The 72,089-nt window shown below is 38.9% G+C and overlaps 2 protein-coding genes, 1 long non-coding RNA gene and 2 other non-coding genes across 5 annotated transcripts in view; 4 read left to right on the plus strand and 1 right to left on the minus strand.

Moving 5' to 3' along the window:
• Nucleotides 1-9,472: 9,472 nt before the first annotated feature.
• LOC141589410 (small nucleolar RNA R71) lies at nt 9,473-9,579 on the plus strand. Its single transcript, XR_012520349.1, has one exon. It is a non-coding gene; the product is annotated as a small nucleolar RNA R71 (small nucleolar RNA).
• A 5,472-nt stretch (nt 9,580-15,051) lies between these two features.
• Nucleotides 15,052-15,158, plus strand: LOC141589358 (small nucleolar RNA R71). The gene has a single exon (XR_012520300.1). It is a non-coding gene; the product is annotated as a small nucleolar RNA R71 (small nucleolar RNA).
• Nucleotides 15,159-34,935: 19,777 nt separating this feature from the next.
• LOC141587087 (uncharacterized) lies at nt 34,936-37,358 on the minus strand. The gene is made up of 3 exons (XR_012519701.1): nt 37,175-37,358; nt 36,333-36,378; nt 34,936-36,202 (listed from the first exon to the last, which is right to left on the minus strand). It is a non-coding gene; the product is annotated as an uncharacterized LOC141587087 (long non-coding RNA).
• Nucleotides 37,359-57,752: 20,394 nt separating this feature from the next.
• LOC141588456 (uncharacterized) lies at nt 57,753-61,841 on the plus strand. Its single transcript, XM_074409899.1, has 6 exons — nt 57,753-58,674; nt 58,758-59,081; nt 59,191-59,312; nt 59,923-60,003; nt 61,288-61,746; nt 61,836-61,841. The coding sequence occupies exons 1-6, from the start codon at nt 57,753-57,755 to the stop codon at nt 61,839-61,841; spliced, it is 1,914 nt and encodes a 637-aa protein (XP_074266000.1).
• Nucleotides 61,842-66,325: 4,484 nt separating this feature from the next.
• Nucleotides 66,326-72,089, plus strand: part of LOC141587088 (E3 ubiquitin-protein ligase APD2) — an 8,062-nt gene continuing 2,298 nt past the window's right edge. Inside the window, exons 1-7 of the mRNA XM_074408508.1 lie at nt 66,326-66,795; nt 68,438-68,544; nt 68,720-68,845; nt 68,970-69,060; nt 69,371-69,445; nt 69,581-69,663; nt 71,085-71,231. Coding sequence (XP_074264609.1) covers nt 66,546-66,795; nt 68,438-68,544; nt 68,720-68,845; nt 68,970-69,060; nt 69,371-69,445; nt 69,581-69,663; nt 71,085-71,231 — 879 coding nt within the window. The 5' untranslated portion in view covers nt 66,326-66,545. The remainder of the gene's footprint in view (nt 66,796-68,437; nt 68,545-68,719; nt 68,846-68,969; nt 69,061-69,370; nt 69,446-69,580; nt 69,664-71,084; nt 71,232-72,089) is intronic.

Consider the following 72,089-nt stretch of genomic DNA (forward strand, 5'->3'; position numbering starts at 1 on the left):
GATCAAATTTTGGCGTAAATGGTTGAAGTTTGAGAGAGAAATTGATGAATTGTGTTTCGAAACAAATGAAGTGAACTCCTTGTTTCATCGCGTTTTTACGCAGAAAAGACACCTCCAGGAATAGACGCAGCAGGTGCTGCGCCTCTTCCTTAGCTTCCCTTCATACGAATTTTCAAAAATTCGGTATGAGTTTGTTATTTGTGGGCCCATCTTTTGTGCGCCTCTTCCCCGATGCCATTTTATCTTTTTCGGTCCATTTGACGATAATTCTTCGTTCAGACCCGCATTTCTAAGCCAACTGCAGGCTGTTGTACATTATTTATTGCTTTCAAGACCTTGCTTGTCACAACGATCAGGTATTCTTTGACAGGTGTTTTGACACGCCTTCATTATATTCCCCCAGCGAGAGTAAGCGGATAGACAATCCCTCTCGAGACATGAAGATAAATTCCTGATAAGGTTTTCCTCAACGAGAGTTCGCGACATACAATCGTCCTTCTTGAGTTCTTCTGAAGTTTGTTTGAAGACGACCCAAGCAGATTTCTCCCGGCCAGTTCCCTTTGTGTTCGCTACCCACAATATTTCCTGTTTCCCCACGGAGTGCGATAAAAGTGTCGTTCTCCAGAGGTTCCCAGACCGGCAGGGTTCTTACACTCAAGCCTTAGTTACCCCTCAGTTTGAATTATATTTTGGGCCTCCTACCCGTCGATGCTTTCCTTTAGGGCCCCACACCCTAGCATAAATTCTTACATAACTTTTAGGTCTTACCCTTAGCTCCTACGCTTATCCCTTAGCTCCTACGCTTAACCTTAGCTCCTACGCTTAACCTTAGCTCCTACGCAACTTCAGAAGCATCTCGAGAAAGAAGTCTCAGGTATGGTCTCTTCTTATGGCTGGCGAGCCTCCTATGTAGTCTAATGGACTTTAAACGACCCTCCCCGATAGCCGACAGACTTTAAACTGTTCCCGACGACAGGTCCTTGGTTCAGACCCCTTGAACCGCCTCGCGTCGCCATAGTCGTCAGGTTGTAATATTCGATTGACCTTATAGCTATACTTTGACTTTCGCCTTGTCCAAGCCTCAGTCAAAGTGGGGGCTCTGTAGATACCTTATTTCTGCACCTCCCGCAAACCACCCGGTGATGATTGGGCCGCATGTTTGGTACGCGGAACGATTTGTGACAATTCGTAAGTTTATCGTCAAGTGATTGCTCAAACATTAATGTCTACCTCTTAATTGTCATCTACGCGCCGATACGGTCGTTTTGACAGTAATTAGAGTACATTTGGAGTCCGGGCCTAAAACCGTCTTCATTTTCTCGATAATCGCTAAATCCAGAGTCGAATGTTCGAATGTTCCGGATATTTCTATTCCATATTTTATAAATCTTTCACAATCTTTTATTCTTTGGTAAAGACTTTCCGGTAATATTCATACAAAATATTAAGGAAAATAAGATTAATCCGTTATTCCATAAACCAAACACGGAAATCTTTCTTCCGCGAAGAAAACCACACGGGAACAGACGCGGCAGTCTGCGCCTCTTCCAAGAGATGCGATGATCAACTGCGCCTCTTCCCAGTCCTTTTCTCGCGTATTTTTCGTATCTTTTCATATCTTTTCGAGATTCACTTCCAAAGTTTCTCCGAAAACCCTATTCCTTCACGTGATTAGTATAAATAGGAGCCTTCGCTCCTCATATTTCTCACGCGAGTGTCCGCCCTTCTCTTCTCCCTTTGCATTCTAGACCACGTTCTTACTTTTTGGCGTCTACGTGCTTGAACATTCGACCACGTAAGCTCGGATCCTTTTGAGTACCAGCTTTGTTTGCATGACCGACCAATTTGACCAACACCACATCAATCAACTTAATTAATCTTAATCGTTTTCCTCTTACGAGGGCACTTTCGTTACATTCGAGCGAGCATCACTAATCATAAACTTAGTTCATCTCGTTTCGTCAAACATGTAAGTCTGAGGGTGTAAATCCTTCTTTATTTATTGTTATTTACTTTTTGTATCATTAATGTAAGGTTTATGTCGAAAATACTTCTTAAAACCGATTTATAAAACCACGCTTTGAAACCCTTTTTACGGATTACCAGAAGATGACCGTCGAGAAAGGACGCAGAATCGCTGCGCCTCTTTCGAAGGGGACGCAACACTCTTTGCACCTCTTCGTGAGGTCCGCCCGAAGTAGTTCTGCTTCCTTTCTTCTTCCTTCGTCCTCTGTCAATTCGTCGTTCGTTATTTGTTTTCGTTTATTCTTCAATTATTTGACATAATAGCACAATAATTTCAGATGTATATTATTTATCATCATTAATACGTATAATTCGTCATTAAATCCCGACTTAAATCCCAAGTAATCCAATATTTGTGGGTTTTCGTCATTAATATCAATCCGGGTTGTAGAGATTCAATTCTTTCATATTGAGTTTCTGGAATTCGACCTTTGATATATTTCCATCTGTCTATTCATCATTAATTTGTCTTTAATTTGTCATATTTAACCTATTTAGTTCACCTATGTCACTAATCAATCTTTCATTCATGTAATTAATTCGTTTACGTTCGTCTCATCCATGTTTTATTGCTTTTATGACTCATTTGCATGTAATTAATCTGTTAAATCACTTCCATCCGAGTCGAATATCATAATTAATCCTTAAATTCACCAATTAACATTAATGATTTGCAGTTCCGGCTTCACCGCCAGAACTCACCCTTGGAATGACGCAAAGAATCGCTGCTGCGCCTCTTTCAGAGGGCGCAGCTCTTGCTACTTTTTCAGGTTGATTGATTTACCCTCTGAACTTCCGTTCTGCCTTGACCTAGTTTAATTAGCTTACGTATTTAATTAACTATTAATCGTATTATCGCCTAATTCATGTTCGCTTATTTGTTTATTTTGTACTTTCTCAAATTATCCGTTTTGGAAGTATTTTCGACATAAATCAATTTAATCCATTGTAATTATTGTAATTTTCATTATTGTATTTTATTGTATTTCTTTTATTGTATCATCTGTATGCCTTCACATATAATTGAGCTTAAATCCCTACTTTGACATTTATTGTATGCTAAATTAATTGTTCACCGACTTAGTCTAATTCTTCACATGTTAGGATTAAATCTTGGATGTTGCATTGCATGCATATAATCGACAATACATCGAGTATAGATAACTTTCCTAATCATTAGTAGAGGCCGCTATCGAGGCGGGCGGAATTAGGTGTTCGATCAAAAGAGCTTCCTAATACGTACCCTCACCCCTTACTCCAGATCTCTGTGAACATCCGTGTTCATTGGCATCCACGAGATTCATTCTAGACATAGAATGCTAAGGGTGACGAGTTCTTGGTGTTCATGTCACTACTTTGTGTCTTGACATGGCACGAGGTATTCGAACGGTTTCCAATTTTCCACAATAAATTGGTGGCGACTCCACAAATGCAAACGCTTGTTCCCAAGCGCCCCCGTGGCCCCATGTCCACAGTTGCATGGTTTCAAGGGTCACCTTGGAATAAAAGGTAGCCAAGGAGTTATCACACCACAAGGTACTCTTGACTAGGCCTTAATCCATGGGTCAAAGGATACTAGCATAACACATCCTAGGGTGTTTTACAAGTATTCTAACAAGCAAAGTCTCAAGAAGAAAAAATATCTACAAGAGCCTTATATACACTTGTCAAGCTTCCCAAATAGATGTTTTCACAAAAAGTTTCTAAATGCAACTATATGTCATGATGCAACTAACATATATACATCATAATGCATATGCTTCTACCAACTAGTATGCCAAATACTCTAAATGCAATCCTTTAATCACATTGTTTATACAGCATCAATCAAAATAAAGCCACATAGTCATTAATATAAAGAGGAAAAAGGAGATTGGAAAGATCATACCATGCGGTCTTCAATATCCTCATGTCTCGGATGTGGCGTAGTCAATCAATGTGAAAAAGGATAAACAAATAAGCAAACAAACAAGTATATACAATATATACAATTCTACACTGAAAAGGAATGAACATGTTTTTGATTTTTTTCAATTTTTCATTTTTTATGGTTTTTATGTTTATGAAATAAAAAGACATGTTTTTGTATTTTTCAAAAAATTTCAATTTTTATCATTTTTTTTATAAGTCATGTTAGAATTTCCCATCCCCACACTAGTATGGGCATTGTCCTCAATGGCAAATATGATAGGAAATTATGCAAGCTATATGAAAATGCATGATTCCTAAGCTAAATGCAAACTATATGATATATATACAAAAGTGAATGCAAACTAAACTATGCTATATGATGCATGAATTTTTGTTTGGTTGGAGGGCATAATTTAAATTAACTCCCAATGCGTATGCTTGAACTTCCCCAAACCAAATGAGAGTGAGGGAGTTCATACATAAAAGATGCTATGCATGCAACTAAACTTGTCATTTTGGATTTTTCATGTGGGAACAATAAAAGACACCTCAATGAGACCGAGGTGGAAGTCCTCTATGTGGTGCTAGGACTCAATACCCATGATCAAGAATAAATTAAAAATGTTATAAAGACAAAGCTAAAAGGAGGGGTAGGCAACTCACAATGGGTAGTGGTATCCTCCAAAAGCTTGTCTAATCCCCAATCGTCGCTCATAGCTACATCACTACCATCTCCATCATCATCATTATCATCCTCACTAGCATCATTATCATCATCTACCTCCATAGACCCGGAGGCTTCACCATCATCACTTGAGCTTTCTTCTTCTTCCCCACTTCCCTCTTCTTCTTCACCTTCTTCATCTTCTTCTCCACCACTCTCAATAACAACCTCCTCATCACCCATGCTAGCATCCCTAGGAGCATTAGGGAATAAAACTTCATTATTCGCTCAACTAGGCAAAGGATATGATGGGTCAAGAAGTCCTTGCCTAGCTAGGTGTAAGAGGGGCGGATATTGAGCTCTATATGCATTGACTCGGTCTTCATGAGATTGCTTATGCATTTCTTGCATCAAAAGAGTCAAGTAATCATTTTCCACCATAAAATTTTTGGGTTGGAATTCATGGTAGGTGAACGGGTAGGGTGGAGTGACAATAGAGGAGGAGGACTCGACAATGGCCTCCCTATGGTGTTGCATTATGAACTCGGCTTCCTCGGAGAGTGGGAGAAGATAGTGCGGGCTTCAGACATTTAGTCGGCAAATTTTTTCGGTAGAATGAAGGATTTGGCATCTTTTGTAAGACACTCAAATTTGTTGTCAAGGGTGTCATTATTGACCCAATGGAATTTGTGAACCATAGTGGCTAGATCAATGAGGTGGCTTCCCTTAACCGGCTTATAAGTGTCATCTTTGTTGAAATTCCAGTTGAAGTGCTTTGCCAACCATGTTACCAATCCCCCATTTACTATAAAGGTCGCGCCTTCCTTGCCATGATCGATATTAAGCCACCTTTCGATTAAAAGTTGAAGGATATTGTATTTCTTGGTGAACTTCTTATCAACATTTAAGGTTGACTCGAGATAGATGAAATTAAGTTCGGTGAAGTGATTAGTCCCCTTCCTAGCAATAAGAGTATTTCTCACAACCTTGTGCCACACCCTTATGCCCGGGTGATGAACATAAAGGGCACGACATTCATGGAAGGACTCGAATTTCCTCCCGGTAATAGCTTTCCACAAAGGGGCGGGATCATATTTTGTTGAAGGTTTCTTCACATAAGTCGAGTCATTATCAAGACCAAAAACTTTGCCAAACTCATTAAAGGACATCTTCCTATCCACATTCTCAAGGCGGAATTCAATGTTCGTTCGAGTCTCCACATTTGTAACTTTCAATGAACTTAGAAATTCCAAGGTGAGGGAGGGGTTGGTCAATTCTTGCATATTAAACAATTTAAGCAACCCCATAGACTCAAAGAAGTTCTTGGTCCTTTCAAGGACACCCAATTTGGTCAAGGCATCTTGGCAAATAAACTTGGTGGGTAAAATCGATTTCTTAGCAAGAGACACAAAATTTTTCCTATGAGCATCAGATGTGAATGTTACCTCCGGATATTTTTCTAGTTGCTCAATAACCGGGATAGAAGTAGTAGCTTCCACCATAGGAATAGGAGTTTCTTGAGTTTCCATGCTTGCTTGTTGAACCACCAATGCCTTGGAAGCTTAAAGTGCTTGTTGCCTTTTGGAAAGGTTTGGTGTTGTGGGTGCCTTGCTTCCACCTTTGGTCCTAGCCATAGTTCTTCTCCTTGTATGTATCAACAACCAATGATTTGCTTGAATTCTTCTAGTATCCTAAGGCTTTAATGAATCCCAAATCGATTTATGATTTTCGAAATTTGACTTTAACCCTAGAAAATCGATTCAATTTTTGAGGATTTGGATGTTTGAATGGCTTTTTGTTGATAGAGGAAGTTTGGAATTAATTTGGGTGAATTTGGTTGAGGAAATTGATTTTTGTAGATGGAGGGATTGAGGGTTTTGTGTGTTTATGTTTTGAATGAAAGAAATGAAATGGGGAAAGGGGGTTTTAATCCCGTGTTTTTGAATTGCAGCAGAGGGAGACGAGCGTCTGCAACACGAGACGCTCGGATTGTTGCCCAATCAGTTTTATAAAATGTATCCCGTGCTAAGACGAGCGTCTTCGGCAGGAGACGAGCGTATTTTGCCTGGAGACTACCGAATTCTTTTGAGGACGCTCGGATTCAAGGTCAGGGTGAAATCCCCGATTCTGATATAACCAAGACGAACGGATCTTTACTGAGACGAGCGTCTTTTGGTTGAGACGAGCGGATTCCTGAGGAGACGCTCGGATTCATACCCAGTGCAAATTTTTCTTTTTCAGCTCTGCCAGGACGAGCGTATTTCAGTCAGGACACTCGGATTTTCAGCCAGGACGAGCGGCTTCTTCTTGATACGCTCGGATTTCTCATGTACCTCACGGATTCAGTTCCACCCGTGGGTATTTTTATAACCCAAGTCATTCCATCTTCGTTTCTTTGGTCTTTATTGTGGGGGCACTACGAAGGCTTGGATAGCCTAGGCAATTGCTATCCCCACACTAATAAAAACACTACACATTAAAAAACATATAAGTCCCTCCCTCACTTTCTCTCAAAATGATAATCTTAATCAAAGTAAAATGGAAAATCCAGAAATTGACAAGAATGCAATAAGTAAAATGCAAGTCAAGGTGTTAGAATATTTACAAATGGTGGTTTAGGCAGGACTCCACCAAACTCTCATTCATGTATGAGATGTCAAGGAGGCATAGCCAAGGTGTTGTTGATGTTGCTCAACACCTGGAAGAAGTAGTCGAAGGCTTGTTCATTGTCATTATAAATATCTTCAATAGACCTTTGCATATGTTGTTCTTCATTATAATGATTTGAGTTAACATAATCACCAAAGCCTTGGTCTTGGGTCATAGAATTACCAATATAAGGATTTAATAACCCTTCAAACTCATAATCCCATAAACCGCATACTTCATTAGCTTGCTTCCAAATAGTATCATGAGTTGATGAGAATAACTCCTCTTCCTTCTTGTCATTATGGCCGATAAGGCCTTCTTCTTCTCTTGTCATTAGTGGTGGTGAGCTATTCAAGCTCTCATTTTTGTTGAAATTTTCTTGCTCTTTGGATGGAGCATCTTGGAGATTATCCACTTTCTTCTCCTATATGGGTGGTGATTCTTTACCCATAGCTTGTCCTTTGTATTGAGATGCCAACTTCTTCCTATCACTTTCTCGGCTATAATGATCGATCATGAAACATGGCTCATGTAAGCGGGGAGCTCTCATTGTCTTGTCAAGGTTAAAAGTGATTGTTTCATCTCCCACTTCAAGTGTGAGCTCTCCATATTTCACATCAATCACCGCTCCCGCGGTGTGTAAGAATGGTCTTCCTAAAATGATAGGAATGTTGTAGTCTTCCTCCATGTCAACAATAAAAAAGTCCACCGGGATGAAGAACTTGTCAATTCTTACCGGCACATCCTCCCACACCCCTAAAGGTGTCTTCGTTGACCGATCCGCCATTTGAAGTGTGATATTAGTGCACTTGAGTTCTCCCATTTCTAGCCTTTTGCATATCGAGTATGGCATGACACTTACACTTGCTCCAAGGTCACATAGAGCTTTGTTGATTGTAGTGTCGCCAATGGTGCATGGAATAGAGAAACTTCCCGGATCCTTAAGTTTTAGAGGTGAACTTCCTTGTAGGATGGCACTACTCACCTTAGTGAACGCACTAGTCTCTAGCTTCCGGATGGATTTCTTCTTTGTAAGAATATCTTTCATGTATTTCGCATAGGCCGGAACATGGTTAATCAATTCGGTGAATGGGATTGAGACTTCCAAGTTCTTCACAATCTCCATGAACTTTCCAAGTTGTTCATCGAACTTAGGCTTAGCTTGACGACTTGGAAATGGAAGTCTAATCACAATAGGCTGTTTCTCCTTAGCCTTCTCTTCATTCTTCTTCTTTGAAACTTCTGAATGGTGGTGGGTTCTTCTTCTTTCTTAGAGTTCTCAACTCTTTCCTTGTCACTAGCATTCACAACATCTTCATCAATTGGCTTCTTGGGTCCTTCATACCTAGTACCACTCCTCAAATGGATGGCACTCACCGACTCATGTCTTGGGGGATTACCTTGAGGTGGTAGTTGCCCCTTTTGTCTTTGAGAACTAGAATATGCTAATTGAGACATTTGGGTTTCCAACATCTTCGTGTGAGGTAGTATGTTGTTGATGGTGATGTCTTTTGCTTGGTTATCCTTTTGCATTTGAGTGAAAAACTCTTGTTGGTTCTTTTGCATTTGGAGGACTGCTTTTTGAACATCAAAACCTTGGTCATTTGTTTGATTGTATGGAGGTTGATTTTAATAACTTTGGTTTTGATTGTAAAAGGGTCTTTGAACTTGGTTTCTCATTGGAGGTGGGGTGTATGCTTGAGGGTTTTGAACATTTTGACTTTTGTATGAAAGATTGGGGTGGAATTTGGTATTTTCATTGTAATAGTTGGAATAAGGGGTGCCACTTTTATATGCTTGGAAAGCATTCACTTGTTCACTTGTTCCCCTACATTCACTTTGGCATGTCCCAAAGTTCCACAATTCTCACATACTCCACTTGGAATTGATGATGATGCCACCATAGCATTAATATGTTGCTTGGGTGATTTGGAGGCCTCTTCAAGTTTAGCCATGGCCTTCTCAAATTTCAAATTAATGGTATAAATATGAGCACTTAGTTGAGCACCCAATTGAGTAATGGAATCCACCTCATGCTTTCCTCCTCTAGTAGCCTTCCGAGGTCTACTATATTGTGAGTTATGGACCGCCATTTCTTCAATTTTGTTCCATGTTTGATTGTCATCAACTTCAGTGAACATACCATTTGATCCCATATTGAGAATGTTTCGGGAGTCTTCATATAGACCATTCCAAAATTGTTGTACAAGGAACCACTCGCTAAGTCCATGGTGTGGACAAGATCTACAAGTGTCCTTGAATCTTTCCCATGCTTCATACAAATATTCCTCATCCCTTTGTTTGAACCCGGTGATTTGGGCTCTCAATATGTTAGTCTTCTCCGGAGCATAGAATTTCTTGTAGAAAGCAAGTGCCAATTTATTCCAAGAATCAATACCAAGAGTAGCCTTATCTAGGCTCTTCAACCATTGTTTTGCAGAACCAATCAAAGAAAAAGGAAATAAGACCCATCGGATTTGGTCTTGAGTAACTCCGGTTTGAAAAATCGCATCACAATAGTCACAAAAAGTCTCCATATGAGAATGAGGGTCTTCACTAGGCATCCCCCCAAATTGACTTATCTCAACTAATTGTATAAATGCGGATTTGGCAATGAAATTACCGGTTAAATGTTGTGGTGTAGGAGTACCATTTGGTAGGTTCACCTCGGTTGGTACGAAATGTGATGAAAATTTAGGCATTGTGGGTTGATTTTGTGGCGGGTTTTGTATTGGTTATCCTCTCCTTCTCTTGTAAAAGGGTTGATGAACTCAATGTTATTTGGTTGAATGTCCACAATCTCACCAATACCTCTCAAAGTATTCCTAGCAAGTCTTCTATTGTTGGTCAAACTTCTTTCGATTTCAAGATCAATGGGTAACAAGTTACCTTGTGATCTCCTAGACATGCAAAATATCAAACAACTTGAAAACAATTAGAACAACCTTGAGGAGTTTGATTTCCTCAAGGTAAAGAAAGTCACAACTAAAAACAATTAAAGAAAATCAAATCATGTTAACACCGTCCCCGACAACGACGCCATTTTTGGTTCGAAGGTTTAAAACTCGTCGCTAAAAGTTACCCAACCAAAACAATATTTATAACTTCACCAACTACTCTTAGTAAAGAGGCAAGTAAAGGTCGGATCCCAAGGGACGGGTATTGATGTAGGATTTTCAATTTTAAATGGTCGTGTCTTAGGGTGTCATAATTTGGGGTTGAGATAGGAGATCAATTAAAACTAATCAACAATAAAAACAAAGCAAGGTAGATAAAATGAAGGTGTAAACAATTTATTAAAAGCGCTAGGGTATCATGGGTTCATATGGGAATACATAGGAGTTGATCATACAAACATGTTCTCAAATTATAAGCAAGCAATTATTGTTGTGTTGGGATCGAGTTAGTGTATAACTGTATATCTTACAATCCCTGAGAAGGTTTGGGTCCCGGAGCCGAATCGATTAGATTGTACAACACCTACAATTCGACTTAATCCTTCCTATTCAACATTATGCATGGTCTAATGAGGCTCGAGTTGGTTTATGTCATACAAGCCTCATTGCAAAGATAAGTGATGGATAAAAAATGCAAGGATTCATAGGCTCGCATTTCATCAAACATAACATGTGCATAAGTTGAAATCACAACAAGCAAACAAATAAATTATGTGAACATATTAGATTAAGCATGAACCATTCCCCATGTTGATTTCCCCTAATTACCCATTAACCCTAGTTAAGAAAACTACTCACTCATGATCAAGTTTAACATGCTAACAAGGTTGTCAATCACATTAACAAGGCAAAACATGATGAATGAATGAAAATGATTAACAATAATTAAAGCAAGGATTAAGAGAATTATACCTATGGAGATTTCAAAATAAAAATTCAAAGAATAATAGAAGTACTTGATAATTGATGGAAGGTTGTCAATCTCCCAATAAACCCAAATGATCTTCTAATTACCCAAAATAAATGATGAACAATAGAGAAATTAAGGAAAGAATAAGTATTGAGATTTGTATTAAGACTAGATTAAGAGTTGATTACAAGATTAAGGAATGATTATTAATTGATTAGAACTTGATTACAAGATGATGCTAATATAGGTAGTACAATGGGGTATTTATACTTAAGATTAAATACAAAGATTAGGGTTACTAAGGGCTTAAATGACCATTAAGTCCTTAAGAAAAGGTGAGGAAATGCTCCTCTCCAAGGAGATGATCATCTCCATTTTGCTAGTCTTGCCATGATCCGAGCGACTTGAAAACAGGCACGGGCTCTCTGGGGTACGATCCAAGCGGATTGTCAAGGGAGACGCTCGGATCTTCTTGCTTCAGGACGAGCGTCTTGGTCACGGGACGCTCGGATGGTGGTGGGGAGACGCACGGATCCTCTGTGATCTGCTCGGATCCCTTGGCAGATAACATTTATTCTTTTCTTCTTTCATAATCCGCGAGGATCAATCCGGGAATACAAGGATCCTTTCGTCATTGCCCGTTTCACTTTATTATCTACATAGGCCTTCTAGTATCTACTTCCCTTTGATGTTTGGTCATTAGATGCGATCAATTTAGCTCCATTTCGCCATGTAAATGCAAGGTTTGCACTCTTCTCCTACCGAGGAAACAAAAGTTCAAAGAATATGCAAAATGGGAAACTAAAGATAGTAAATGACCCAATTATGCACTATAAAGCATAGGAACGAGGCTAATTCGGGGACTAAATGTGCTCAAATATGAGTCACATCAACTAATATCTATGATGGAGTGTGTGCCCTTGAATTGCTTCCCTTATAGATGATTTCCGCCACTTAGATGAGGAAAGTGGCTATTTTTTTGTAGATGCATCCTTTTACTTGTTTTTGTGTGCTTAAATGTTTGGATGCATCACTATTTTGGCAAGCCCCACCTTCCCTTTCAAGAAGGCATCTTACCTCATAAATGTCTTGTTGTGAGTTAAAGGGGCGGAGAGAGACCCGTTAATTGTCTCACAGCGGCTATGTTAGTGGTATTAATTTAAATAAGGGTCATAGTCTTAGTCACCGCTTTACTCGGGACGGGCAAAGGTTCGGTTTGGGGATATTTGATGTGACTCGTATTTACACACATTTCGTCCCCTAACTAGCCTCGTTCCTATGCTTTCTTGCATGCATTAGGATCGTTTCTTATCTTTAGCTTCCTACTTTGCGTATTCTTTGAGGTTTAGTGTCCTTGGTAGGAGAGGAATACTAACCTTGCTTTTATGGAGCAAAACGGAGCTAAATGGATCGCATCTAACGACCAAGCAACAAAGAGGAGACCAATACTAAAGGCCTAAGTCAATAAAACATATATTTAGGCAATGATGAAGGACCCCCCCAAGGCTCCTCAACGATCCCCACGGATCATGAGGCAGCCAATTGAAGAAGAGGCCAAACTGACCCTTTACACGGGCGTCCCAAGCTTGTTCCGAGCATCCTGAAGAGAAAGACGGGCGTCCCAAGACTCAGCCTGAGCGTCCCACAAGTAGGACAGGCGTTAACCTTTACAGCATGAGCGTCCAATAAGGGCAGGTCGAGCGTCTGCATGGAGGACTTGCAAGGCGTTAATCTTCATTTTAGGGACTTAATCATCATTTAAGCCCTTAGTTACCCTAATACTTGTACTTAGTATAAATACTCCATTATATTAGGAGATTAATCATCAAGTTTTTACCAAGTTAGATTACCATATTAGCTTGTTATCTTAGATTAATCCAAGTTATTAATACAATTCAATTACACAATTCAATCTTAATCACATCTTAATCTTTCCTTAATTATTCAAGTGTTCTTAGATTTAGTTGGGTAATTTGAAGACTATTTGGGTTTATTGGAGAATTTACAACTCTTTATCATTCATCAATTTTTCTTCTTTTATTTTTTGCTTTATATTTGATCATCCTAAGTTAGTACAATTTCTCTACTCTTTACTTAATCCTTGTTTATTGTTTTACTCCTTCATCATGTTTAGACTTGTTAATATGATTGACACCCTTGTTAGCATGTTTTCCATTATCATGAGTGAGTAGTCTCCTAACTAGGGTTAATGGGGGATTAGGGGAGTTAATCATGGGGTAGATCTTTACTTAATAAGTTCATATGATTGCTTGCTTGTTGTAGTTTCAACTTATGCACATGTTATGCTTGATGAGATGCTTGATTGACAACCTAGCATGAATCTCTTATCCTTTCAACAAGACTTGTAAGACATAAACTAACTCAAGGCTTGTTAGACCATGCATATAGATGAATAGGAAGAATTAAGTCGACTTGTAGGTGGTGTAAAGTCTTTACCGACTCGGCTCCGAGAACCAAAACTTCCTAAGAATTTTAAGATATAAACTAACTCGATTCCACTACAACAATAATTTGCTTGCATCTATGAAACTTGTTTATGTGATCTCACCATGATTCCCTTATGAACCCATGACACCCTACTACTTTGATCAATTGTTTACAAACCCTATTTACTTACTTTGCTTTATTTACCTTTTGTCAAGTAGTTTAGATTCCAACTCTCAAACCCAATTTATGACACCAAAGACATAGCTCTCTACAACTGATAAATCAATACAATACTCGTCCCTTGGGATCCGACCTTTACTTACTGCTCTACTAAGAGTAGTTTACTGAGATTATAAATAGAGTTTTGATTGGTAAGCTTAGACGACAAAGTTTCAACCGAATCACTAATGCTTGGGATGCCATTCGAGCCTCCATGTCCTTCTTGAAGTTGTTCATTTTTTTGGTGGTGTGATATTTGCATATTCTTCACCACTTTCATCAAGTCACTAAGTTGAGATTCCATGGTCGGCTCTTGGAATGGTTGGTTAGCCAAAGGTAGAGGGAACCCATAGTCGGATCGGTTGTTTGGGCCTTGATTGTTGTTGTTGTGGCCCCCTTGATAATTTCCTCTAGACCCTTGGCTATACCCTTGATCTTAAAATCCATAACCAAACCCGTGGCCAAACCCTTGATTAGCTTTATTTCCTTGGTTTCCTTGGTAGAAGCTTTGATTACCTTGGTTACCCCTAAAATCTTGGTACCCTTGAGGTTGGTTTCCAAAATTTCGATTTTGGTTGTTGTTTGACCATTGGTTTTCATTCCTAAAGTTGCTCTTTTGATTTTGGCTTTCACCTCTAGGTTGAGAGAACCCGGGTAGGTTGGTTTTTTGCGGTTGAATGTGCTGCGGATTTTGCACATTCGTGCTCTTATAACTCAAGAGTGGACTATTCCTCATTCCCGGATGATAGAAGTTGGAATTGGGGATGTAATTGCTTTGGTTATTGTAGGGTTACCTTGGTGGCCTCATGTTGTTGTAGTAGCTTTGAAAAGCGTTGACATCCTGAACATTTTCATCATACCCCACATTGTATGCATTATTGGCACACACATCAAAAGTATGTCCGTTTCCTCCACACAATTCATAAGAAGAGTTAGGAATGACCTCTTCTATGGGTGGACCAGGGGAGGCACTAGCTTGGTGCACTTGATTCCTTTGCATTTGCTCAAGTTTCTTTGTGACAACATCAAGTTTAGCATTGGTTTTGGCATTTGAGCTAGAAGAGTTCTCTTGAGGATAGCGGCTATTTCTTCTCAGCATGTTACCCCTTGACCCATAGTTAGACTCCGAGTCAACCATTTTTTTTATAAGGGCCGAACCCTCTTCATCTCCTGGATGATAAAATCCTCCCCCCGCAGAGGCATTCACCATCTCTTTAGTCATTGGTAGCAATGTTTGAAAGAATGTTTGGGTGATGTACCAAGCCGGAATCCCATGATGAGGACAACGTGCAAGGAGGTCTTGAAACCTATCCCAACCTTCCCCTAGAGACTCTCCATCTTCTTGTTGAAAAGAAGTTATCTCGTTTCGGAGTATAGCAGTCTTGGAGGATGGGTAGTATTTGGCTAGGAAAGCCATGTCTAAGGCGTCCCATATGGTGAATATGTTTGGTGCATGAACCTTTAGCCAACGAACCGCTTTATCCCTTAGGGAGAATGAACCTTTAGCCAACGATCCGCTTTATCCATTGCTTTTCATCATTGCAAGCTTGCTCTTGAACTTTCTAAGATGTGCACATCATCAATGTGCCCACCAAAGCTATCCTTCTCAATTAGGCCAAATTGGACGGGATGGATTTCAAAATTGTTGGGGGCTAGGATCCCAAAGTTAATTGCAGAGGAAGTGTCATCGTGGTTTGGTCGGTTATGGTCTCGTAAAGCGGCCATTTGCTGATTTATAAGAGGTGTATTGGAGGTGTTTGAGGTGGTGTATTTGGGATTTGGAGATTATCGAAAGGATTTTCTACGAATGGATCAATGGTGACGGTTGTTTGCGCATGTATAGTGGTTTCTGGGTGCGTTTGGGTGATTTTTGTTGCTCGGTTTGAAGAAGTTTGAGAGATAATCTGAACCCTTGATAAAGTCCTACTCCGTAAATCTCGAATAAACCTTTCCGGTTCCGGGTCGCTAAACAAAGGATTACTGATTCCTCTAGGCATGCACTTCACCAAATCGTTAGTCTCCTAGTATTTTTAGGCACTAAGGATAAGCAATAGGACAATCACTCTATAAGAAACAAAGCACTACTCAATTAAGCAAACAAAAGACACCAAGACTAAAGCTAAGACTCTTAACCAACTAAGTACAATCTAACGCCACCCCCGGCAACGGCGCCATTTTGATGAGCCGGATTTTAGTCGTCGTTTCCGGTATCAAACACAATTTATAAAACCCAATAAAAGTAGTATTTATCGGGGTTGAACCACAAGGATGGTGTGGAGTTGTACTTAATTTTTTTGAATCTAAGTTTAATCAAAAAGTAAGGAAGTTGGTGAAATTAATTAAACTAAAGCTAGAGCAAGTAGACTAGGAAAATGAAATAAGCAATTGATAAAAACTAGGATCTTTGGGTTCCCCTAAGCAAGTCAAGCTAAGTATAGGTATTAATGGGTCTTGGTTAATTATTGGCCTAGGAGAATTAATTTCTTAGACTTTCATATCTATGTAAACTTTCATTCATCAAGATACTAAGCATAAATTGGAGAAAGGCATGATATTTCATACACACATTTCAACAAACATCTTTTATGCATGTTTACAAAGACCAAACAATTTACCCGATAACCAAACATCAACAACCCATATCCATAGCCTTAATCCTCACTTAAGTTCCCCCTAAACCCTAGGGGGTCACTACTCACACATAGTTGAAAGACAAATGTAAACAATTGGAGAAAAATAAGCAAACATGATAATAAACATAATATTAATTGAAATAACAACTAAAGAGGAGATGGAAATGTAAACAATTGAGAATTAAACTAAAAAGAGAGAAAATTGTACCAACAAAGAGGAAAGATTGAGTCTTTGATTAATAAATGGAAGAAGTTCTTCAACAATCTTCTATTACAAGCCAAATACCCAAATGTAAACTATCCAACTAAACTAGATCTAGGCTAAATTGCTAAGTAATTAAGGTTAATTAGGGAAAGATTAAAACTTGGATTAAGAAAACTTGCATAAAATTAGAGATTTTTCAGATCTAGGGTATTGTGTCTAAAATGAAGTAGGGATGGGGTATTTATAGGTTACACCAAATTTTAGGTCAAAAATTACAAAGGAAGGAAATTTAGTCAGGGTGTCTGAGCTGTTCGCCGGTGCCGCACCCGGTTGGGAGATCCCTGTAAGTTTTGCTTTAATTCCTTGGTCATTAAATGTTCCCAGCCGATGGGTTGGCCGGCTGGGTGTCCTTTGCATTTTTCCTTCAAGTTCTGAAGTCATCACGTCTGCACAGCCGGTGGGCTGGCTGCCGGAGGCCCACCTGGCAGGGAGTCCTCTACTTCTTTTCTTCTATTTTCTTCCTTTGCTCATGGAAGGATGCCCAGCCGGTAGACCGACTGTCGGTCGGCCGGCTGGGAGGCTTTTCTCAACTTCTTCTCTTCTTCTTTCCTATGGAATCTTCACAACTACTTAGCTTGCTCCTATTTCTTCCCTTCTGTCTCAAATTCTACAACATGAGACACAAAATCACAGAACGAGAAATAGGGAAACAAAATGCAAGTAATAGGCATAAAAATCGTCTCAAAATTGACCAAAATGCATAGAAAAGAAAGGATAATTACGATCAAATAAATACATATCAAACTCACAATGAAACACAATGAGGTATGTGCTCCCTTGCAAGACAAGTGGGGGCTTGCTGAAATTTTTTGACACATCCAACATTTAGGCACGAATCAACATATAAGATGTATCACAAAAAGCAAACCGCTTTCCTCATCTGAGCGGCCGTTTTGTTTTTAAAATGAAAGGCCTAGGTCGGGACATACCGTCTCAAAAATCCAACAAGGTGCCAACCCCCTAAGGATGCCCCAAGAAACCCAAATGCGAACACATAAACCAAAGAAATACATTCTAAGGCGGGAAAGGGGAAGCAAGGCTAGTCCTACAAGAATTATATGACACGTCTCAATATTCAACCGTGAGAGAGACCCATGACTAGGGGGACCTAGACTATCGACTTTCTCGCGGTTTTAACTCGTCGCACATTTAAAGATCGGGTGTTTTCTTGTGCAAAAAGTAACCAAAAGACTATCCTACTATGACTCGTGAAACGTGCTCGCAATCTAATGTGTAATTCTATCCTACGACCATGTGAGATGCAAAAAGGAAGAACGCATACAAAATAAAACAAAGGGTTGTAATGTGGCTTAGGGGTAGGTCGGAATGGGATTGGTGCAAGCACCATTTGGATAATTGTAGACACCTCGTTTCTGCACCTCCCGCAAACCACCCGATGATGATTGGGCCGCATGTTTGATTCGCGGAATGATTAGTGACAGTTCGTAAGATTATCGTCAAGTGATTGCTCAAATATTAATGTCAACCTCTTAAAAGTCATCTACGTCTCGATGCGGTCGTTTTGGCAGTAATTAGAGTACATTCGAGTCCGGTCAAAACCGTCTCCATTTTCTCGATAGTCATTAAATCCCGAGTCGAATGTTCTGGAATGTTCCGGATATTTCTATTCCATATTTCTCAAATTTTATCTTTTGGCAAATAATATCCCGTAATATTTACATAAGATATTAAAGATAATCGAATTAATTCCGTCCTACCATAACTTAAACACGGAATCTTTCTTAAGCGGAGGAAACCTCCCGGGAATAGACGCAGCGAGTCTTTGCGCCTCTTCCAAGAGACGCAGATGGTGGGCGCTGCGCCTCTTCCCAAGCCCTTCTTTGCATGATTTACGTATCTTTTTCATATCTTTCCGAGATTCACTTCCAAAGAGTCTCCGAAACCCTATTCCTTCACGTGATTAGTATAAATAGGAGCTTTCGTTCCTCATATTTCTCACGCGAGTGTCCGCCCTTCTCTTCTCCCTTTGCATTCTAGACTTCGTTCTTACTAACTGGCGCCTACGTGCTTGGACTTCCGACCACGTAAGCTCGGATCTTTCCGGGTACCAGCCTCTCCGTTGCATGACCGACCAATTTGACCACTACACTCAATCAATCTAATTAATTAAACTGTTTTAATCGTCTTCCTCTTACGAGGGCACTCTTTCCTTGCATTCGCGTCGAGCATTCACTAATCGATCTTCTTAGTTCATCTCGTTCCGTCAACATGTAAGTCTGAGGGTGTATTAATCTCTCTTTTATTTATTGTATTTTAATTATTGTATAACAATTGTAAGGTTTATGTCGAAAGTACCTCATTAAAACCGATTTCTAAAACCGTCTTTATAAACCTTTTTGCGGATTTCCGGTGAGATGTCGAGAAAAGACGCAGCAACCGCCGCGCCTCTTCGAAGGAGCGCGGCACTCTTTGCGCCTCTTCGTGAGGGGCCGCCGATTCTCGCTTCTTTTCTTCTTCCTCCGTCCTCTCGTAATTCGTGTCAAATTAATTTCTTTTGTTTTGTTAAATCTGTTAATTCGTTCACATGATAGTTTAATAATTCATATGCATATTATCCATCATCATTAACATGTTTAAATCGTCATAAAACCGACTCAAATCCCTAATAATCAATATTTGCGGGTTTTCGTCATTAAATTCAATTCGAGTTTTAGAGATTCAATTCGTTCATGTTGGGTTTCTGGGATTCATTGTTGATATATTTTCACCTGTTTGTTCATTAATTCATCGTCAATTCATCATGTTTAGTTAATAATTCGTTTAGTTAGTTAGTTTAATAAATCATTCATTAACATCGACCCTTCACATAATTAATCCGTCTTATTTTCGTCTCATCCATGTTTTACTGTTTTATGACCTCAATCGTATGTAAATAATCTGCTAATAACTTTCATCCGAGTCTAATATCGTAATCAATCCTTAAAATTAACAAATAACGTTAACGGTTTGCGCTCCGTTAAAACTACGGCGAACTCACCCTTGGAAACGACGCAAAGAATCGCCGCGCCTCTTCCAAAGGGCGCGATTCTAACTGCGCTTTGTTCCAGGATGAGTTCTGCCTCTGAACTCCTTTTCTGCCTTGACCTAGTTTAATTAGTAAGCGTATTAATCAACTAATATCCGTATTATCACCTTCTGACTTGTTCGTATTTCTTTATTTTATTTTCTTATTCTTTTTTATCAAATCATCCGTTTTAGCGGTATTTTCGACATAAATCGCCTATTCCAATGTAATTAATGTAATTTTAATTATTGTATTTTGTATCACTTGTATATTTTCACATGTAAATGAGCATTAAATCCCAACTTCGACCCAATTGTTTGCTAATTACATGTCAACCGACTTAGTCTAATTCTCATATGCTAGGATTAATCTATGGATGTTGCATTGCATGCATATAGCCGACGATATATCAAGTACGAATAACTTCCCTAATCATTAGTAGAGGCCGCTATCGAGGCGGGCGGGATTAGGTGTTCGATCAAAAGAGCTTCCTAATACGTACCCTCACCCCTTACTCCAGATCTCCGTGAGCACCCGTGTTCATTGGCATCCACGAGAGTCATTCTAGACATAGAATGCTAAGGGTAACGATTGCTTAGTGTTCATGTCTTTACTTTGTGTCTTGACATGGCACGAGGTATTCGAACGGTTCCAATTTCCCATAAAAATTGGTGGCGACTCCTTACAAAATGCAAACGCTTGTTTTCGAGCCCTTTCACCAAGCGCCCCCGTGGGCGGCCCGCTGTCCACAGTTTGGCGACTCCACTGGGGATAATACACTTACGTGTAGCCAAGGGTGAAACTTGAACAAGGTTAGGGAATAGTTTGTACAAGACAATTGTCGGTTTCCATAACTCGGTCTTCCTAGACCGTTTAATTCGGCCTTCCTAGGCCCAACCCAACCCATTCGACCAATCGTCCCGTCTAAACGGTCCTAATTCTTATTTGGGCCTAAGGATGGATAGCGATTGACGTCATCCATACCATGATGCTTACTCTTGTTTGTATCAAGGGCCTTCACTACTTGAGGAAATGGACTAGGAATCGGCCTTACTCTTGTTTGGCACGAGCCTCTCCACAGACTTCGGGTTTGATGGTTCGGTATGGCAACCCACCCTTTAAACCAAAACCCTTCTAAATGCACTCAGCATCCCGTTATAATGCTTGTATAATGCTTGTACATTACATGATCACCATTTTCTAAACAAAACCATGACGATTTTTCAAAAATCAAAACCCCTTTTCTTAATCAAAATTTCGAAATAGGCCATTTGATTAGCGCAAAATCCAGTCGAAATTCTGTCCGTTTATCGAGTCAAATTTCGGGCCTCAAACCCATTTCAAAAAACAAAAAACAAAAACGTTTTTCTTAAAAAAAAAAAAAAAAAAAAAAATGTTTTAATCAAAATATTTTCAAACCGTGTAAATGTAAATATGTAAATTCAATTGGGCTAAGTTAGAGTCAAAGTTCAAACTGACTATGTCCTAGTCGGAACTCTGTCGAGTCATGAACCCGTCTTCCTTTACATTTTGGGTCTTTTCAAGTTCAAGTCAAGTCCTAAGGCGTCACGCCGTCATTGTGGACCCCCTACTCCCAATTCAGTTAGGATCTAAACACTCGAGTCACACGTTCCGAAGCTCAACACACGAGTCTCAATGGGCCTCATATTTGAGTATAAACTACCGCAGTCTTCTTAACACCTATAAGCAAACCTCGAGTCCAGAATCAACACGTGTCATCAATCCCGTCAGTAAGGTCAATCATATAAGGATCCCTCCGTCAAAGTCAACACTCGAGTCTAAATCAAACACCGTGAATTCAAACACGAGAAGTCGCTCACGACATTTCATGAATTCACAAGTCAACTCTAGATTTGTCATCTTGTCCCTTCCTTTGTTGGTTGCCTTAGTATGCGTGATCCCACGTCGAATCGAGTTGTAATGTGCGTCATTTCTGTCGAGTAGGAATCCAGCAAGTTCTGTCAATCAGCAAGGTCACGAAGAAGTTCAAGCCACAATCACTGTGTCTCTCCAAGATGTTTATGCCATGGTCCTACGAGTGCAAGATACAGTGGAAAATTTGAGCATTCGCGTCCTCACCCTTGAAAATGGAATGGTGGAAAAGAACACACCACCTAGAGAAACCTCTAGTCTAGGTCATCCAAAGCTTACCTCTTGCAATAACCGTCGTCCTAGAAAGCCAAAAACAGCTGAAAAGAAACCTGGGAGGCATCAAAGGGTGCTTACCGATTTAGGCATGTCTTATGCCGATGCTTTGAAGAGACTCTCTGCCCAAGGCAAGCTACATCCAATAGGGCCGACTCCGGATCCACCTTTAGAGAAACAGGTAAACCTCTGGAAGGGCAACAAATACTGCTTATATCACCAAGGTAGAGGCCATGATATTGAAGAGTGTTTTCTCTTGAAACACACTATCCAAGATATGATCGAAGAGGGCAAGCTTCCTAAGCCACCCTCTGTCACGCAATCTAAGAAAATCGACCCTCTTGGGTCTAATATCATTAAACACGACGAAGAATCATCTCTAGGCTGTTCTCACCTCCTCGCTCCTCATGATAGTGAAGAGATCAATTCCCTTGAAGACGATGATATCCAAAATGGAATGCTCATGCTTTCCATGGCCTTCGACAACAAATTTTCCAAAATAGAGGGAGCTATTGATAGCCTAAACTCTCGACTTTCCAACATGGAGAACCAGTTTGTTGAAATGGGTAAGAAGCTTGATGCCAAAATGAAAAGTGTCCGACAAACCCTCAACTCGACAAATCCTAAAGCAACAAACGAGACACTTATCTCTAGTTCTTCCAATCCAAGCATCAAAATCAACAAAGTCAACCTCATGGAGCCTTTGTCAAAGAACTCTCCCAGGTCATTCGCAAGTCTAGGCATACCGTACGCCCTAGCCTTAAACAAATTATCCTCTCTAGGTCTTCTTCAACCAATAGGGCCTACCCCAGATCCGGAAAGGAAGTCTAAGTTTTGGGATGGCAATTCGTATTGTCAATACCATAGAGGAAGGGGACATGACACCGAGAATTGCTACAAACTAAAGAATATCATCCAGGATAATATCGAGAACGGCAAGTACCATGAATCGACCTTTGCTCAAGCTGACATTAAGTGTGATGGGGCTAAACTCATGGAAGCCCCACCCAGAAGACCGAGACGGGCTCCTAGAGCATTCGCTAACCTTGGTATTACTTATGCGGCGGCACTACAAATGTTAGTATCACAGGGCAAATTACACCTAATCGGTCCAACTCCAGACCCTGAAAACATACTACCTAGATGGGACAGTAATGCATATTGCCAATATCATCGTGGTAGGGGACATGATACAGAAGCGTGCTTTTGTTTGAAGCATATAATCCAAGATATGATTGAAAGTGGGAAGTTGTCCCTCTCAACTTTTAACCTACAAGGTAGCTTAGGCAATCCTCATGGATATACCACTTATCAAGAAACTCTTCTTGACTGTTATCCTTCCAGTGTTCCCAATATTCCTAATGATGAGGATGGGGTGCTCAAATGGGTGAATGCTCAAAGTCAGATGTCGAAGCCCGTTGCTGGAAGAGAAAATGTTCAAGCGTGGGCCGATGATTACGAGTCTAGTTCTAGGATCGAGTCAAAGTCCGAGTCCGAGTCCAAGTTTTAGGCTTTCTATCTCATATTTGTTCTAGTAACTTTCTTCGTGTCCATTTTCATTCCTAGTGACAACCTGGGGGCTGTCCCATGAGTCACGTGTCTTCTCATATCTATGTTAAATACATTAATTATCCATTTCAATAAAAGCACACTTTTCAATCCACATATTCTATCTTGTCTCTTCCTTTACCCATTTCCTGTGACAACAAGAATCGATTTGAGACATTTTTAAAATGAACAACAACACATGCCAAGTCGATGTGAGTACACTTAAATGATGTTCCGTTCTATGTTGTAGAGGACCCCGAAACTCCGTGTTCTTTCCTTACCTATTCCATGTCTGGCAATAGAAACCACAATATAACCCTAGTTTAGGACGAGCCTATCTCTAGAGATTCTAGGACGAATCCAAACCATCTCCCTTGTTAACAATCCGTGACGGAAGGCAAGCCCATTTCCCACAATAAACAACCCGTGTTACTAAAAGACCAACCCGTTTCACACCAAAGGTGCTAGTCTGACTCAAGCAAATTCAAGACGATACGAGCCATGATGAAAGACAAAAGGCTCAATCAAGAGAAACTGAGGTCAATATTCCAAGGCCACAATTATGCCCGTAATCCAAGACAAATGAGTCAAAAGAACGAGGCTCAAGCAAGCCAATGTCAATATCCAAAGTTAAAATCATCCTAAAAAAAAACCTGAATCCAGAATCTGAGCAAAAATCCGAAATATATTCCAGACCAAGAATCTGAGTCTGAATCAAGAACAAGCCTGGAATCAGATGCTAAACGGAATACTGCTGAAGTCCATATAGAATCAAGACATCAATGAAGATGGTCATCTAGCACCCCCACTTAGCCTTTCACACATCATACACCCTAAGTCCTTCCCGAGACCGTTACAGGGAGAGATAGTTAGGAATTTTGAGAATCCTCTCAAGCTCGTCAAGTATACTCATCCTTTAGGGCCAAGACATGGAAACTTGAACCCACGTCATTTTAACCTACCCTTATGTGCTCAGGCTACATCAAGCCAAGAGACCCCATTTCCAAGCCACATTACAAGCCATAACTCCATAAAGCCTTAACTCCACAAAATTAAGCTCCAGATATTCGTTTCATCAAAGCCTCTTATTACCAAGCTCCACATTCCAAATATCCAATCCAGTTTCACCTTGACCCAGACACGGAGTCTTCAAATACTTTGCTAGCTAGAATGGGACATGCCCATATCATCCTTAGGGTCCATTAAGTGTGCTCACATGACAAGGAAATTTTTACAAACTTAGTTACACCTCTTTGGTCTATGATCAGAGGGAGTTATCTCAAATCGATTCTTCGAGTCACCAAAGGAATATTACCCTTATGACCCCTGCACTTTAAGGTCCTAACAACATAGCTTAGGCACACACTTGAACTACGATCTGGTTTGATTTCACCTCTTGAGGTGGATACGTAGGCAGTCCTTTCTTACCCAAGAAGGATACAACCACAACACCCAAATAAAATTATCCAAACCCTTGAACTACGATCTGGTTTGATTTCACTTCACGTGAATACGTAGGCAGTCCTCAAGGACACAACCATCCCCACTTCCAACTTTCAATCACCTCAATTATCAACCATCCCAGTTTTCAACCTTCCAGCCTCAATTAACATCCCTTCCACGACCAACACCTCTATACTGGGGGCTCTTTCTTGTCGCCCAACCTCCTTTTTTACCAAAGTCCAGAGTCATCTTCTCATCCTGGGGGCTTCTCTTCCAAGATGCCACCCTTCCTTTATTCCTCTAAGTCTAGCTAGTACTCGATCCGGACAATGACAAAGATCTTAGATCAATTCTCCAAGTCATCGTGCCTCAAGAGGGGTCTCCTTTACAGCAAACGGTGGTGAAAGAAGTCCTAGTAGACAGCTGGTCCATAGCTCATGCCTTCCCTTTATATGCCTTGATCATTCTTGCAATTCTTCTACCTTTGGAACTGATACGCATGCTTAAGCAAAGTCTGTCTAAGTCATCCCTGTGTCGCGTCAAATCTAAGTTTGTGTCGCGTCAACCTAAGTCTATATTTCGCGTCAGTCCCGTGTCTAAAGCCCATTGAATATGCATAACGCATTACAAACGACAAATTTCTTTGAGCAAATTTTAAACAACTTTTATAAAGAAACAACTTTTGCGAAGCCTATGTGTTTTCTCATTCGAGGTCCATGTGATATTTGCTTACGTGCATATGTGTTTATGTTCTATTTGCATATTAGATTGCATTCTTGTGTGGCTACTAACCATGCAGGTAAGTATCAGAAGCGTGCTCGCCCGACCGGGGCTTCACCCAAGTCTTCATTCTCCCAAAGCAAGAAAGATTTTGCAGATTGCTCACTCAAGATTTCTTCCATGACGATCAAGATGTTCCTAGTCGTCAAAATATTTGTCCCAGTAACAATGCAGATATTTTGCGCGATTGCTCACTCAAGATTTCTTCCATGGCGATCAAGATGTTCCTAGTCGTCAAAATATTTGTCCCAGTAACGCAGATATTTTGCAGTATTGCTCACTCAAGATTTCTTCCATGGTGATCAAGATGTTCCTAATCGTCAATATATTCCCCAATAAGAGTTCGCTTGAGACCGACGCAAGCAGATTCAACCTCAAGTTTTTGCCAGAGTTCGCTTGAGACCGACGCAAGCAGATTCCCCAGCAGTTTCTACCGACGTCCTGCTACCCTCAATATTATTGTTTCCCCGCGGAGTTCGGCAAAGGTGTCATTCTCCAGAAGTTCCCAAACCAGCGCCTCCTTCCTTAGGTTCGTAAACCCAAAGTTAGGATTCTTACCCCTAGATTCTTAGATCCCAAAACGACCTTAGGTTCGTAAACCTTTAATCTCCCACACCAACGACCTTAGGTTCATAAACCCATAAATCCTTTTGAAGTTCCCATACCATAGGAGGCTTGGATGCATGTGTCCAAAACAACAATTAGTAACCCAGTAGTTCCTAAACTTAACCCTAGAATCCCAAATCCTCTTAGGTTCATAAGCCTTTAAGTTCCCATACCAGCCGTCCTTTAGGTTCATATACCCAGGTTCGCACACCTAGCTTCTTTTAAGTTCCCAAACTCCCTAGAGTTCATACACTTCTACCCTTAGGATCATATTCCTTTAGGATCACCTTTTCCTTTTAGGATCATATTCCTTTAGGATCATCACTTCCTTAGAGTTCCTACACTCAAACCTTGGTTACCCCTTAAGTTGAACTTATATTTGGCCTCCTTCCCGCCGATGCTTTCCTTTAGGGCCCCATACCCTAGCACAAATCTTTATATATCCTTTAGGTCTTACCCTTAGCTCCCATGCTCAATCTTAGCTCCTATGCACCTCCGGAAGCATCTCGAGAAAGAAGTCTCAGGTATGGTCTCTTCTTATGGCTGGCGAGCCTCCTTACGTAGTCTAATGGACTTTAAACGACCCTCCCCGATAGTCGACAGACTCTAAAATGTTCCCGACGACAGGTCCTTGGTTCAGACCCCTTGAGCCGCCTCGCGTCGCCATAGTCATCAGGTTGTAATCTTCGATTGACTTGATGGCTATACTTTGACTTTCGCCTTGTCCAAGCCTCAGTCAAAGTGGGGGCTCTGTAGACACCTCGTTTCTGCACCTCCCGCAAACCACCCGATGATGATTGGGCCGCATGTTTGATTCGCGGAACGATTAGTGACAGTTCGTAAGATTATCGTCAAGTGATTGCTCAAATATTAATGTCAACCTCTTAAAAGTCATCTACGTCTCGATACGGTCGTTTTGGCAGTAATTAGAGTATATTCGGAGTCCGGGTCAAAAACCGTCTCCATTTTCTCGATAGTCATTAAATCCCGAGTCGAATGTTCGAATGTTCCTGATATTTCTATTCCATATTTCTCAAATTTTATCTTTTGGCAAATAATATCCCGTAATATTTACATAAGATATTAAAGATAATCGAATTAATTCCGTCCTACCATAACTTAAACACGGAAATCTTTCTTAGCGGAGGAAACCTCCTCGGGAATAGACGCAAGAGTCTTTGCGCCTCTTCCAAGAGACGCAGTGATGTCGCGCCTCTTCCCAGGCCCTTCTTTGCATGATTTACGTATCTTTTTCATATCTTTCCGAGATTCACTTCCAAAGAGTCTCTGAAACCCTATTCCTTCACGTGATTAGTATAAATAGGAGCTTTCGTTCCTCATATTTCTCACGCGAGTGTCCACCCTTCTCTTCTCCCTTTGCATTCTAGACTTCGTTCTTACTAACTGGCGCCTACGTGCTTGGACTTCCGACCACGTAAGCTCGGATCTTTCCGGGTACCAGCCTCTCCGTTGCATGACCGACCAATTTGACCACTACACTCAATCAATCTAATTAATTAAACTGTTTTAATCGTCTTCCTCTTACGAGGGCACTCTTTCCTTGCATTCGCGTCGAGCATTCACTAATCGATCTTCTTAGTTCATCTCGTTCCGTCAACATGTAAGTCTGAGGGTGTATTAATCTCTCTTTTATTTATTGTATTTTAATTATTGTATAACAATTGTAAGGTTTATGTCGAAAGTACCTCATTAAAACCGATTTCTAAAACCGTCTTTATAAACCTTTTTTGCGGATTTCCAGTAGACAGACGTCGAGAAAAGACGCAGCAACCGCTGCGCCTCTTCGAAGGAGCGCGGCACCTGCTGCGCCTCTTCGTGAGGGCCGCCGCAGCTTCTTTTCTTTTCTTCTTCCTCCGTCCTCTGTAATTCGTGTCAAATTAATTTCTTTTGTTTTGTTCGTCTGTTAATTCGTTCACATGATAGTTTAATAATTCATATGCATATTATCCATCATCATTAACATGTTTAAATCGTCATAAAACCGACTCAAATCCCTAATAATCAATATTTGCGGGTTTTCGTCATTAAATTCAATTCGAGTTTTAGAGATTCAATTCGTTCATGTTGGGTTTCTGGGATTCATTGTTGATATATTTTCACCTGTTTGTTCATTAATTCATCGTCAATTCATCATGTTTAGTTAATAATTCGTTTAGTTAGTTAGTTTAATAAATCATTCATTAACATCGACCCTTCACATAATTAATCCGTCTTATTTTCGTCTCATCCATGTTTTACTGTTTTATGACCTCAATCGTATGTAAATAATCTGCTAATAACTTTCATCCGAGTCTAATATCGTAATCAATCCTTAAAATTAACAAATAACGTTAACGGTTTGCGGTTAAAACTTCACGGCCCAAACTCACCCTTGGAATGCAGATGGCAAGAATCGCTTTGTGCCTCTTCCAAAGGGCGCGATTCTCACTGCATTTGTTCGAGATGAGTTACGCCTCACGAACTCCTTTTTCTCGCCTTGACCTAGTTTAATTAGTAAGCGTATTAATCAACTAATATCCGTATTATCACCTTCTGACTTGTTCGTATTTCTTTATTTTATTTTCTTATTCTTTTTTATCAAATCATCCGTTTTAGCGGTATTTTCGACATAAATCGCCTATTCCAATGTAATTAATGTAATTTTAATTATTGTATTTTGTATCACTTGTATGTTTTCACATGTAAATGAGCATTAAATCCCAACTTCGACCCAATTGTTTGCTAATTACATGTCAACCGACTTAGTCTAATTCTCACATGCTAGGATTAATCTATGGATGTTGCATTGCATGCATATAGCCGACGATATATCAAGTATGAATAACTTCCCTAATCATTAGTAGAGGCCGTTATCGAGTCGGGCGGGATTAGGTGTTCGATCAAAAGAGCTTCCTAATACGTACCCTCACCCCTTACTCCAGATCTCCGTGAGCACCCGTGTTCATTGGCATCCACGAGAGTCATTCTAGACATAGAATGCTAAGGGTAACGATTGCTTAGTGTTCATGTCTTTACTTTGTGTCTTGACATGGCACGAGGTATTCGAACGGTTCCAATTTCCCATAAAAATTGGTGGCGACTCCTTACAAAATGCAAACGCTTGTTTTCGAGCCCTTTCACCAAGCGCCCCCGTGGGCGGCCCGCTGTCCACAATAATGTGAATTTCATATCAAGGAGTTGTCAAAATCCCTTCTTTCCAACTTTATTACAACAAATGAATTCAAGAAAAGTCATGAAATTAGTTACCAAAAGTCGCATTGAAAATCTGATTCATTTGGAAAAACATCATATACCCTCTTTATTTAGCAATGTCTTTTTCTAACCCTTTTATGATGAGTTGGGGTGTTGCTTTTACTTTTTCTCATCTCAACTAATATGCACAATCCTATAAACACGCATGCTAACTCTTTTTTGTTCTTTTCTCAATTTTTCCTTTTTCTATTTTGCTTTTCTTTTTCAAAACCTCTTATTTATATACAAATTGCCAAAATAAAATAGAAATTTCGGCTGTAGTGAACTTAGCTAGGGTTCACCAATTAGGACTCCATAACCCGCCCTCTTACAATCACAAACACTTGACAGCTTCTTGATCAAGGAAGGTCGTTTTTTAGAATGTGGTTTGTTTAGTAGTTATGCCAAATGAAAGGATCAAGGTTTAAGGGGGTTAAACAAAAGATGGGTCCTAAACTAAAGGGCTAAACAAGGACTAGTTTGGCAATGTGAGACTAAAACATGGAGGAGACAGAGTTTGGCTGCCTCGTGGGACCATGGGGAGCCAACTACGGCAGCCAGCTATGAGGGGATTACTCAGCAGCAGCAGGCTTTCCAGGAGCGGGTAGTTCAGGTGCAGGTACTTCTGGTGCAGGTGGTGACGATAACATGGAGGAGGGTCCTGGCTTTTGATCTTTTTTTTTTTATTGTCTGGATTGGTTTCTTTTGTGTTGGATGTTTATTTTCTGGATTTATTACCTATTGTTGGATGACTGTACCCGGCCATAAGGCCGTTCTATATTATAGCTTATTGTGTGGAGACGTGTTGAATTTGGTTATACTTGTCTTTGCGGTTGTAAATTTGGGTGCAGGTAAGTTCGTAGAAGGCGTCATGTTGAATTACATAGCTCTCTGCCTGTTAAAACTCGATCGAGTGTAGACACTACTCGACCGAGTAGAGCTTACTCGGCCGAGTATACAATTATACTCGACCGAGTAGAGCTTACTCGACCGAGTAGCTATTCATACTCGGCCGAGTACTACTGTTACAGGAACCGTCCGTGTTTGATCATTGTGAATTTTAAGGCTTATGTGAATATTGGTATGATTAAGTGTGTGGGTGCTTCAAAGTATTGCTTAGTGTAATCAATTGTCCAAAAGATGGATTATGATCACATCACAGGTATGCAATTGCTTGGATCACATATCAATTTATGAATGTTTAGTTATATGGCAGTGGTTGACATCAAGGAACTTAAATTGTTCAAGGTGATGCATGAGTCTTTAAATAATATGGAAATGTAACGCAATACCCAGACGATGTTGTAGCTGTTACCAGTCTTATACGTGTATATGTTTGGTTACAATTATAGCAAGTCCAACCGGATGAGTGAAACTGGCAGTCGGTATATGACTAAATGACGAGTTAAAGAATGAAGCTGCTATCATTCGATAACATCGTCTTTAGATGTATATAGAATACTTGATTGCCATATTATTTTGTTGCTATGGGTCACAAATGAGTAATGTCGTAGGTTAAGCTTTATAACATGATTTAAAGTCATTACAGTCTGTGAGTAATGTCACAGTTAGGATATATGTGTTAATTGTGGGTGTGGGAAGTGATTAGTGGTGAACTTCGGGGACGAAGTTCCTTTAAGAGGGGAAGAGTAATATCGCGGAAACAAATGTTTAATTATGCCTATAATATTTGGAATCACATGTATGTTATGTATGTTAGTATTCGGAATTACATTCACGATACAAGTTATTGAAGTTACATTTATGTTTCTTTGAAGTGGTATCTATGTTATACTCAAGTGATATGAAGGTTATACTTTGTATGGGTGTGCGGAATATTGTGGTTGGGTATTGTTTTGTAGTTGTGTATTGTTGCTAGTCGTTGTGTTGCTTTTAACAAGAGAGTGCATATGAATTCATTATTTCCCGTAAGTTTTGTGTGTGATAGTTGATGGCCGGTATTATTTGGAAGAATAGTTATAATGGATGATTATTGTTTGAATAATGTGGTGTGGCGGTAGTGTCAGGATGGTTTGAGTTCGTACGCCTTTATGTAGGTGGATAGTGTCACAGTGCGTAACCCTGAGGGGAGTGGCGTGTGGGCTGAACTTCGGGGACGAAGTTCTTTTAAGGGAAGAAGACTGTAATACCCAGGATATTCAAGGACTCATTTGACCAGACCCATTGACCAAGACAGACAAAGGGGGATGAATGGGTGAGGGATCAGGCTTATAACATGAGCTTTATAGGATTATTTACTCGACCTAGCAGAGGCTACTCGGCCGAGTATCACCTATACTCGACCGAGTAGAGCCTACTCGGCCGAGTACTCCAGTACTCGACCGAGTATGGCTGCGGCCGACGCGTTAATATAAAACGCAAGTTCGCGAGATTCATTTCATTTCCCATTTCCTCAACAGTTCCTCTTTCTCTAACCCTAACCTACCTCCCTCTCCTATCACCCCATCTCTACACACTCTCATGTATATAGCCTAAACCTCCACCATGGGAAGAACGGGATTCGCTTAGGAAGGATGGCATGCGTGGTTGTCGTCTATGTCACCGTCGAAGCGCGTTGTTAGATAAGTCTCTGCCTTTTGTCTCTTTTGGGTAGTTCATTGAGGATAGTTGTGTAATAGGAAGTGGTTATCATTGTAGGATGCGTATTGGAGTCCTGCTTGGCTGTATATGGATGTCTTTCATGGTTTGTGACGAGGTAGGGTTTCCCTACTCAGTACTGCTAATTGATTGAGATTGTTATTGTTTCATAATTATTGTTATCTGCTGATCATTGGTGTCCGGGCGATGTTGTGATGGTGTTAGTGTGGAGATGTTGTGGCAGCTGTGATGCTGTGTGTGTTGTGGTTGTGGTGGAGTCACTTGCGGGAGTGGCTTCACACCCTAGTTCGCCCTCCGTGGAACCCGCCACGGAAGGGGATGTGCACATTAAGGGACAGGGATTGTTAGTCGCTCGTTGATGAGCTGGACTAGGTGGGATGGGCTGCGGTCACCCACTGGCAGCGAGGATTACCTGTTGCGATGGGTAATCTGGCAGGGCTACACACGTCAGTGTGTAGTCGGTTACTATGCGAGATCGAGAGACTGGGTTAAAGGATGATCAGCTGGTTTCATTGTTTATTTGTTTTACTTTTGATTAGTCAGTACTGACCCCGTGTTATTTTGTGGTATCTGCGGTGATCCATTCGGGGATGGTGAGCAGTTGGCTTAGCAGGTACTGTTGCTTGTGGCTGCTAGGATTGGAGGGTTCGAGTCACCACGCTACCGGTCTAGAAGTATTGTAACACGAGTGTAGTAGTTCTCATCTTTATAGAGGGATGTATACAGAGTTATGTTGTATAAGATACATTAATGCATTATAAATGTTCTTTTATTGTCCCATTTGATCTACTTCCTCGGAAAACCGAGCTGGTGACACCCTCAGACACGGGGATGGTCCTTGGTAAGGCATTCCGGTGTACGGGGGTGTTACATTCCTGGAAGTTTTCATCAATGTCTGGAGTCCTGAGGTGCGCACAGTCGGGCCGTCGGCTGCCGGTGGCCTACCCGGCTGGGAGTTCCCTGTATTTCTTCTTCGAAAATTAATTTCCCAAACACCCTCAGGTATGCATGGCCGGTGGGCCAGCTGGGAGTTTTCTTCCTTATTTCTTCCTTAGGCTCAATGGGGGTGTTCCCAGCCGGCTGCCGGCCAACCGGCTGAGAACCTTCTCTCAGCTTTTTCTCTTCTTCTTTCATATGCTATCATCCGAACGACCTTTCTTGCTCCCAATTCTTCATTTCCGTCTCAAAACCTACAAAATGAGACATAAACTCATAGAAGGAGAAATTGGAGCACAAAATGTAAGTAGGGGTACATAACCCGTCTCAAAACGAGTCAAATTTCATAGGAAAGGAGAGGGAAAGCGGTCTGAATTAATCATATATCAACTAACACCAAAAAAAAAAAAAAAGATTAAAGCCTTGTTATAAAAACTGAGGGTAATAGTACTGTCTATGATGAGATTAAGGTCCTGTTCTTTTCGGCTTAATTTCAGTTTCATTCAGCTTAGTTCAGTTCAATTCATCTTAGTTAGCTCAGCTTATTTTAGTTTTATTTATCTCAGCTAACTTTAATTAAGTTCAGCTCGGCTTAGTTAAGCTCAGCTTATTTTACCTTTATTCATCTCAACTAACTTTAATTCAGTTCAGTTCGGCTTAATTAGTTCAGCTCGGCTTATTTTAACTCTATTCATATTCAGTTCAGCTCACTTCAATTCAATTCAGTTCACTTTAGTTCTGTTTAGCTCAATTTAGTTTAGTTTAACTTCATTCAACCCAAAAGAACAGGGCCTAAAGCTCTGTTTGATAAGAAATTTCAGGTAGTATATTTGATCAAAGTAACATATTTGATCAAAGATTCAGCTACCTTATTTTTTTGTAAGAGTTTGACAAGTAACTCATTTAACCAAATAAGCTCTCAGAAATGAAATGCTACCTTTGTGTAAGGAGCCGTAATTCAGCCGCATAATCCCTGAAATTGCGCGCGCGGTCTGTTCACTTCGAACCCTTAGATTTTCATTATGTACTTATGTATTTTCATTTCTATTTTTACATTCCATTAGTACTCCAAGACCACTTCCTGCATGTCGAGTCTTGGAGCTAACTTTTTAGTTTAAGATACGTTTTTAGGCGTTTAGAAAACGTATCGCTATTCTAGACACTTAATGTCTCATGCTACATGTACAATCAAATTTGCCTCTATGAAAGATACTAGTCAATCAATCTGCTTCCCACCAAAAGCTTTCTTATTTACTAGTTGCTTGCATTCTTATGAATTGTTGCCTTCATTCTAACTAACGAGCATGTGTGTGTCGACCGTTGATGATCGAAACTAGGATCCTGACACATGCAAACTGAGACCGATTACGAATGCACAAGTGGGCGACCCTCACTAGTACTTGACGCACTCGCTTGTATTCTTGTCGCGAGATTATACAAGGGTGCGCGCCATGTTCCGGCTCAAAGTACCGGACCGTGACACTTGGCTAGCATTTGAGAAATAAGATATCTGATCCAATTTTATCTTCCATTTTTACTCCTTTTATCTACTCCCTCCATAAACCTGTTTTCTTTCCATTTCTTTAATATATGTGAGGATTATTTTAATGAAATGGAAAGAAAACAGGTTTATGGAGGGAGTATAATATTAAATATTAAATATATATTAAATCATTTTACGTTTTTCTACCAATAAACAGTTAATTTTTTCGCTAGTTCAGTAAACATTTTTTTATTTAATTAGTTAACTTATCATTTCCTAATGAGAAATTGTTGATTACAGCCTTTTAAAAACCACTTTTTGAAAATTACAGCCTTATAAATTTTTTTGGAAATTATATCCATAATATTACTTTTCTTTTTTAAAATTGCACCGCGATGATGTTATCGGTGAATTTTGTCAAAAATTGACCGATATACCCTTGCCTATATTGTTGCCTACTTGCCAAGTTCTTTTCACTTTACCTATCATTTACCTCTCTCATTCACCCCAAAACCCTCTCATCTTCCTCACCCTTATTCTCTAAAATTTTCCCCAAAATTCCCCCAAATCTTTCCCTAATTTCTACTGAAATTCATCCCCATTGTCAAATAACGGCTCCAGATCATGAGTGGCAAAGTTGTGTCATCATCTGACGGTTCTACTTCAAAGAGTAATTATTCGTACATCCTATTTTATCTTAAATTTATCTTCCATTTGTTGTTGTTGGTAGTGTTACTGTAAATCTGATATTGTCCCCAACTTGTTGTTTTTCAGTTGATTGAATCGAATTTTAGAGTGTAACAGCCCTGGTTTTTCAGCCACAAAATAATAAAACAAATACAGAAAATGCAACACTGTCACTCCACACTTAGCCGTTAAACCAAGTGCAAGGTAGATATAGGGTCAATATTTAAAAACAAAGTATATGCCTCAAAAGGTTATCAAATAAATAAGTTGTTGCGGCGGAAGACTTGTCTTACAAAATTCAAAACAATAAATAGTATCCAATTCCAATAAACTTATAGAAGCGTATAAATAAATTAAGACGGAGTGCTTTATCCAAAATCCTTCCTCGCTCGTACTACTCCCAGATCCAATATGCACCCATGCATCATCTCAAATGTACCTATGTACCTATCCAACTGTACCCGAAAACAAAGATAGGTACCGGTTCCAGTGGGGGAACGACCAAACATAAGGACGTCAGCAAAGCTGAGTTTTAAGAAAATAAGAAATAATGACGAATTATAAACAACATTATAAATTAAAGCTTTAAAACCAAGGTAAAACAGAATACATTCCAAAACCAAATGTTGTCGTAAATCCAATAATAAACAAAACCATTTAACATTCGTAATCTTTGCCACAAGTGTGCCAAGGTCCTACCCTTGACACGGTTTATAGGCACCACCTGTGCTTTGTCAGATTCATAATAGTGCGCACTTCTCACATTTGGATAGTCAGTAGGATGAGGCTGCCATAGGAGAAAGTCTAACTACCTAGCAAGTGGGGGCCGGATAATCCCCACCCAAATATAACTCGGGCAAAGAGTTCAGTTTTCAGGACGTGATCACAGAAGCGTCTAAGACGACCTTAAACCTTCTAAACCAGAAATACCAAAATTTTCCAAAACAACTTGAGCCGAACCATTCCAATAAGTGACCTACGGCCACAAAAATAAAATATTCCATACTTACAAGTACAAGTAAAATTCATCGATGTCAAAACATTATAGAAAATAGTTTAACCGAATATGCTCTTAACCTAAATTTGAAAAGGGTAAAAGTCCTTACCTCAAAGACGACCAACCATAAAATCCTTTCTCTTCAAATCCGCAAGCTACAAGTATAAGAGTTACCCGATCATTAAACCATTCGATATCAACAAAAATAGCCTCTACTTTATAGGCTCATTGTTTAGTAAATTTGCTCGGTTACACTCATAATGTAAATAACCCATCTCATAGTTTCTCTTAATCATGGAGTATGGCCAACAACAAGAATCCAACAAGACCACACACTAATATGGGTACAGCCAACAACAAGAATCATCTCCTACACTAATCTGATAACACAACTCTCAAATTTCATCACACTAACTAAAATCCTACCAACTAAATTGACAACTAGTTAGATAAAAGCCAAAATCCAACGAGACCAACTTAAACAATCACTAACAAATTGTTCCCTGCAACTGCAACCTTATTCAATCATTTTTAACATGTCTTATATCCATTTTCACCTAAAGAGTTTAATTTACCCATCATCAACTACGTATTACAACTTTGTCTTACCAAATGAGTAAACAAGAAGAGAGGTATAATAACTGTCAAATATTAGATGGCACTCTGAACATATATCACCTTCCAGTTACAATCAAATAAATAAAACCACAACTTTCGACGCGACAACCAATACGATAATCAGCGACAAAATCTCCAAAACACAGCCAACCATACCCTTTGTTAATCAACCCAATTTGATTAATCAAACTGACCCAAGACAGATATAAACTAATCTAAAACATAACTAGCACAAAGCCCATTACAAAGTCAACCTTAATTTAACGAATCATAAAACTTGATTATCATTTATGTAAAATAAATTTATAAAATTTACTTAAATAGAATACTTACTATTTATATGGCAGAAAAATGAGTATAAGAGGGACAATCAAAAACGCGGTCTGAACTCCAGCAATGGCTCGATGAACGACCAGGTGCGGCAAGAGGATAACAAGGTAAAGGGTAGAAAAGTAGGGAAAGATAAAGATGGAATATTGTGAAATAGAGAAAATAAAACAATACTGTTATAAGAGGGTTAGGCGGGCTATAGGGGTTTGGTTTCAAAATCGTATTAAAGTCCATTAAAAAGTTCGGGTTTCGAAATACTTTTCACTTTTCAATAACTTGGAACCGTTTTATATTTTTCTTTCGAGAGCTTCAAATCAACTCGTTTTCCAAAGTGATACTTATTTTTTTTTTTACAACATTCAATTAAAAGTCCGATATTAATAAAAGAAAGAGAGAGTGGCCCATAAATATAACTCGGAAATAACGAGGTGTTACATAGGGTTTATGTCTAAAATTAATTTTTGGTCTTAATTTTGTTTTTTTACTGCATGTAAATGTGTTTAGATATAATGGGTGTTGACTATTTGGTCAAATATAAACCTTTAATTACTTTATTTACTGGTATGAATTTGTAGGGGCTTCCTACTTTGAAGTGATGACCAATATGCGTATATATCATTCCGGAAAGTTTGTGATTAGGAGGGGTAAATTAGGATATGTGGGTGGTGATCTTGAATTAAAATGTGCAATTTGGCATAATAGGTTGAATATGGAGTATTTGAGCTGTATTTGTGACAATTTGTATGATGAAGATAACAATGCTTTAGACATGTCCTATTTTAGTAATGCAAGACATTTACCAGAAGCTAGACAATAATTGATTACAAGCCATGAGAATATAAGACTTTGGTTGAACACAAAGGATGAGACTAATTTTACATTACCAAGAAATCAGACCCTCCAATAGCTACTCAAACTTCTGCTCAAACTTTACTTAGATGTCCATCAATGACCAAAAGAGCTAATGTTAGCCCACCAAACACACAACCCATCTCTTTAGCCCAACAAGAATCACATCCCATCTCTTTGACCCAACATAAATCACACCTCATATCTTTATCCCTTGAAAAATCATGGCTTGATATTGGGACAAGTTCTGGGACCACTTTACAACCCACCACTCATGCGTTTATTCCACCCGGACAGAAAGGGAATAGCATTGTAATAAATCCAGACCAAATCACAACTTTAAAGAAGAGCCCTAGGGAAAATGCCAGCAGCCAACCTATTATCTGTAACACCCCCATACTCCAAGTGCCTTACCAGGACCACTTAAGGCATTAAAGTGCTACTATCTCGGTTTCCCGAGGCAATGATAATCATAAGACAATAACGAAACATACTTAAAAGTATATAATGTTTAAAGTGATTACAAACCAACTCCAAAACTGATAAAAGAAATACAGATTCTCAGACGGTCTACTGCTAAAACTATCAAAGCTATAAAACATCGTCGACACAAAAGAAGACTTCTAATCGCCACGTGATGACTCATCCCACTATCCCATACGCGTCATATCATACCGCTCAATAATCGCTCACCACCCCCAAATGGATCACCACAGTTTTAAAACATTAAACGGGGTCGATCTAATAACACAATGTATATAACCAACAAGATAAACAACAACACAAACTCAAACAAATCACACACAATCACCCACTCCAATCAATCTCACCGATCGTCCACTGGACCAGACCACGCCATGGGGGACCGCACCGTACCCACCAAATCCCTGCTCATCATACTGAGCGATAACCCTGTTCCATTAATGTGCACATCCCCTCCCGTGGCGGGTTCCACGGAGGGCGAAACTAGGGCGTGAAGCCACTCCCGCAAGTGACTCCACTCAGCCGAGAACGCATCTCGAGAACCAAAGACAAACAATCACAACCATCAACAGCAATCAATCAACAACCGTCATAAAACCAACACGATAATAATCAGCAATTACACAACACCAACAATGCATTATGGGACTAATACTGAGTAGGGAAACCCTACCGAACAAGAACACAATCGACGGTCTCAACAAATTGTATCAAAATTCTTCTTCTACGAATCCTCCTCCTAACATATAATCACATAATTACTAACAATCACAAAACTAACACAAATCCCCAATTCCCAAAATTAGGTTTTAACGAAACTTAAGGAAACATTATAAAAACGGTACGTAGGTCTTACCCTCGACGCAAGGATCACAAAGGTATCAAGAAAGGTAAAATACGACCTTCCAAGCTCCGGGATTTGCCAACAATGCGATTAAAGCGAATGACGTAGTTTGATTTCTCTTTTCACAGTAATTAGGTTTTAAAAAGTGTTTAAAGAATAGTGACGGAAGTAATATATACTTAATCGCATTATTAACAAAACCCGAGAAAGCATCCCCCGTAAATCGGCTACTCGATCGAGTAGCTAAGGTACTCGATCGAGTGCCCCCTTACTCGATCGAGTATCCACGTTACACGATCGAGTACCCAACAGGTCAGAAACTATTTTAATCTGCAACTCGCCCTTACTCGACAGAGTAAGGCCTACTCGATAGAGTACCCAGAGACTCATAAAACCGTAGTATTACAGTCTACCCTTCTTAAAAAGAACTTCGTCCCCGAAGTTCAACCCATACATAAAAAAACAAACATACTAACTCGGTCAAGACGCAACAAAGCTACTAAGAACTCAAAACAAAACCCCAACTTATAAAACATGAAACCATGAACCCTTAACACCAACTCCACCAACTATTCCTACCTCCCCACATCGCTCACGATGTCGTATCAACTACATCATAAACTCTCCCGACACTAACTCCATACACTACTAACTACCATCCTCTACGCTGCTAGCTCCATAATATATCATCCACTACCAAATCCAATATCAAGACACTCATAGACATCAAACTGAATGTTACATTCTACCACCCTTAAAAGGAACTTCATCCTCGAAGTTTACTCACACTCATAACCTCATCATCCAACTGTCAACACTAGCTACTACAAGCACGGTCATGACCTTTAATAAAATCAATCAAAACAAATATCCGTCCTTTATGCTACACCAACACTCTACTTCCAAACATACTACCATATGTACAACCATCAAAATCTCTTTTATCGCATCCTACTCCTCTTAAGATAAATGTTACGTCCTCGTAACTCACTAATACTAAATCCTAGTTATATCGTCTCATAATCCTCATCACCACCGCATGTCAAAGGTAACCACCTATAATCTAAACACTCACCATGCATATATCCAAGGCTCTCTTACTTAAACATTTCTCATACCTCAACTCATTCGGAACACCACCTAACCTATACCAGAAACTCGTAGCAAAATCCTCATACTAACTCTCCATTATTACTGCAAAACAACATACCTCTCTATGTAAAGCACCTATCTCCCAAAAGCATAACTCACGATCCACATTTGTTACGTACACTCACACTAGCTCCTCAAGTTATTTTCTTTCATTACCACAAAACTCATACATAACTTAACATGACACTAATTCCTCCAAACACTCTACACTCACTGTCTCAACAAAGGATTATGAACCACCTGTGTCTTTCAGGTCATTACCACACATGTTTTACGAATCACTTGCCATACCATGTCTACTAAAGCCTTATTTAGAACAAGATCAAAATTACTGTAACAACTTCTGACACTGTGTCCCATCATCAGAATGTCACTATACCATGACAACAACGAAAACATATACAACTCTCTTTCATATCATACTCTACCCTCATTCCAAAACTTAACTAATAAGAAACATCAATAACAAAACAACTGTCTATCTGTACAAACTGAAACTCACAGGAAGCAACATCAAACAAAACAACAATTTATGTATAACTGGTATGTACTTTCGAAACTCGAATCATAATCATCCCACCTACTCCACCACAACCGGTGACGGCATCGCAGCACCGCCACCAACAGCCACATCGCAGTGCGAAAATACCCGCATTACAACACTAAATACCGTGCCCGGATGACCACCTGAGGCACCACAACCACATCGATAGTCATCATAACTTACACAATCCCATAAGCACTGACTTGACATAACTTCTCGGACAAGAAAAACTTACTCAAATCCACTTTACTAAATCACAAAGCAACATACTATATGAATTAAACAGATAATAACCTCATGAATATTATCCCCTTACCACATCACGGAATAACACATATATCATGAATGCATACAAGTATAACCAGTCATGCCAGATCAATCAAATTATTACCTCTTTGAATATCATTCAATTAAATTACCGTGTCCAACATATATTACAGAGCATTCAAATAACAGTTTTATAACTATCACAACATACCACTTTCCGTGAGGTCAGAACCTCACAGAAACATTTATACACATCGTAGACCCGTAATCACATCCAACTGGTCAGTCCTGATCACGTAATTTACCACTCAATAAAGGTTACCTGTCGCCCGAGCTTAACTCATATGCCCCTCATAACATGTTATCCCATTCGCATAACCATCACCTCATGCCAAGTGTAACCATACCATTACTATTCGACTATTAGCACCCGCCCCATTTAACCACATCTTATACTTCCCTACAACCATACATATCTATCCGGCCTCTAGAAAATCAACCTCATTAGAATTGCTACCTTTCTAATATACCATCACCCTTAACCACTAGTCACAAACCATAACACTACCACTGTCCGGACATCAAACCTCTTACACTCGTCTCTAAACATCACGATTTATTTCCTATCTTTACTTAACATCCCAAATAACGAACGTCGAATCCATCAACAAAATTACCTCAACATTCTTCCCAATACTATCCTTATTTGTATCATCATCTAACTCTCCACCAAAAATCTTGTATCGTGCAAATACTCCACCAACTTCTTACTCCCTTAATTCCTCGAAACTCATGATTAATCGTGTTGTCCTGAAACTTTTGTATAACCATTAACTTACTTACTCTTGATAGTATCATACATCTCGACGATTCCTTAATTTTATGTCACATAACTCCGGTGAATATTTTTCTCAGTTTACTTTTATCCTTCTTTTCTCTTTATGCTCAACAATACCATTTAATAGCTCAACTCCTTATTACTTCTACCTATTCTTTAGTGCTCCAGTTACCTTCTCATCGTTCCCAAAACTCAAATTCCATTATTTCATATCGATATCATCTCACTCTTTCTTACCATGGATCTTCTCTTATTATGCTATCACCCACACTTGCCTCTAATCTGTCCATAAAGTCAACGTTCACTGTTCAACAATTGCATCTCCTTTGTACATCTCTAGAAATCAAAATCCCTTTCATACCGTTAATTGCCCAAAGAAATCCCACGGTAGTTTCACCTCTTAATAAACCAAATCTCCCAAACTCACTCACTGTCTACAAATCCACCTCGCGACATGTCTCCACAACGTTCACTATATACTACTCTTCTCAACCCCTTTAAAATGAACTTTCACTATATATATTCTAACCTACGCGACTCCTAACCATCTTCCTCCATAATTCTTCACACATCTCAAGTTGCCACTATCCACATCCTTACTCTCAATCCTTTCATTCTCACGTTCCTTAGACTCACATCACCCCTTGCCCGTATTCACTTACTTTTACATTACTCAACACACAAACATATCACTCATCTCATCTCACAAAACATGCTTGAAGAGTCTATTGATCCAAAATACTCAAGAGGGGGGGGGGTGAATTGAGGATTTAAAACTTTTTGAAAGCTTTTTCGATTATGCTAATGTAACTGATTATTTAAAGTTTATTGATTAAACTTTAACTAATCAACTAATGGAGACAAACGTAAAGAACGAAACAAACGAAAGAAGAAGAGACACACGGATTTTTGAAGTGGTTCAGTTTCACAAGTCGAAACCTACGTCCACTATTCTCGATTAATAAATTTAGTACCTTTCTACGGATTACAAATTTACTAACCCAACTCGTACAACTAACTCTAGCTGTAACTCAATGAGTATCGTTAAATACTTGAGTGACTAACTTACGCTAATAATAAAGCACTAATGATTCTAACAAAGGTTCACGTTAATGAACAAGTTAAGAATTCAACTAAGCACTATTATCTTATAATGATAAATGAAGAATGAATATGCGAGTTTTGTGACACACGACCTTTCAAAATTGCAAATCGGTTTTTCTGCTTAAAACACACAGTTTGCTTTTTAAAGATGAAAATAATTTTTATGCTTAAGGTCTCTATTTTAGATGTTGTAAATAGCAAAGTATTTATAGGCAAGAAAGAAGTAGGCTACACGGTTTTTACACAAACCCTAATAGCCGAAATAATAAGATATAATTACAAATTATATCTTCTTATTATCTCTTTCCTAAAAGCCTTGAAAGATAATAAAGAATATTCTAAAAGATAGAATATAATCTTTCCAAATATTATCTTTACTATAAATTCTAAGATTATGATAAGATTTCCTAAAACAAGAATATCTTTAACCATAAATAAATATATTAAGTAAGATATATAAAATATGTAAAGATATTATTATAGAATAAAATCTTTACCTAATATCTCCTAGGCAACACGAGAAATCACGACCCATAAGCTCGTGAATCGTGCAAACCCTAGTCTTAATATATAATTAGAATTTAGGTTTTAAGAGAGGCTATATAGAAACCCTAATTAGTAGTAAAGTCCAACTCATAAGTTGATCCATCATGACTACCAATTAACGTTTACTATAAAACCGGACTCCTCATCAAACCGGACTTTATTAAATAAATACTTTCATTAAAACATTTAAATAAACTTTAAACAATTATAAAACAATTTTCGAAACATTTATAAGTCGTGTATAAAAACTCAGCATTTCAATGTTATAGTAGAAGAGTTATAACATTGAGCTCTTTTACTAGTAATGTTATAGCTGCAAAGCTATAACTTTACTAATCAAGAAACTCATTCTTGATTACCATTATGAGATAATCACCTATACTATTCTAATCTTCAAGGAGATCTTCGAGTATAGGCTACGTCATCATCCAAGCTTGATTAATCTTTAGACGAACTTCGTCTTCACATAATACTTGAATGAATCTTGAATTTGCTTGATCTTGACCGAAGGCTTGAACTTCTCATGCAATTATCACAATCCTCTTTGTTGCTCGTAATAGGTTAGTTCTAAGATACTCAACAAACGATTACACGCAACAAGTATATAAAATGTAAAACACCTTGATATCATCAAAACATAAACATATAAGCTATATGGTCCAACAAATTCCCCCTTTTTGATGATGGCAAGTCTCCTAAAATTGTGACTAATTAAAAAGTTCCCCCTCAATATAATACCGTTATCTTGATAATAAAGATTAACGCAAGATCAAGACAATCTTTCAAAAACCGAAACTTTGAGGACTTTAAGAGACAATTGGTCTTGACAAGGAGCAAGCTTAGGTAGATGCTTACTATAGACGATCTTTCCCCCTCTTGACATCATCGAAAAGCTAAGAACAAATCAAAAATGACTAGAATAATATAAGACGAGACCAGAGATAAAAATGCCATAATAAATAATAATAATCACGCAAGACTAGAAGCATCCAAAAGATAATTAGCATACAAACTAAGAATTAAACATGTTAAAGCCAAAGTGGGCCGAATGAACACATGTCTAATAGAACACCTGGGCCATAACCACAAGTGCATTGCCAAAATGGGCCGAATAAGAGTTTGTTTAACACACCATTAAGAAAAATAAAAAGAAAAGCTAATTAAGGTAAGGCTAGAGAGGGTAGGACGAGAGGAAATCAGATGTTGCGGGTCTTACGGGTTCACGTAGTCGGGTCTAGTGCGGTGCTCCAAAGCATCCAGACGGTCAAACGAGCTCCGAACCAACTGCAAAAGAGTACTAATGCTCCTTTCAAAATTAAGCACTTTCAAAGAAAGAGCCTTTGAGGCCTCCAACGTGAGAGCTTGATCACCCGCCATTGCTTTCCCGTTCATCACCAAAGCTCCACCCTGACTCGTAAGGAAAGTGAGACGATCACCGTGTGGGAACACTTCCCCACGAATTGCCTTCAACTCCCTTTCAAAACCCGTTAACCGCTTGTCCACTTCCTCCATCCATGAGTACACCCGAGTAGCATCCAAACCCGAGTCTAAAGACCGAGATGGTCCAACCCGTGACAACGCCGAGCCAAATTAGTCGAATGCTCCTCGAATTTCTCCATTAAACCACTCATAAACCCCTCCAACTTCGACTCCATAGCTCCTAAACCCGAATCCACCGGGGCTTTCTCAACATCCTTTGCAAGTTGCAACTCGGGTCCATCAACAACAAGACCCATTAGCTTGATCAACTTATCACACATACAATCCCGAGCACTAACACCGTAAATCGCCCCCTACCACTCGCTTTATTTCCAACAAACGAGATATCCACATACCATATGGCAAATCGATTGTGGTGCTCAACTTATTCTTAGTTACCGTAAGACTTGTCTGAATTATACGATGCAAGACAACACTACCCAAATTCACCTTCTGACCTTCCAACCAAGAATAAACCATTATAGCTTCATAACTCGACACCTTATCACGGCCTCCTCTCCTCGGCACCACTGTGTTCCACAAAAAGTTCAAGAGGAACTTGATTTTTGCCGAGAGAGGACGAACCACGATATTAACTCCCTCCGTCATCTCCTCAAAATACTTCTTCACTAACAACTCCTTTTCACTCACAACATTAGACCATTCAAGACTCGGATTTAATTTGATCCCTTCATCGGGAACCGAAAAGCGAGCAAAATCCGAAACAGAGACGGTAACATCAACGCCATTAACAATCGCATGCAAGACACCTTTCTTGATTGAGACACTAGCAAAGAATTGTACCGCCTCAACTGGGTAAATAGGACCCGAAAACTAACTAATATGACTCCACCCTTAAAAATCAAGAAAATTAACAAAGAAAGCAAGAGCGGGAACACTAACCAACCAAGATTTCGGATAGTACCTACCACCATGAATGGAATACCTCAAAACTCGATTAACTAAGATGCTTTCATCATGAGTAAGCCGAACACGATTTAACCCTTCCTTGGTCGCGGCTTTCGAAGCATCCCTAAGCAAAGTACGAGCAACACCATTCCGAACTATCACCTCGGGTTCCTCCACAGCTTCACTATCATCAACAACTACTTTATTTTTACCCTTGAAAAGACGGCGTCTTTTGCCTTCGGACACCGATTCGTCCCGACTACGAAACAGGGGCGAGTTTGGGTTTGGTTGTGGTGAAGGACAATTCATGGAATGAGGATTATGTTGTGGTAAAGGTGATGTTTGGTTAGGAAAGGGGCGGTTTTGGTGGTGACGGGTTGAGGATCGGGTATTTTTTGCATGAGATGTATTCATGATGATGGTGATTGTTGAAAAAGGAGGTGATGGTGATGGTTTGAGTAAAGGAGATGAATTGTGATGATGGTAAAAATTTGGAAAAAAGAAAGGTATGCAAGTGGGGATGGGTGGACGGGTAACACGCAAAGGGTAGATATAGGTGTAGGCTTAGGGTTAACAAGTGGAAGTCAAATATGGTAAGTGTCTTTAATTAGGAATAGGTATGTGATAAGTATAAGAATTTATGGTGATAAGACAAGAATTAGGAAGTTGATTTGATGTAGGAAATATGAGCCGTGAATATGTGAGCTATTTGGAAGATTTTGTTGTGATTTGGAAAGATAAAAATATGGTGTGTTTTGTTTATTGTAATAAAGAATAAGTTTGTATATCAATTAAATTCTAAATAGCAAATAGAATCTAATGATAAAAATATTTCTATAAACGAAATTATTCATGCAACGCAATATACGGATACAGTCATACAATCTTAACTTAACTAGTCAGTCATAAAAAGATTGAACAAATATAGAAGTTTAGGTACCACTGATTAAACCAATTTCCAACCGTAAAGTCTCAAATCGTTCTCTAGCTAATGATTTTGTCAAAATGTCTGCCCATTGTTTTTCAGTACTACAAAATTCAAGTTTTATATTCCCCTTCTCAACATGGTCTCTAATAAAATGGTGTCTTATTTCAATATGTTTGGTACGTGAATGTTGTGCGGGGTTTTTAGAAATAATTATCGCACTAGTATTATCACATAAAATAGGAATACATCCTACGACAACACCATAATCACGTAATTGTTGCTTAAACCATAAAAGTTGAGTACATACCAGTCCTGCGGCAATATATTCGGCTTCAGCAGTTGAGAGAGCAACCGAATTTTGTTTCTTCGAACCCCACGTGATGATACACGGTCCGACAAACATGGCGACACCCGACGTGCTTTTTCTGTCTAGAGAACATCCTGCGTAGTCGGCATCAGAATAACCGACTAGATCAAAATTGCACTCCATTGGATACCATAGGTATAAGTTGGCCGTTCCAATCAAATAACGTAAAATCCGTTTTACGGCCGTCATATGCGATTCTTTGGGAGATGATTGATATCTCGCACAAACGCATACGCTAAACATAATATCGGGTCTACTTGCGGTCAAATATAACAGTGACCCAATCATCCCGTGGTAAGTAGTTTCATCAACTGATTTACCGTTTTCATCCAATGTCAATTTCTTGTTCTCGACCATTGGAGTAGGCATAGCATGTGAATTTTCCATTCCAAATTTCCGAATCAACTCCTTGATGTATTTCTGTTGATGGATTTTAATGCCTTCATCAGTTTGTTATATTTGCAGACCTAGGAAGAATTTCAATTCTCCCATCATACTCATCTCGAACTCGGAAGTCATCAACTCAGAAAAATATTTGCATAAGCTTCGGTTGGTCGATCCAAAGATGATATCATCGACGTATATTTGAACAACCAAAAGGTCCGAACCCTCAGTTTTTAGAAATAGGGTCTTGTCGACGGATCCTCTACTAAATCCACTGTCAAGTAGAAACTTGGATAATCTGTCGTACCAAGCCCTAGGTGCTTGCTTCAATCCGTATAGGGCTTTATCTAATTTGAAAACGTGATCCTCTAATTTGACATTCTTAAAACCAGGGGGCTGTTCAACGAAGACTTCCTCTTGTAAATAACCGTTCAAGAATGTCGTCTTGACGTCCATCTGGAAGAGCTTCATTCCCTTGTGTGCGGCGAATGCTATCAGAAGTCTATTAGCTTCAAGACGAGCAACAGGTGCGAAAGTCTCGTCATAGTCTATTCCTTCTTGTTGATTATACCCTTGGACCACCAATCTTGCTTTGTTTCTGACAATGACTCCGGCATCATCTAATTTGTTCCTGAAGACCCACCGAGTTCCAATGACTGTACGATCTTTTGGTCTAGGAACTAAATGCCAAACCTTGTTTCTTTCGAACTTGTTGAAGCTCTTCTTGCATAGCTATAATCCAATCTGATTCAGCGAGAGCTTCATTGATATTCTTTGGTTCGATCATGGATAGAAAAGAGTAGAAAGAGCAGAAGTTGTTTAAGGAACATCTTGTTTGAACACCCTTCTTAATATTTCCAAGAATATTGTCCATAGGGTGTGAGTTCTTGTATTTCCACTTCGTTGAAGTGCTTGGTTCTTCCTCGTTATTCGAGCTTGTCCCGACTCCATTTGGTTCGGAATTAGAGGAAGTTCCCCCTGAATCCAATCCAGGTGTTGTATTTGAGCCGATTATAACCTCGGACTCTATACCTTGATTTGAATTCAATGTTACAGTAACATCATCTATAACATTGGTTTGGGAGTTCTTGTCTTGAGTCAATGTTATAGTATCATCAACTATAACTTTGCCTTTCTCCTTTTTATCTTTTGAGGGACGAATAAGTTCATCACTTATTCCCTCAATTTCGTTGTCCTCTAATTCCAATTCCGGGGGGTCGTCTCTTGAAAGATGAAAGTCGGGTTCATCCAAGTCTTCTTCCTCATCCTGTAAAGGCTTATCGAACACGTTATCTTCATCAAAAATAACGTGGACACTTTCTTCAATGCAAAGAGTTCTTTTATTGAAGACTTTGTAAGCCTTGCTATGATCTGAGTATCCTATGAAATCGCCTCATCACTTCTAGGGTCGAATTTGCTTAAACGATTTTTACCGTTGTTATGCACAAAGCACTTGCTCCCAAAGCAACGAAGATGGGAGATATTAGGTTTTCGACCTCTGAGAAGTTCGTAGGGGGTTTTCTTGAGGATAGGTCGGATCATAGCACGATTATGGATGTAGCAAGAAGTACTTATGGCTTCACCAAAATTACGAGGTAAACCACTACACAGAAGCATTGTACGTGCCATATCTTCTAAAGTTCTATTCATACGTTCAACGACACCGTTTTGTTGAGGAGTTCTTGGTGCAGAAAAGTTATGACCTACACCATTAACTCTACAATATTCTATAAAAGTTTGGTTGTCAAATTCGGTGCCATGATCCGTACGAATAGATACAAGATTAGTCTTATATTTGTTTTGAACACGTTTCATAAGACAATCAAATTCATCAAAAGTTTCGTCTTTTGAATGAAGAAAGATAGGTCATACTCTTATTGTGACTTGGTTCAGCGTCATCTTTGTTAAGAGTAATTTCATGGGCCATGAGAGCACCAATGAGTTCTTGATAGGATAGGGTTTCAAGATCTCGTGATTCCTCCATTACAGTGACCTTAGCACGCCACTTCTTAGTTAGGCTCCTAAGAACCTTTCTAGCAATGTCCTCAGTACAGAATTTCCTACCTAGGTTTTTTAGTTCATTTATGATGCTTGAAAACCTTGCGGACATACTATCTAGAGACTCATTAGGCTTCATTATGAATAGCTCATATTTTTGCATAAGCAAATCAATTCGGTGCTTCCTAACAATGGAAGTACCTTCATAAGCTAATTCAAGCCCATCCCATATCTCCTTGGCCGTGGAACATGAAGAGAACCGATCAAACTCAGTGGAAGTCATTCCGTTTTGCAGAAGACTTATTGCTTTGGAGTTCTTTTCGGCCTTCTTGTAGTCGGCCTCGACATAGTCCTCTTATTTCTTTTCATAGGTAGTGCCTTCCTCGGATGCAACAAGAATTTTGTGCGGTCCGTTTTGAATAATCCCCCAGCACTCCTAATCGTGTCCTTTCACATAGTGAGTCATCATGTTTTTCCACAATCCGTAATTCTTCCCATCAAAGACGGGACACTTGAGATATTTGGAATCCATTTATCACGTGATAGGCAGCGGAATATAAAACAATACGATAAATGAAAAACAAGATAGATCAGCCTCTTTGCGGTTAGGCAATCAAGAGCACGAGGCTCTGATACCAATTGAAGAGTCTATTGATCCAAAATACTCAAGAGGGGGGGGGTGAATTGAGGATTTAAAACTTTTTGAAAGCTTTTTCGTTTATGCTAATGTAATTGATTATTTAAAGTTTATTGATTAAACTTTAACTAATCAACTAATGGAGACAAACGTAAAGAACGAAACAAACGAAAGAAGAAGAGACACACGGATTTTTGAAGTGGTTCAGTTTCACAAGTCGAAACCTACGTCCACTATTCTCGATTAATAAATTTAGTACCTTTCTACGGATTACAAATTTACTAACCCAACTCGTACAACTAACTCTAGCTGTAACTCAATGAGTACCGTTAAATACTCGAGTGACTAACTTACGCTAATAAGAAAGCACTAATGATTCTAACAAAGGTTCACGTTAATGAACAAGTTAAGAATTCAACTAAGCACTATTATCTTATAATGATAAATGAAGAATGAATATGCGAGTTTTGTGACACACGACCTTTCAAAATTGCAAATCGGTTTTTCTGCTTAAAACACACGGTTTGCTTTTTAAAGATGAAAATAATTTTTATGCTTAAGGTCTCTATTTTAGATGTTGTAAATAGCAAAGTATTTATAGGCAAGAAATAAGTAGGCTACACGGTTTTTACACAAACTCTAATAGCCGAAATAATAAGATATAATTACAAATTATATCTTCTTATTATCTCTTTCCTAAAAGCCTTGAAAGATAATAAAGAATATTCTAAAAGATAGAATATAATCTTTCCAAATATTATCTTTACTATAAATTCTAAGATTATGATAAGATTTCCTAAAACAAGAATATCTTTAACCATAAATAAATATATTAAGTAAGATATATAAGATATGTAAAGATATTATTATAGAATAAAATCTTTACCTAATATCTCCTAGGCAACACGAGATATCACGGCCCATAAGCTCGTGAATCGTGCAAACCCTAGTCTTAATATATAATTAGAATTTAGGTTTTAAGAGAGACTATATAGAAACCCTAATTAGTAGTAAAGTCCAACTCATAAGTTGATCCATCATGACTACCAATTAACGTTTACTATAAAACCGGACTCCTCATCAAACCGGGCTTTATTAAATAAATACTTTCATTAAAACATTTAAAATAAACTTTAAACAATTATAAAACAATTTTCGAAACATTTATAAGTCGTGTATAAAAACTCAAAGATTTCAATGTTATAGTAGAAGAGCTATAACATTGAGCTCTTTTACTAGTAATGTTATAGCATTTAAAGTTATAACTTTACTAATCAAGAAACTCATTCTTGATTACCATTATGAGATAATCACCTATACTATTCTAATCTTCAAGGAGATCTTCGAGTATAGGCTACGTCATCATCCAAGCTTGATTAATCTTTAGACGAACTTCGTCTTCACATAATACTTGAATGAATCTTGAATTTGCTTGATCTTGACCGAAGGCTTGAACTTCTCGTGCAATTATCACAATCCTCTTTGTTGCTCGTAATAGGTTAGTTCTAAGATACTCAACAAAACGATTACACGCAACAAGTATATAAAATGTAAAACACCTTGACATCATCAAAACATAAACATATAAGCTATATGGTCCAACAATGCTTTATGTCTCACTTAAGCCATAACGATCTTCCTTTTCCTCTTCCCACTATCTATCACAACACCACACATATTCATGTCCTCCCCACCGAACTCATACTCACCACAGGTGCCACTCCTTACATCATAAGGTTGGGTAACTTACGCATCAAGACTGACACACACGTAAAACAACGCATAAAGAAGCAAAATAATACCTTTGAATTAAACATAATATGCAATGAATTCAAAAGATAAGCATATGACCCGAATCATGGGTCACTAGATCGAGTACTGGCCACTCGATCGAGTAAGGGACTTACTCGATCGAGTAGGTGAAGGTCAGAAGCACGTAAAACAAATCACCAGGGCTACTTAATCGAGTAATTGACATACTCGATCGAGTGCCCCCCTACTCGATCGAGTACCAAGGCTACTCGATCGAGTACCTACGCATTTCTCAGCATTGTCCAGTTTTCGTAAAACAGTCATAACTCACTCATTTCTTGGTCGTTTTGGGCGTGTGACCTATCGTTAGAATCGTAAAAGAACAAGCTATCACCTCCAATTAGAATCACATTAAAATCATTTATGCATATCAAGTTATAACAGTTTAAAGACAACCTCTTTATAATCGAAAACACAACTACTTGATTTTACTTCCCAACAACTTAAACGACAACATTGTAAACAAAACAACTCGATGCTCATAAAACCAGTATCCCTAACCACATGTTACTAACTTCAAAAGCCAAGCAACAAATAAATCGATGCACATATGTCATTCAACTTACCAATCACATATTACCCACATGTTTTTATTATATAACTTTACGTAAACAACATCACAATTATATGACATCAAGTATCATATTCACATGTTACTAGCATAACAACCTTATAAAATCTCTTCCATCACACAACATGCTTTTAAAAAAAAAGTATCATATTATCATGCAACAATTATCATCTTTTTCCACCAATTATTCATGCTCTTACTCAAACTTTCAGCTATATAAACTCGTACAACACTACCAACAACGTACATGTATACATAACTCTATGTATAACTCAAATCAAACAAATTTTCTTTCCGTATTTCTATAATGCCATATCGTAAAACAACTATCATGCTTTCAATCAATAACTTACGAAATCACATAATCACCATCTTTTCTACACATTCCCCATTCTCCACATACATACATCCATTGATTCATGCCACACATCACTACATAGCTACATAATGCACAAGGTAAACACATAGCGATCCCGACTCATATCCCACAGTGACCGGTTCAAAATTGTAGAGCGAGTTCGCGACTTTAGGACGTCTCCCAAGTCTTTGCATTAGCTCCTGCAACTTCTACCCCGGGTTCATTTTAATTGACTCTCTATGTTCATTGGATTCATTGGTTACAGGTTTCAGGATCGTCGCTCTGATACCATTTTGTAACACCCCCATACTCCAAGTGCCTTACCAGGACCACTTAAGGCATGAAAGTGCTACCATCTCGGTTCCCCGAGGCAATGATAATCATAAGACAATAACGAAACATACTTAAAAGTATATAATGTTTAAAGTGATTACAAACCAACTCCAAAAATGATAAAAGAAATACAGATTCTCAGACGGTCTACTGCTAAAACTATCAAAGCTATAAAACATCGTCTGACACAGCGGAAGACTTCTAACTGCCACGTGATGACTCATCCCAGCTATCCCATACGCGTCATATCATACCTGCTCAATAACTGCTCACCACCCCCAAATGGATCACCACAGTTTTTAAAACATTAAACGGGGTTAGTACTAATCACACAATTTATATAACCAACAGTACAGTAAACAACACAGCTCAAACAGTCACACACAATCACACACTCCAATCAATCTCCGTCACCGACTGTCCATTGGACCAGCCCTGCCAGTGGGGGACCGCAGTCGTACCCACCAAATCCCCGTTCATCATACCGAGCGATAACCCTGTTCCATTAATGTGCACATCCCCTCCCGTGGCGGGTTCCACGGAGGGCGAAACTAGGGCGTGAAGCCACTCCCGCAAGTGACTCCACTCAGCCGAGAACGCATCTCGAGAACCAGAGACAAACAATCACAACCATCAACAACAATCAATCAACAACCGTCATAAAACCAATACGATAATAATCAGCAATTACACAACACCAACAATGCATTATGGGACTAATACTGAGTAGGGAAACCCCTACCTGGAACAGCAACACAATCAGACGGTCTCAACAGCTGTATCAAAATTCTTCTTCTACGAATCCTCCTCCTAACATATAATCACATAATTACTAACAATCACAAAACTAACACAAATCCCCAATTCCCAAAAGTAGGGTTTAACGAAACTTAAGGAAACATTATAAAAACGGTACGTAGGTCTTACCCTCGACGCAAGGATCACAAAGGTATCAAGAAAGGTAAAATCCGACCTTCCAAGCTCCGGGATTTGCCAACAATGCGATTAAAGCGAATGACGTAGTTTGATTTCTCTTTTCACAGTAATTAGGTTTTAAAAAGTGTTTAAAGAATAGTGACGGAAGTAATATATACTTAATCGCATTATTAACAAAACCCGAGAAATCATCCCCCGTAAACCGGCTACTCGATTGAGTAGCTAAGGTACTCGATCGAGTGCCCCCTTACTCGATCGAGTATCCACGTTACTCGATCGAGTACCCAACAGGTCAGAAACTATTTTAATCTGCAACTCGCCCTTACTCGACAGAGTAAGGCCTACTCGATAGAGTACCCAGAGACTCATAAAACCGTAGTATTACAGTCTTCCCTCCTTAAAAAGAACTTCGTCCCCGAAGTTCAACCCATACATAAAAAAACAAACATACTAACTCGGTCAAGACGCAACAAAGCTACTAAGAACTCAAAACAAAACCCCAACTTATAAAACATGAAACCATGAACCCTTAACACCAACTCCACCAACTATTCCTACCTCCCCACATCGCTCACGATGTCGTATCAACTACATCATAAACTCTCTCGACACTAACTCCATACACTACCAACTACCATCCTCTACGCTGCTAGCTCCATAATATATCATCCACTACCAAATACAATATCAAGACACTCATAGACATCAAACGGAATGTTACATTATCAATCTTTCTCTAGAAAAAAAAAAAAATTCCTGAACTTCCTATCTATCTTGGGAGGGGGGGAGACCGGGTAAACTGTCACCTAGAAGGAAATTGTTTATTCAAGAGTCAACTGAAAGTATTGTTGTTGTTGAGAAAGAAGCTGTGAGTGCTGCTAAAAATAAGGGGAAAGCTCAGGTTGTATCTGCTAAAGCTAAAGGTAAGGAGAGTGCTGTGAGTGATAAGGGAAAGGGTGTTGTCATTGAGAAGAACAAAGGCAAGGAGAAAGTTGTTATCATTGGTAAAGGTAAGGCAAAGGCAAAAGGGAAGGAAGTTAAGGGGAAGGAGAAGACTGTTGTCTCTGGCAAAAACAAGGGGATGAGGATAAATCTGTTGCTGTTAGAAACAAAGGAAAGAGGAAGAGGATGACAAGAAAGGTAGCATCTGAAAAAGCAGCAGCTGTTGAGTTCGGTGATTCAGATAAGAGTGACACTAATCTCAGTGATGATGGTGTGTCAAATTCAGAATATAAAGAAGATTTACTTTTAGACAATGACAATGAAGGGGATGATATATTAGAAGGAGTTGAGAAAATTTTGGGAGTTGAGGAAGATAAACAGCCTGGTATAAGAGATGTGGATGATTTGAATGTTGATGTTGGTGATGATGTTGATTATAACTCATATGAGCTGCTTAGTCTACATAGTTCAAATGATGAACCAGGCTATTATCAAGTCTACCAGAGTTGATGAAGGCCAAAAATTAAAAAGTATTCATGAGGTGACTGGCGTGGCCTCTTTTGACTTGGATGATTCCATGGTGGAAGATGTTGAAGCAGAATCTGCATCTGAGGATGACCAAGACCAGGTCCAGGATGAGGCTTGGTTCAAGATTCAGGGACGAAAGATCATCCAAATTATGGAAGAAGAACCAGGGGAATTAGTCCAATTGACCAAAGAAGACGTTCAATCTGAATTGGAATATTGGCAGCAGGCAGTGATTGGATTCATTGTAGAGGTCAATCCCCCTTGGCAGGTCCTCGAGGGTTTCCTAAAAAGGATTTGGAACAAGTATGTTATTGATAAAATCTCATTTTTATCCAATGGGGTTTTCCTTGCTAGATTCCAAACTGAGAAAATAAAACAAGTTGTAATAGGGAGTGGGCATTTTCTTTTTGACAACAAACCTTTGATCCTTAAGCCATGGCAGCCAGATGTGGAATCAACAAAATATGAAGTGAAATCTGTGCCAGGTTGGATCAGATGGCACAATTTACCTCTCAAATTTTGGGGAAATAGTCTCCCTAAATTAGCAAGCCTAGTTGGTAAATTCATTAAGAGTGATACTCCAACAGAATTAAAAACTAGACTAGGTTTTGCAAGGGTGATGGTAGAATTACAACTAGGACAGAAATTCCCAGAAAAAATTAAGTTCCTAGATGAGAATTAGTGTATGGTCAGTATTGATATAGAGTATGAATGGAAACCCAACATATGTACCAAGTGCAAACATATTGGTCCTGAAATGAAAAATTGCAGGAAGAGTAATCAGAAAGGCAAACCTGCTCCACCTCAGATGGTGTGGAGACCTGTCCAGATGAAGCCTGTTGTACAAGCAATAAAGGCAGGAACCAGTGGTTCTAAGGACCTGTATAATAACAAAGCAGCAACAACAGTAGTGGTTGATATAGAAAAAACTCCTGAGCTTAAGGTTGTTGGGTATGGAGATGGATCAATGTCCCATGTCAGGCAATTGAAGGCCACTAGACAGGGTATAAATAATGTCAACAGAGTTAGCCAAAGTTCCCCACCTTATATGGAGATTTTGAGTGGATCCTGCTCTCCTAAGAAAGGCATTGGCATTAATGGTAATGACTCCTCAAACCTTAATCAATGAATATAGGTCTTTGGAATGTAAGGGGGATGAATAAGGAGGAGAAACAAAGTGTATGAATAGTTTCCTCCATGCTAATAATGTAGGGCTGTTTGGTTTGTTAGAGACCAAGGTCAAGCCAGGTAATTTGATTGAATAATGATGTTAATAAAAATTTTCATGAGTGGAGTGTGTCAACTAATAATACTTACCACACTGGAGGTAGGGTTGGATTTCATGGAAGCCTCGGATCTATGATATTTATTTTCTTCAATATGATGCACAATTCATTCATATGCATGTAACTAATACTTACACCTATCAAAAATTTATTATACTGTTAAATATGCTTTCAATGGGGTAGGGGAAAGAGAATCCTTGTAGTTAAATCTCAAAGCTATTGCTGGTCAGATACAAGGGCCTTAGGCTCTTGGAGGAGATTTCTATTGTGTCTTACAGTCAAATGAAAGATTTGGGGGGGGGGGGGTGTATCCAAAGCAGAATCAAGGCCTTTTTATGCATGCCTACAAGAGTGTGAGAGATGGATATCAAAGCTACAGGTGCATTTTATACCTGGAACAATAAACAACCTCCTGAAACTAAAGTCTACAGTAGACTTGACAGATTTTTAGAGAATAGTGCTTAGGCTACTGAGTATCCTGACCACATGGCCATGTTCTTACCTGAAGGTCATTTTGACCACTGCCCTTGTTTAGTCACCAAAAGGGATACTGGTGGGAGACTCAACAGACCCTTTAAATATTTGAATATGTGGAGTTCTGCTCTTGGGTTTTTGAACTGTGTGAAAGAGGTTTGGTCTCAATGGATATCAGGCACAAAAATGTACCAGGTGGTTAGAAAATTGAAACTCTTAAAACCTGAACTCAAAAGGATTAACAAGGATCACTATTCTGATGTGGAAAACAATGCTGATATTTCTCAAATCAGATTGTCCCAGATACAGAAACTCTTAGTGACCAAGCTAGGAGATGAGGTCTTAATGCAGCAAGAATATGAAGCACATCAGGTCTCTATTAAGCTACAAAAAGCTAAGATGGAGTTTCTTAAACAGAAAGCTAAAGCACATTGGATAAAGGAGTGGGATGCAAACTCAGCATATTTTCATAGTGTTATTAAAGCAAGAAGAAACAAACACTTCATTTACCAGATTAAGGACCATAAAGATCATCTTTATACTGATAAAGCAGGCATACAAAAAGCCTTCCTTGAATACTATCAGATGCTCCTTGGATCTAAGGCACGGTCTAGCAGGGTCAAAGTCTCTATTGTGCAAAAAGGAAACATATGCAATGATCAACATAAAGCTGCTTTATTGATGCCAGTTACCAAAGAGGAAGTCAAGCAGGTTATTTTTCAGATTCCAGATGATAAGGCACCTGGTCCAGATGGCTATTCAAGTAAGTTCTACAAAGACAGTTGGGATATAATAGGGGAGGAGGTCACAAATGCAGTTCTGGATTTCTTTGAGTCTGGGCACATTCTCAGGCAGATTAATGCTACTTTGTTCACTTTGATTCCTAAAGTGGATAGGCCTACTACTGTTCTCCAATACAGACCTATAGCCTGCTGTAATGTTATATACAAGTGCATCTCCAAGATTTTATGTAATAGGCTAGCTGGCATTCTTCCTGAGTTAATCTCTCAAAATCAGGGGGGTTCATACAAGGTAGGAGTATTATGGAAAATATTTTGATCTGTCAGGATATCATAAGACTCTATGAAAGACAAGCTGTCTCTCCTAGATGTCTCTTCAAGATTGACCTCCAAAAAGCCTATGACACTATTGAGTGGGAATTCCTAGATCAGATGCTCATTGCTTCAAATTTTCCTAAACAATTTAGAAAATGGCTCATGCAATGTGTTACTACTACTGCTACTTACTCTCTCAACTTAAATGGCAATGTCTTTGGTTTCTTTAGAGGGCAGAGAGGGCTAAGGCAAGGGGACCCCCTATCACCTCTACTTTTTACAGTGTGTATATAATATCTTTCTACACTCCTAGCACACACCACTGAAAGCAGGGATTTCAAGTTCCATCCCCTTTGTAAAACTATGAAGCTGACACACCTTATGTTTGCTGATAGTCTCCTACTTTTGTAAAGGAGACTCACCTTCTATTATGATCATCCTAAGAACCTTTGCTACATTCTCTAAGGCTTCAGGGCTCAATATAAGTACAGGAAAATCAAATGCTTACTTTAATGGGGTAAGGGGAGATGTGAAAAAAGACATAATTCAAATTTCAGGTATAGTGGAGGGAAAACTGCTTTTTAAATAGCTTGGGGTACCCATAAAGACTACAAGATTGAATGAAAAGGACTGCAAGCCTCTTATTGACAAAGTCGTGCAAAGAATAAGGAACATTGGAGCTAGGAAATTATCTTATGCAGGAAGACTGGTCTTAGTACAGGCTGTACTTAAGACCATGCACAACTATTGGACAAGTATATTCATTCTGCCAAATGGTGTGATCACAAGAATAAAGACTATTTGTAGGAATTTTATTTGGGGTGGTAATGTAGACTATATGAGATCTCCTCTGATCTCCTGGGAGAAAACACGTAAACCAAAGAAGGAATGGAAGGCTTGGTCTAAAACAGGATACCATTTGGAACAAGGCTGCTGTGGCTAAACTGGTATGGTGGATTGTGGCAAAGTCTGACATTCTCTAGGTCAAATGGGTCAACAATATTTATCTCAAGGGTGTAGCCTGGCTAAATTATTCTCCCACTAGCAATTGTAGCTGGGGTTGGAGGAAAATCTGCCAGGTAAAGTCTCTTCTATACGAGTCATATCAGCAAAATGTTTGGACACAGGAAAGGGGTCATGAATATACAATTGCAAAGGGATACGAGCTACTACGGAGTAAAGGAGATAACCAGGCTTGGTCTTCTCTGGTATGGAATCAGTTAACTACTCCTAAGCACAGATTTTTAGCATGGATATACCATCACAAAAATATGAATACAAATGAGAAATTATATAGATTGGGCTTAAGTGATGATAATACCTGCTACACTTGCAAAAACGAAGTGGAAAGCTTGGACCATCTTTTTTTTTGTCAGTATAGTAGAATGGTGTTGCTTCTTTTAGGATCTCGGATAAGGATTCAACTCCCATACCATTATGTCACTTGGAGATTGAAGGTTACTAGATCTAAGACGAGGAAGGGGATGATTAATGCGATTTACAACGCATGAATCTATTTCATCTGGAGTTAACGAAACTTGGGGAAACACGAAGCTAATGTTCTCCGACTGGAGAAGCTGAGTATGTTGATTGCCAAAGAACTGAGTGTGCGATTCAAAGAATACATTATTTTTCCACTTGAGGCTCGAGATATGGCGATGTTCCAGCACTTGATTGAAGGCGTGTGATATGATGAAGAAGATGAAGAAGATGAAGAAAAGGAATCGGAGGAGATAGAGAAAGGGATACTGGTTTTGTCTTGCCTAATTTAGGTTTTCTATCCCTTTTTGTTGTCTTAATTTGTTATGGGCTTCTTTATGGGCTAGTTTTTGTGGCTTTTTAATGGGCTAATCGGTTTAAGGAGTGGCGGTCATCAAGCCATTCTCGTCCCCGATGTATTGGAATGGTTACGTGTTTATAATATTACTTACATTTTATCGAAAATAATATTGTTCTAAAGGTTGATCTGATATTCCCAAGTAATAAAGTATTTAGAAAAGCTCTTATTTATCATTCTGGACAAAATGGCTATGATTTTTGGTACTCTCATAATTATAGTGATAGGGTGACTGCCTACTGTGTGCCTACTGTGTCCAAAGGTGTGGTTGTGAGTGGAATCCTAAAAGATCTAAACTTGGGTTTGGAGAGTGTAAATGTGAAGGTGGTTGGAACTGTCATTTCAAAGTTCATGCTACTAAAGTAGACATGGGCGACAGTTTTCAAATTAGAACACAAAATTTTGAGCACACTTGGTAGTTTTAGAACTCATAATAGAAAAATGACCTCTCAATTTCTGTGTGAAACATTGAATTCAACATGGACTGGAAATTGAAAAAAAATTCAAGGACCATGTTGTAAAGGAATTGGGAGTTGAGGTTAGTTATGATAAGTGTTGGTGGGCCATATGTATGGAAATAAAAAAGACCAGTATGCCAAGGTTTGAGACTATGATGATGCTTTAAAGAAGTATAACCCTGGTACTACATGTTCAGTTCAATGTGAGGGCATTGAAAGGCCTCCAGTTGTTTTTAAGAGGTTGTATGTTTGCCTCAAAGCCTGTAAAGAGAGGTTCATCAATGGTTATAGGCCACTGTTGGAGAGTTGATGGGTTCCATTTAAAGGGAGCATACCCAGATATGTGTCTTGTTGCAGTGGACCAAAATGGGAACCATAACCTGTACCCTATAGCATGGGTAGTAGTAGAGGTTGAAAACAAAGACTCTTGGTGTTGGTTTCTAAAGTTACTGTCTGCTGATTTAGGCAAGGTGGAAAGTGAAGGTATGACATTTATGTCAGACATGCAGAAGGGATTGCTTGATGCACTAAATAGGGTGGTGCCAAAAGCTGAGGTTAGATATTGTGTGAGACACATGTGGTCTAACTTTAAGCTTACTTGGTCTGGGGAAGTTTACAAAGAAACATTCTGGTCAGCAGTAAGGGCAACAACTGAGGTTAAATCCTTTATTTTGTGAATTTATATAAGACTTTTATATTCTTGAAATTTTTATAAGAATTTTCCTAATTTTCTGCTTGTATGTAGGCTTAATTCAAAACTCATATGAAAAGAATGGAGATGTTATCCAAATATGCTCATCAATGGCTGAATAACATTTCACCAAGTGCATGGTTAAGGCATGCATTTTCCACTCAAAGTAAGTCAAATATGCTCCTTAACAACTTGTGTGAGTCATTTAATAATGTCTTGAGAGGTAAGGGACAAGCACATCCTCACACACATGGAGTGAATGAGGAGATATTTGATGAAGAGAAACTTTGAGAAAAGGAAAGGAGTTAAGAAATATCAAGGCAAGTTCATGCCTTATGCTAAAAAAGTACACTAAGAAGGTTATTGAAGATTCTAGGTTTTGCTTGGTTGAACGTCCAACAACAGAGTTGTTTGAGGTGGAATATAGGGGAGAATTTCAAAGTGTTAATCTACAGAAAAGATCAAGCACTTATCGTCATTGGAACCTCACTGGACTACCATGTATTCATGCTGTTGTTTCTATACTAAAGCAAAGATAAGTTGTTGAAGATTACATTGATGAAGCCTACTCCAAGGCTAAGTATGAGGCAGCATATGCCCCTGTTGTTGCACCTATGCCTGGGTCTAAACAATGGGAGAAAAGTGGATTACCTGAACCTCTACCACCACATGAGAGGAGGATGCCCAGTAGTGTAACACCCCACGGTAATTGAAGAGGTCCAGTGATAGGCTTAAATGACTAGTGCTTAAAGGGATTGGAAGTACTACTCATATCAACAAAGTGCACTTTCTTTTGTGGTCATCCATGGGAAAGAACTCCAAAGTTAAGCGTGCTTGGCTGGGAGTAGTCTTAGGATGGGTGACCTCCTGGGAAGGTTTCCAGGATGCGCATGAGTGAGGACAAAATGTGCTATAAAGGACCCGTGTTGATCTGTGGGCCATGTACACAGCCTGGTGAGCTATCATAAGTAACCGCTCCCGACCCGGTTTGGGTCGGGGTGTTACAAATAGGCCTTCAAAGAAGAAGAGGGTGAATGAGGCTGGTGAAACAGAAACAAACAAAGTAAAGAGACAAAAGAGGTCTAATAAGTGCAGTAACTGCGGTGGGTTAGGACACTGTAAGAGAACCTGCAAGAATCCAGCAGCTCAGTCAGAAGGTCCTAACAATTCAGGTGGCAGACCATTGGTGAATACATCATGGGCAAAGGAAAGAAGAAAGGTTATAAAGGAGGCATACATGGCTGCTCATACTTCTCAAATTACAACACAAAATAATCCTTCTCAGTCAGCCACACAAGGAAGTACAATAGATGAGCCAAACTGGGCTAGGTAAAATAATTGAAGGATTAGTTTGCATTTCAAGTTTACTTAAATTTCTGTAATTGCACTTCAACTTGTGTTTCTGTTTTCTGTTTGAACTGTGTAATTGCACTTAAATTTCTGTTTTCTGTTTCATTTCTGTCAAGATGGAAAATCAGGCCGTTTGTTAGAGAACCCTAATTTTCGACAAGTATTTGCTTGATATGTAATTTTGGACAAATATTTGCAATGCAATGTAACTGAATTTTACATACATTTCTCTTGATTAATAGCCAATTTCGTTACAAGTTCATTTGCCAAATACTCTACTTCCTTACAAATTGAATTCACCTACATGGCTACACCATCAATACATAATGAAAGAGGCAATTACATTGTCAATTGTAACCTACACACATTTTAATACAACCAATATGACTATTGTTGTGACAATAACCTTAATAAAAACAGACATAACATCAAATCTACTTCAACCATCCTTGTCATTCATCTTCCTCACTTCTAATGCAGCTTTAAGGTTGTCCAACTCCATCTTCATTATTTTCCTCTCTTCTTTAAGTGTCTATGAACCTTACAATTCAACAAATGCACCTCATTTTCCATACGCTTCTTCTCAAACATTATTTGATTGACAACATCCCTTTGCCAATTACTAGTGGATTGATTTAACATCAATCCACTCAAAAAACTTGCACCCACGCACCTTAGTGACTGGGTTGTATGTAGCACAAGTTTAAAACCTCATACCTGGGTTGTTAGTCGTTCATGAAGTGGCAACATCAGTGGGGTTACCACAGTAGCATGCTCGTCTCCCTCCAAAACTACATCTTGAGCTACAAAGGGTAAAACTATTCTCAGACCAATTTGAACACATATTACTAAAATTGAAGAACCTTAACTATTTTCAATTTGGGAAAAATTGATGATGAAGAACACAAATTAAGTTTAAGATACAATGGAAATAATAGAATTAGAATTCTTAAATTGATTAGGGTAGAATTTGAATAAAAGGGTTGAATTAGATTAGGTGATATTGTTGAAAAAATTAAGAATTAGAGAGAAGATGAGTTGTGGAATCTTGGAATGAACATAAGGGGTTATAAAAGTTGAAGCCTGGAGGTAATGGTATTTTGGTCTTAAAAAATGAACTTATGTCACAAACATTCAAATTGGCACCAATTTCCCGCTGGAGTTAATGTTTTGATTATAATAATTTATGATCAGAATAATATGAGTCTTTTTTCAAAATAATGTTTAAAAAAAAAAATTGTCGTTTTGGGTCGGATATAAACTTATTTATCAAAATGGTGTCCACGTAGGATCGAAAAATTTCAAACCTGAAACACGGGATAGACACGCCACTAGCAATGGCGTGTTTATTATAATAATTATAAAATAGAAAAAAAAATTGTAAAGTAAATACGCCATTACGGACAGCGTGTCTATTGAAACACACCCGCCATTTACAATGGCGTGTAATGGGTATTTACCAAACTCAAATCTATGCATTAATAATTCACTCTCACACTTCTCTTCATCTTCTAGAATCCCATGGGCATCTTAGTACACAACAATAAAGGTGAATGGAAGCTATTGCTTGGACTGAGAGGAAGGTAGAACAACACCGTCATTGTTGCCGTCACCGTCATGATCGTTGCCGCATAATCCCTGGGTTGTCGGCGAGACATAGGAGCGAAGTAGTGGTTAATGGCCAACTGGGTTGTGGAGTTGGTGGTAGGAAAAAAAGAGTTTGTTGACTTATTGTTATGGTGTGTAATTGAAACGATTTTTTAAAATAATGCTCAAAAATTAAATATTTATCGTTTTGGGTTGGTTTTGAAACTATTTATCGAAATGGTGTCCACGTAGGCTTGGAAATTTTCGAACCTAAAACACGGGATAGGCACGCCATCTAGAATGGCGTGTTTACTGTTTAATGTAAAACTAGATTTGAAAAAAAAAATGATAATTTTGAGAACATGCCGTTATCACTGGCGTGTCTACTTTCCTTTATTCCTGTTGTACACCACGAAACAACACCTTCACCATAGCTAGTTGTCTCTAATAATTTTCACAACCTAATTTTCACAAAGGCTTCTGTCGACCTTATCCTCACCACGAGCCCACGACTTAATCAATGTGTGCGACAACCTCTTTTCCGCCGACCTCGACACGTCCTTATTGTCTTTCGATTTATCATCTTTGGTGACTCGTCATCTCCTCCTGACGGTGCCGCTCCTTAAATTCTGTGCGAATTGGCAAGGAATTTGGAGGAAAACTATGGTTACAATAAGGGATCTGGGAGGGAAGAACTTTCAAGCTGTAATAATAATGAAGAGTTGAAAAATGGGGTATTTAGGGATGATGAATTGGAGGAGAGAGAGTCATGAGTATTTTGAGCAAGATGAAGACCGTAAGAGATGAAATAATCTAAGTCTTGCTTGGAAATAATGTGGATTTGATTTTGGGACATGAATAGCTTTCTTTTTTGCAAGAAACTATGTTGATTATTGTCTAAAGCTATTGACTCCCATTATCAAGGACGCCATTGTTGGGAAATAGAAGGGAATTCAGAATAGCAAAGACACACCCTTTACAGTGGCGTTTCTACTGGACTAGACACGCCCTTCTTAATGGCGTATTTAGGTGAAATTGATTTTTTTTTTTCTTTTGGATTTTGTACAAAACACGCCATTATCAACATCGGGTTTGTCCCGTGTTTCAGGTTCAAAATTTTCTGAGCCTACGTAGACACCATTTTGTCAAATAGTTTCAAAACCAACCCAAAATGATAAATATTTAAGTTTTGAACATTATTTTAAAAAATCATCCGTGTAATTGGTTGAAGTGCATCTGCTGATGATGGAGCTTGTATTTCAGTATAAGTGATGAAGGAGATCAACTGACATTTATTAGGAAAATGAAGACAAAAGAAACACGCCAAACTTAATGGCGTGTCTTAGTACTATGCACGCCATCCCTAATGGCGGGTTCAATACTTTGATTTTTTTTTTTTAAAAAAAAAAATACTCCATACGCAAACACGCCATTATTAGTGGCGTGTGTTTTTGGTTCAGTTTTTCCGATCCTACGTGGACACCATTTTGACAAATATTTTTCATTTCAATCCGAAATGACAAATATTTTATTTTTAAATATTATTTTAATAAAAAATTCGAATAATTTGTAATTTTTAAAAAATGATTTTCAAAAGGTAATCTAACAATTTTTACATTCCTAATTTTAAGGTAACTTATGAACTACCTTTTCTCAAAAACAGCGGGTAGTCAACGACCACCTGTCCCTCTTCCTTGCCAATCTCCCACAGACCCCAATCAGGATAGAGGTGTTGTACCATTGCTTCCACCAGCACGAAACAACAGTGTTGACATGCCGGGATATTCTCTCTTAGGGTTTTAACTCTGTAAAAATCCCCTCATTTCAATGGAATATTCCTCCTCCTTTACTCCGCCGCCGTCGTCATCATCATCGTATTTTCCGGCGGGTGTTGACTGTCCATCTACCTCATCATCGTCGATGATGCCGGCGAGAGAAGAGGATTCTTCGCCGCCTGATCTCGTTCGTCAGCCCTCTTCTCCGCGATATTTGGGTTTCTATTATTCTTCTTCTGATGATCACGGCGGTGATGATACTTTCTCTTGTCTCATCGTTATTCTCACTTTCTGGTTCTTTGGTAATTCCTTTTACTTTTTACAACCGTCTTATTTCGTAATTTGTGTCTTTTTTTACTCTTCCTTCTTTTGGGGCTAAAACCAGTCTTATGCTTAGATGCTAAGTGTGTTTATGGTGACACACCTAACATTTCTATATTTAGTACTTCATGGATGTACAATGTTGACAGCATAGCTTCATGGATGTACAATTAGATTCCTTGCACAAACTTGGGTGACGTCGTCTCACTGCATTTCTTATTAACTCATTCTGTATCGTTGCCTAAATTTGTCTCCTAATAATTATTCTAGTTTGCTCGAGACTTACTACAGTGTGTTTAATGCTACTACTCATGCCAACAACAAAGCCTTAACATGGCAAATTTCATTAATACTTTGAAGTTTTCCTTGTTTTCACAAGGTTTCTAGAGCCACTTTATGCACAAACATCATAAGGAGGAAAGTATTTTAAACTGTTGAATGAGCAAAAGATTGTCACGACTCGATTTAGAAGAATATGTGCTAACCAAGATCGTCAAAACTCAATCTAAGATGAATCTGCCAACGAACATTGTCATAACCTAATATATTATCTATGATTTTTCTCTAACTTGGTGGAATGGAGTTCTTGATCTTTTATTTTCTGCGTCAGGGGGTGGGGGTGTGTTCTCACTAATTAATCTTTCCGCTTAGTCAGTCGCCATTCTCTTGGAAGAGCTAGAAGAAATTGGTAAAGGGTTATGAGTTTCTAAAGAACTGTGGTGTGTCAACCTTTCCCTTTTCATTTCCTGTAAAACGCGGAAAAAGGATTCTCTAGTTGATGCGGTGTATTTATTTAAAAAATTGATCGTCACGTTTAATTCAACCTTAGAGGGTCCTCTATCCTCCAACTTTATTGTTTGTTTTGATCCAATTTTCAAGTTGAGATCCAGGGGGTTGAGAAGGCAATAAGATTATGTTGTGGTTTAGGATGTTGCTTTTTTTACTTCTCTTGATAGGAATTATGCTAACTTTCAAGTTGTGCTTATTAGTGTTGGTAGATTCTTTGTTTAAATTTCTCAAATTAATTCGCACATTTATCAAAAGACTCCTTACAAGAAATAGCAGATGAGGCTTATTGAACAAAATAGAATATTATCTCAAAGCAAATGTGAAATTTAAACAATTGTGGTGGCAAACTGTTACGATTGTACAGTTATGAATTGATATTATTACTTTAAAAGGGAACGTTAAGCTTGTTTGAAATTCCAGTTTGGTTTAGTGTGGACGTTGTATGGCTATGGTGATTTAATTGGTAAATTTGCTCAATTGACTCTACAAAACATTTTTTAGGTGAGACCAATCTAGACACTTACGCATTCCTTATTTCTGTATGCGCGTAATGACCTACTCTCACATATGTTAGACCGTTTTATATATTTTCTTGTGTACTTGTTCTTATACATGTGCTACCACTTCATGTTTAGTGTCTGTTTTTTCAGAGTAATCTTTGTATAGTTTCTTTTCTTTCTCCTCTTTTGGCATGTATTTGCATTTGTTTCTCACTCTCACCTATTATGACATTTTGCTTGGTAGTGAGATGGCTATGCTTGTATTATGAGTTTGTTTCCATGCCTTAATCGTATATTATTTTTCCTGTTGACAACCAGAAATATTTTATCGCAGTGTCTATGACTCTCATTATGGGTATATTTGGTTCTGAGGATTTAGAAACTGGCCCCTATAGCTCAATTCTTCTACAGCCTAACCCATTATTTGTACGTCAGTTGAAGGTAACCTTTCAATAGCACCTAACTACTTTTTCATACATTTTTTCTTTCTTCTGTGCATGCCCCTCAATTGCATGAACTTTTTTTTTCTGCCGAGTAGCATACAAGCATGTGAGAACAATTTCTTTTCTTTATCTTTCTGTCTCATTGGCGTACATGTTTGGTTTTGGTGGATAAGGTGGAATATTTAAAGGAACCAGAGATGGCTCCAGTGCTTTATGGTTTTTACAGAGCCCCTCCACTAGACGTCACCCAGAAATGGTCCGAGACCCTATATGCTTCAGTTAAGCCCGAGTCCCATGAGGCAAGTTCCTACCTGAAATAAATTATTTGAGTCACTGCGTTTTCTGTCTTTAAGATGCACTCACCATTTTTTTCTTTAGTTTATATTCTCGCGTTTAAATTAATCTTTATCTTTCCCCTTATAGGAATGGGTATATTTCTTGAATGAGGGATCACAAATTAACATATCATACAATGTGCCAACCTCATCCTCTTTGTTACTCATAGTAGCAAAAGGTATCATTCTGTTTCAAGGAGATCTTGTCTTCTGGTTTTCTTTTCAAGCATTACTTCTTTACGTGGACTCGTGGAGAGATTCAAGTTTCAACATTTTGACTGAAGGCTCATTGTCTTAACTAATTTTTTATTTTTTATATGGTGAGGATCAAACTAATGTTCTCAGAAGAGGACTGTCCATTTAGCAACGCATTTGCTTGGGAGGGAAATACAACTTCCAATCATGTCTATTTCAGAACCTATAATAAGATGGAAAAAGGAGAGAGGAGAGAAGGAAAAGAAGATTTATCTTGTATCTGTCGTGTTTCAGGAGTTGAAGAAATGGCCGAGTGGATTGAGGATCCATCATATCCCGATGTCACGTTGTCATGGAACGTTGTGCATGGTAAGGTTAAGAGGTGGAGCTCTAGAAATCAAAGGCTCTAGAAGCTCTAGATTACCATCAACTTATTAAATATGACGTCGCTAAGTTAATACCAGACTGAAGCTATTCTGATGCTGATTGTCTTCCTTCTCACAGGAAATGGGACCATTGTGCAAGATATACCTAAATCGAATGATTATTATGTTGCTGTTGGGAACTTGAACTCTGAGGATGTTAAGGTAACTCAGTGACCTATTCCTCTGATGGAAAACGACACTTAACTGTGCTATATTATTATCTTCTGCTTTTCTTGTTTAATAAAAGAGTTTTATGACCGAGTATCATTAGTTTTAACTGAAAAGGCCTAGATTTAATTTATCAGTTGGGATAGCCGACTATTAATCCAGCTGCTAAATGAAAACAAAATGTGTGAATAAGTTTTGTAGTTTTGTATGTATATGATGCTTGTGGGAGCTAACAGTTGAGATTCTGTTGTGTGATTCCATACTTCATCATACCAAGATTTTGAAATATTGCTCCTGTAGAAATTTCTTAAATCAATCGAAGTTAACGTCCAAGATCCACATTCCTCATGATTCTATTATGTCAGTCATGAACTTTGTTTAAAAAAGCGCGCCTGAGGCGTAAGGCGCCAACCAGATCGCATCCGACACTCTGAGGCGCATGGAGTGCAAAAGGCACACCTAAGGCGCAACTAGTGAGGCGCACCCAAGGCGCACATGAGGCGCATTAGTGTGCAATTCCATTTTTTTTTCAAAATTCTTTTATTTTACCCTTCTTTTCTCCCCCTTATCCTTAATTTTCACTTTTAAAACCATGTTAGTCCTCTTTAAAACAAAAAAAGGGACTATTCTCGCACAAAATTTCATTGTAAAATATGGCTGTTCTTTTGGAAAATCAGTGCGCCTCGTGTGCAAAAGGCGTGCGCCTTCGCCTCGCGCCTTGCGCCTTAGCCCCTTGGGTCCCCATCGCCTCAGTGCGCCTTGGAGAGAAGTGTTACCCTTATGTTTGCAGAACAATGAGGCTATTTCCAGAAGTTCCATACCGTCTTTGTGAAGAATTTATGGAAAGTTGCTGTGGTTTGCGGATGATGAGTAGGCGTTTTAGTGTTTTGGATTACCTTTTTCACCTTAAATACAATTTCGAGACTTATTGGAGTAAGTAGGTGCATATTTCTCATGGTGTTTCCATGGAAATCAATGCTCTGTTTTTGCTACTTCAAGTCTTTGAATGGTTTCTTGAAAGATAGTTTGAGCCTTGAGGGCGTAAATTCGCCCAGCATTCCTTTTGTATACATGTGTCCTGTGATCGCCTTGGAGTCCCTTTTAATACTCTAGATCATATCCCTATTTTGCCTGACAAAATCCCAAGGCTTCAACAACAATCTATTTTAAGAATATATTTTCCTTTTTTTTTTGGAGTAAAGAAAAATCCCAAGGCTTCAATAATGAAATATGCAGCTGGATTTTTTTTTCCTCCGGGAAAAGGCATCATTCTGAAGTTAGATCAAAATTCTTATGCATTCGTGTTGCATTTTATCATGCTCTGCTCTCTATTTCTCTTTTACGTTTTTCTTTTTCTATTCCCATTGGCAACTTATATTCCCTTAAACTTACTCTGTTCCTATTCCGTTTGATAGGTCGAACTGCAGTTGTCTGTAAAATCTTCCATGTATGACACTACAAACTCCTATTACAAGTGTAATTTGACACGAGGTTCATGCAATCTAAAGATACCTTTCCCAAGTGGAATTGCTGCAGTATTGACTACTCCAGGGACACAGCAGGTTAGTTCACTTTCATGTTGTCATTCGTGTTGTGTGTATTTAGTGGAGGCACCAAAAAGAGGCTGTGAAAGCCGTAGGCATGATTTTAAACAAGGTGACCCAAATGTTTAAGAGGCCACTGTATCTTGTAATCTGATCTCAGAAAAATCAGCAGGTCATGATAACATAGCTTAATCTTTGTAATTTTTGTAATATTAGTTCTAATTAAAGGTGTTAACTAAAGTAGATGCGCTTCTTTCTATTGTGAAGTATCACTCTTTTTATGCAGTTCTCGACACAATTTTCTTGGTTCATTCGCAAACAGCCTCTTTGTGTTGCTAACACAAGGGTAAGGCTGCGTACATCCAACCTCCTCTTACCTCGCAATTTGCGGGAGCCATAGATGCATTGGTGTGAGGTGGTTGTTGTTATTGTAGTAAAGGTGTTCAATGTGGTCCAAAGATATGTTCTTGTTTTTCCCTGCAGCCTCCGATATCTCAGAGAGACTGAAAGAGTACTCAGCCTTATTTTTTTCTAGATGAATCGTACATTAGATGGCCAAACTACCAAATTGGTGAAAAAGTGGATGGTATCTACCGAATGGGTAAAAAAGGGCGTCACTTGTGAAAATTGGTAAAAAGATAAGAATTGTGTCAAATTGACCAAAAAAGTGTCACCTTATTTAATTTACTGTTCTTACAACTACATTTAACAAAACTATCCTTACCCAAGTGACCCTACTCAAAATTCTATCCGTAAATCTGACAAAAGGTCAGTTCGAGTCAGATCAGTTTTGGTGTAATATGCACTTAAAGATAGATTGGGTGACTTTGGGTTTAGATCTGTTTTAATGAGCAGTTCTGGGTCAGTGCATAAGAG

The sequence above is a fragment of the Silene latifolia genome, chromosome 6, assembly GCF_048544455.1.
Source record: "Silene latifolia isolate original U9 population chromosome 6, ASM4854445v1, whole genome shotgun sequence".
Taxonomy (NCBI): domain Eukaryota; kingdom Viridiplantae; phylum Streptophyta; class Magnoliopsida; order Caryophyllales; family Caryophyllaceae; genus Silene; species Silene latifolia.

What these genes read in the sequence shown, in the direction of transcription:
- LOC141588456 (XM_074409899.1), top strand. Translation starts at nt 57,753, where the DNA reads ATGGCCATGTTCTTACCTGAAGGTCATTTTGACCACTGCCCTTGTTTA. An exon ending in ACCTCTACTTTTTACAGTGT is followed by an intron (nt 59,082 to 59,190) that starts GTATATAATATC and finishes GTTTGCTGATAG; the next exon opens with TCTCCTACTTTTGTAAAGGA. An exon ending in CAAATGCTTACTTTAATGGG is followed by an intron (nt 59,313 to 59,922) that starts GTAAGGGGAGAT and finishes GTTTGGACACAG; the next exon opens with GAAAGGGGTCATGAATATAC.